At 46.0% G+C, this 56630-nt stretch overlaps 1 protein-coding gene across 1 annotated transcript; it reads right to left on the bottom strand.

The window, feature by feature from the left end:
* Positions 1 to 13363: 13363 nt before the first annotated feature.
* LOC137570867 (cystatin-like) lies at positions 13364 to 41450 on the bottom strand. Its single transcript, XM_068279574.1, has 3 exons — positions 41225 to 41450; positions 28591 to 28707; positions 13364 to 13567 (listed from the first exon to the last, which is right to left on the bottom strand). The coding sequence occupies exons 1-3, from the start codon at positions 41429 to 41431 to the stop codon at positions 13484 to 13486; spliced, it is 408 nt and encodes a 135-aa protein (XP_068135675.1). The 5' UTR covers positions 41432 to 41450; the 3' UTR covers positions 13364 to 13483.
* Positions 41451 to 56630: the final 15180 nt, after the last annotated feature.

Below are 56630 nucleotides of genomic sequence, written 5' to 3'. Positions count from 1 at the left end.
GATGTGCCCCCCTTCCCCCATTTAGATAGCCAGATGTGCCCTCTTTAACCACTTTCCTGCTCGGGTATAGAATATCTACGCCCCATTAAACTTCACTTCCGCGCCTGAGGTGTAGATATACGTACTCCCGCCACCACCGCCGCTGTCCACGATCCCGCTCGCTCCTGCGCTCGTTCACATCTCCACCAGCTCGCCCAGAGACCAATGAATGGGAATTCATTGATCTAAGTCCCTGAAGCAATGATCGGCGGCGTCTATGAGAAGCCGCATGATCATTGTGAAAAAAATTTTTTCCCATCCACAGTACACTTCCTGTAAACGTACATATTACGCTTACAGGATGCATCTTCTGGCCAAATATTAAAATTACATCAACACACATTTTTTTTTTTACATTACAAGCATTTTTTTTTACATCTAAAATTAATTATTTCCCTCCCACACTCTCCCCAAGGTAATCAAACATTACAAAAAAAAAATGACAATAAAAACAAATACATAAATAGTTATCTTAGGGACTGAATTTTTTTAATATGTGTGTCAAGAGGGTATATTACTGTTATTTTTAAAATTCTGGGCATGTAAATAGTGACGGCCGCAAAACTGAAAAAAATGCACCTTTATTTCCAAATAAAATATTGGTGCGAGACATTGTGATAGGGACATAATTTAAATGGTGTAATACTGGGACAAATGGGCAAATAAATTATGTGGATTTTAATTACGGTAGCATGCATTATTAAAAAAAACTATAATGGCCGAAAACTGAAAAATAAGGATTTTTTTTTACAATTGTTTTCTTATTTCCCCATTAAAAACATTTAGAATAAAATAATTATTGGCATAATGTACCACCAAAGAAAGTCTAATTGGTGGTGAAAAAAAACAAGATATAGTTCATTTCATTGTGATAAGTAGTGATAAAGTTATGGGAGAATGAATGGAAGGAGAGCTGAAAGGTGAAAATTGCTCTGGTGCTCGAGGGGTAAAACCCTCTCAGTTGTGAAGTCACGTGGATAAATAGTCAGATTGAGCAGCATAGTGGCGTACTGGTTAGCATTCTTGCCTTGCAGTGCTGGGTCCACGGTTTGATTCCCAGCCAGGTCAACATCTGCAAGGAGTTTGTATGTTCCCCCCTTGTCTGTGTGGGGTTTCCCCGGGCACTCTGGTTTCCTCCCACATCCCAAAAACCTACAGATAAGGTAATTGGCTTCCCCCTGAAATTGGCCCTAGACTATGAAACATGCACTACATGATACGTATATAACTATGGTAGGGACTAGATTGTGAGCCCCTCTGAAGGACATTTAGTTATGAGACAATATACTCTGTACAATGCTGAGTAATATGTTGGAGCTATATAAATACTTAAATAAATAAATGTGCCCTCCTTTAGGTAGCCAAATGTGCCCCCCTTCCTCCTGTTTATATAGGCAGATGTGCCCCCTTCCTCCTGTTTATATAGGCAGATGTGCCCCCTTCCTGCTGTTTATATAGGCAGATGTGCCCCCTTCCTCCTGTTTATATAGGCAGATGTGCCCCCTTACTCCTGTTTATATAGACAGATGTGCCCCCTTCCTCCTGTTTATATAGACAGATGCGTCCTTTTTTTCTGCTGTAATGCTTCTGCACTCCTCTGCAGAGGGAGGGAGAGAAGAAGAGGCACTTCGGGCAGCCGGCAAGCTGCCTCTCATGTGTGTGGGGGTGCAGCAGCTGAGGAAGGATGGTCGGAATTGCCGATTTCCGATTCCCCGGAAATTCCGCTTTCCTCCAATGCAGATTTCCGATGCCGCTGTATTCTGATGGTATTTAGCAGTATTCTGACGATATTCTGATTTCCACAGATTTCCGTTTTCCGCGGAAATTTTTCGATACCGCTTACCGCACTACAAATCCTCATTCTCTGATTGGCTGATTCATCCTGAGTCTTCTGATTGGCTCAAAATTACTGATTATCGGCATAGCGGAAATTTCTGTGACTTCCGACGAATTTCGCATTATGCACTCTAATTTCCACGTTACGCATTCCGATGCGGAAATGTGATTTCCGATCAGAAATGTGTACATCTCCGTTCTGCGGAATCTGAATAAGCATCCCTAGTGCTGAACGCCCTCACAGTGCTGCACCCAGGGACATATGTTCCCATTTGCCCACCCATAGCTACGCCTCTGTCAGTTACCGATGTATAGAGTTGGTGGTGTTTCTAGTGCCAGGTTGTTTTATGTCATTCTATGCCAGCACATTGACATTAGGCACAAGGGCTCTCATTCAAATTGTCAGACACTCCTTACTATATATAATACTATAATAGCCTTAAAGTGGACCTGAACTCTTGCGCAGGACAGAAGGAAAACATAGAGAAATGCACCCAGTATGTATTCAGAGAAGTTATTTCTTTCTTTTATTGCTCGGATGAAATATGCTAATTTTTTGAGATAGGAATTTTGGGTTTTCATGAGCTGTATGCCAAAATCATCAATATTAAAACAATAAAAGGCTTGAACTACTTCAGTTGTGTGTATTGGAATCTGAAATATATGAAAGTCTAATGTTTATCAGTACATTACAGAAAATAATGAACTTTATAACAATATGCTAATTTTTTTTAGAAGATCCTGTATATATATATATATATATATATATATATATATATATATATATATATACAGGTGGTCCTCGGCTTATCAAACACCATACAATATGGACTGGCGTCCCGGCGTGATGACATATTTGTGTGAGTCAGCACGGATCAACATGGAGACTCTGGTGAGCTTCAGAGCAGCGTGAAACTCTCAGTAAGGTGAACGATTACATACAAGGAACACAGGAAGTATTGAAAACCCAGGTAGCACAAATAGGGGGCAATGACAAAGCAAAGAGGGCACAGATGGTGGCACAAGGAGGGGCAGTGGAGACACAGAGGTGAGCACAGGTGACGTGAATGGGGGCAGAAGGGATCAAAACGGGCAACAGGTGGCACAAATGATGCAGAGTGAACACATGTGACACAAAGGGGGGTAGTGGGGGCACAGAGAAGGGCACAGGTGGTATTATAGGGGCAGTGGAGGAACAGTGGGGCACAGATGGTAGGTATATTGGGGCAGTAGTGGCACAGAGTGGGGCACAGGTGGCACAATGGGGGCTTTGAGGGCACAGATGACATAATGGGGGCAATGAAGGCACAGAAATGAGCAAAGGTGTCACAGAGGGAGGCAGAGAAGACACAAGGGGGAAACTTTTGTATTTTAAGAATAATTTTATATCCTCGTAGTAGAAAAGTATACCCATTCAAACTTTAGGGTATACTACAGTGCCATTCTCATTCGTTAACTGGGGTCTACCTGTATTCCTTTAAAATGTCATCCACTTCCCATTTCAAAATATTCAGCATCATCACTTAAACGATCAGAAATGGTATAATATATTACACTCATTATTAGCAGTGGCTGAATAGAGTACTGGTTAAGGGAACTGCCTTTCACATGGGAGACCAGGGTTCAAATCCTGGCTAGGGTCAGTATCTAATCAGTAAGGAGTTCAAGGCAAGACTCCCTAACACTGCAAGGTGGCCTCCTGAGCGCGTCCCAGTGGCTGCAGCTCTTGAGCGCTTTGAGTTCGACAGGAGAAAAGCGCTATATAAATGTTCGGATTATTATTATATTATTATTATTATTATTCTGAAAAAAAACGGTCACTTTTAAGTTTGTGTGTGTGTACAAAAAGTAGTATAAATGTATTACCCAGATCAATATCTCAAAAGTATCAAAAGATGTTCCAATGAATCCCACTATCAACTTTAGTTTGAAACATAATGTTTCCTTAAAGAGGACCTCCAGAGTGAAAATGAAAATACTACAGTAAATAGCTTTGTGTTTTTTCTCTGCGGAGAGAGAGGAGGCGGGGCCAGGCGCCGGGAGTCAGGTGATGCAGGGACTTCGGGACGGCATCGCAGGACAAGACTTCTCAGGTAAATATAACTTTCCTTTACTTGCAGGCTGCCGGATTTTCATTTTCACTCTGGAGGTCCTCTTTAGCATTAACTGGGCCCCTAGACTCTCTCCAGGCCATAGGCTGCTGTCTAGAATTGCCTAGTGTATGATCCAGTTCTTTCTGCCCATTAAGCTCGGAGAACTAGGAAGCTTTGTAGTTTTTAATAAAAGTAGAGTTAAATGTTACCTCTAGTAAAAAATTCCCTCACTCACTTTCTATTTTATTTTTATATTGCCTCATACACTCAGAGTGAAACTTAAAAATAGATATGCAAATATATTACATTTTTAATGTAAAACATTTCCATGGCGTTTCCTACTTACAGTTCAAAATATTCATGTACTTTTAAGGGGATTAGCATACATCAGCAAGTACAAGAGATAAGTGGAGCTGTGTAGGAGGTGGACGTATATAACAGGTTTAGTATCATCAACAAGTATTGTTAGATGTTCCACCTAAACTATGAAAGGAAAACAGGAAGGAACCTGACACCTTCTGCTGATGAGATATACGGGCAGGGCCGGCGCTTCCATAGAGGCCCAAGTCCCCAGATTCTGTAGGGGCCCCTAAGGTGTGAGTACACTCTGGATTTGTAAAGCAAAGGAGGAGGGGAATAATGGGGTCCCCAACAATGTTTTTGTGGACATATGATGGACACCTAATGATTTCATGTGGCAGGGAGTGTGGTGGGATGGGTCCTAGGAGTCAGATTGGAGGCTGTGTGGGGGGGGGGGGGGGAGACATTGCTAGGGGGGCCCCCAAGTTACTTTTGCCACGGAGTTCCATTGTAGCTAGAACTAGTGTTGGGCGAACAGTGTTCGCCACTGTTCGGGTTCTGCAGAACATCACCCTGTTCGGGTGATGTTCGAGTTCGGCCGAACACCTGACGGTGCTCGGCCAAACCGTTCGGCCACATGGCCGAACTAAGAGCGCATGACCGAACGTTCCCCGAACGTTCGGCTAGCGCTGTGATTGGCCGAACGGGTCACGTGGTTCGGACCCGAACGCGCTCTGATTGGCCGAACGGTCACGTGGTTCGGGTAAATAAATACCCGAACCACGTCATATCTCCGCCATTTGTCTGTGGGTTTAGCTTTGGGTAGGCAGGCAGGGTAGTTCGCGCTCCAGCCACGCTAGCCAGGGTCCCCCCTGTCATTGTGTCACTGCTGGGAACAGTAGTACACCGCTTGCTCAGCCACACTATATAGCATTCTGTTTACTGCCACTCTGTGTACCTCGCTCAGCCACACTATATAGCATTCTGTTTACTGCCACTCTGTGTCTGCTGGGAATAGTAGTACACCGCTTGCTCAGCCACACTATATAGCATTCTGTTTACTGCCACTCTGTGTACCTCGCTCAGCCACACTATATAGCATTCTGTTTACTGCCACTCTGTGTCTGCTGGGAATAGTGGTACACCGCTCGCTCAGCCACACTATATAGCATTCTGTTCACTGTTCTGTGTCTGTTTGGAATAGTGGTACACCGCTCGCTCAGCCACACTATATAGCATTCTGTTTACTGTTCTGTGTCTGCTGGGAATAGTGGTACACCGCTCGCTCAGCCACACTATATAGCATTCTGTTTACTGTTCTGTGTCTGCTGGGAATAGTGGTACACCGCTCGCTCAGCCACACTATATAGCATTCTGTTTACTGTTCTGTGTCTGCTGGGAACAGTAGTACACCGCTCGCTCAGCCAGAGTATATAGCATTGTGTTTACTGCCACTCTGTGTACACCGCTCAGCCAGACTATATACCATTGTTTACTGACACTCTGTGTACACCGCTCAGCCAGACTATATACCATTGTTTACTGACACTCTGTGTACACCGCTCAGCCAGACTATATACCATTGTTTACTGCCACTCTGATTCTGCTGGGAACAGTAGTACACCGCTCGCTCAGCCAGACTATATAGCATTGTGTTTACTGCCACTCTGTGTACACCGCTCAGCCAGACTATATACCATTGTTTACTGACACTCTGTGTACACCGCTCAGCCAGACTATATACCATTGTTTACTGCCACTCTGATTCTGCTGGGAACAGTAGTACACCGCTCGCTCAGCCAGACTATATAGCATTGTGTTTACTGCCACTCTGTGTACACCGCTCAGCCACACTATATAGCATTGCGTACTCTGCCAGTCAGTGTGTATATTGCTGGGATCAGTAATACTCCACTCACCGTCAACCACTATATGAGCTCAACATGAGTTCCCCAGAGACCTCCGCTGTGAGCAGCACTCCCAACAACAGCAACAGCCAACGCCCCACGCAAGCTATAACATCCACCCCAGCAGCCAGTGGTCAGCAGCAGCCCTCCCCGGAGGAGAACGTTGTGTCCATCAGTCCGTCGCCAGAGCGATTAATGAGGGCTGCCATTGAGGAGATGATGGGGCCTGATGTGGAGGAGGAGGTCTGGCTCAGGCCAGCATCCCAAGTTAATGTTGAGGACGATGAGGGGTCTGTGTCTGGGGATGTTGGGGTGGCAGAGGTGGTGGGTGGGTCAGACTCAGGAGAAGAGTTGTATGATGAGGATGATGATCGGGACCATCTGTATGTGCCTCAGAGTCCGACCCCGGAAAACATGTTGTATCGTGTGTTTAGGTACTAAAATCTGCGTTCCCTCCCAGTAGTGTTGGGCGAACAGTGTTTGCCACTGTTTGGGTTCTGCAGAACATCACCCTGTTCGGGGTGACTATATAGCAGACTATATAGCATTGTGTTTAATGCCACTCTGTGTACACGGCTCAGCCACACTATATAGCATTGTGTTTACTTCCACTCTGTGTCTGCTGGGAACAGTAGTACACCGCTCACCCGCCACTGTATAGCATTGTGCTCTGTGTCACTGCTGACAATAGTGGTACACCGCTCACCCACCACTGTATAGCATTTCTGTACTGCCACTGTACTGCTGCCAGTCAGCGTGTACTTTAAGGATAAGTGAAATGAGGAAGAAATCCGGTGAAAGAGGGAGGGGCAAGGGAAGAGGTGTTTCCCCTGACGGTTCACGTACAGGCCACAGGGGAGCACCCAAGAAAACCCACTCAATACTGCCCATGTTGTCCAGGACAACAACCCTCACAGATCCAAAAGAACAGGACCAGATAATTACTTGGATGACCTCTCAAGCGTCCAGCAGTGGGTTAAGCAGCACCAGCACATCACGCACGAGGTCCGAGTCCTCAGCCAGTTAAAGTCTGGGCTTTCTTTGAAGACTGCACTGAGGATGTTACCATGGCGATTTGCAAGGTGTGCAAGACCCGCCTGAGCAGGGGGAAAAGTTTTAACAACCTCTCCACCACCAGCATGAGCCGCCACATTCTATCCAAACATCCCACTCTGTGGGCAAACGCGGCAGGACAGGGTACCACCAGCAACACTGCCTCCCTTGGGTTCACCAGACTCACCACCAGACCCGCCTCAGCAGCAGCAGTAGCCCAGCCATTGCGTGGTTCACAACATTCACAAACATCAGACGATGCTGACACTGTCACTTTCCGGACTAGTGCTCTTGAGGTCTCCCAGTGTTCATCAAACACAACAACCAACAGCCCTTCGGTGTGCAGCGCTACGGTTGAGTTGTCTGTCTCTGAGATGTTTGAGCACAAGAGGAAATTGCCAGCAAATGACCCCCGGGCCGTGGCAGTAACAGCCAGCCAGCATAGCCAAGCTTCTGGCCTGCGAAATGCTGCCATATCGAGTGGTGGAGACAAACAGCTTCAAGGGCATGATGTCAGTGGCCATCCCACGTTACGTGGTTCCCAGCCGCTACCACTTTGCGCGCTCTGCAGTGCCTGAGTTGCATGAGCACGTGGTCAGCTAAATAACCCGAAGCTTGAAGAATGCCGTTGCCTGCAAGGTTCACCTCACCACTGACACCTGGACGAGTGCGTTCGGCCAGGGTCGATACATCTCCCTTACCGCGCACTGGGTGAACCTTGTGGAGCCTGGCAGCGATTCCTCACCTGCTACGGCGCGGGTGTTGCCCACGCCGCAAACAGCTGGATAACAACAGCAGCACCTACCTCTCTGACTCCTTCTCCTCCAACGCATCTCAAAGCTGTACCTCATCCGGAAATGCTAACCCAGCACCAGCAGCAGTAGGATCGTGGAAGCAGTGCAGCACAGCTGTTGGCATGCGTCAGCAAGCGTTGCTGAAGCTGATCTGCCTTGGGGATAAGCAGCACACAGGGGAGGAAATTTGGAGGGGAATAAAGGAACAGACGGATTTGTGGCTGGCACCGCTGGACCTGAAACCGGGCATGAAGCTAGACACCTGGCACGAACTGGCAATGTACGCAATAGAGGTGCTGGCTTGCCCGGCAGCCAGCGTTATGTCGGAACGCTGTTTCAGTGCTGCCGGAGGCATCATCACAGATCGGCGTATCCGCCTCTCCACAGAAAATGCAGACCGTCTGACTCAAATTAAAATGAATCAATCCTGGATTGGAAACGACTACGCAACACTCCTGGACCCCAACCAAGTAACATGACCGATGAACATCTGGGATGGTTTAGCGTTTCCGGTCCCTGTTTATTGAACCTCTCATCTGTATTACATTTATGACTGCATGGCGGCAAAAAGCATTGCTGCTATATCCGCACGCTTTTTGTCCTCATGCAAGGCCTGGGTTGTTGTGTCTCACAAAGCGTGGCCTTCTCCTCCTGCGCCTCCTCCTGTTCCATCACGTGTGCTGCTGCTGCTGCTGCTGCTGCTGGGTTACCGTTGCCGGTCCCTGTTTATGGAACCTCTTATCTTTATTACATTTATGACTACATGGCGGTACAAAGCATGCTATCCGCACGCTTTTTGTCCTCATGCAAGGCCTGGGTTGTTGTGTCTCACAAAGCGTGGCCTTCTCCTCCTGCGCCTCCTCCTGTTCCATCACGTGTGCTGCTGCTGCTGCTGCTGCTGCTGGGTTACCGTTGCCGGTCCCTGTTTATGGAACCTCTTATCTTTATTACATTTATGACTACATGGCGGTACAAAGCATGCTATCCGCACGCTTTTTGTCCTCATGCAAGGCCTGGGTTGTTGTGTCTCACAAAGCGTGGCCTTCTCCTCCTGCGCCACCCTCCTCCTGTTCCATCACGTGTGCTGCTGCTGGGTTAGCATTACCGGTCCCTTTTCCTGGAACCTCTTATATGTATTACATTTATGACTGCATGCCGACAAAAAGCATGTTACCTGTGCAAAGAAAACAGACATTTCCCGCATTTAAAAGACAGTTTTCCCTTTGAAACTTTAAAATCGATTTTCTCAAAAACTATAAGCTCTTTTTGCTAAATTTTTTTTCCTCTTGTACCCACTCCCAAGGTGCACATACCCTGTAAATTTGGGGTATGTAGCATGTAAGGAGGCTTTACAAACCACAAAAGTTCGGGTCCCCATTGACTTCCATTATGTTCGGAGTTCGGGTCGAACACCCGAACATCGCGGCCATGTTCGGCCTGTTCGGCCCGAACCCGAACATCTAGATGTTCGCCCAACACTAGGAGAACCGCCCCTGTACACGGGAGCTATGAGACTGAAGTGTTGGGCGTCAGTTCTCTTAGGCCAAAGCTGCACAGACTGACTTCTACTACACATGTGGCTCAGGCCTAGCCCTTCTTCGGGTTCCTATTTACATTTTTAATGACTAGTAACCTGAAAATAAGAATCGCCAACATGCAGGGCCAGATTATGGCCCCAGGCCAACTGTCACCAGCCCCCCACCCCCTGACTAACAGCATTATAACCAACATCTCCCTCCCACCTTCAGCATAGGTAAGCAAATTACCCCCCACCTCTCCCCCCTCCCTGTAGATAGCAAAAGGCTTCTCCCTCCCTGTGGTAGCAAGATACTTCTTCCCCTCCCTGTAGATAGCTAAATGCTTCCTCCCCCTCCCTCCCTTTAGCTAGCCAGATGCTGCTCCCCCCTCCCTCCCTGTAGGTAACCAGCTGCTTCTCCCCCTCTCTCCCTGTAGATAGCCTGATGCCCCCCTTTCTGCAGGTAGCCAGATGCTTCTCCCCCTCCCTGACTCTAAGTAGCCAGATGCTCCCCCCCCCCCCTTCTCACTGTAGATAGCCAGATGCTTCTCCCCCTCCCTCCCTGTAGATAGCGAAATGTTTCTCTCCCCTCTCTGTCCCTGTAGATAGCCAGGTTCTTCTTCCCCCCTCCCATGTAATGTCTCATTATGTACATACCAAGTCTACATGTTTAAGTTGCTTTCATCATAATATAATAATTGCAATATTTTGCTAAGAACTGTAGTTTTTATTAATGATAAAGCAGCTTTAGAGCTCACATCAAGTGGCTGCCTAGGCAATGAAGTGCTTGTTCTACCCACATTGTAGCTCTGTGATAGTCAAGTGCCCTGCGATGCAGTTTCTCAACATACTTACCCCAAATATGGTGAAAGCCAATTACTCCTTATTGTACGTATGTAACATCATCTCAATTAGTTCTCGGTGCATATGCTAGTAGTAAGCCATATGTGTCTATAAGTGCTCGTTACAGAGGAACTGTAACAAAAGATTAAACTTCATCCCAATCAGTAGCTGATACCCCCTTCCCATGAGAAATCTTTACCTTTTCTCAAACGGATCATCAGGGGGCTCTGTATGGCTGATATTGTGGTGAAACCCTTCCCATAGTGTGATGTCAGCACTTAGATCCTGACATCACACCGTGGAAGCCTTGTTGCACTGTGGGAAATAACAGCTGTTTCCAAATTTCAGAATATAAATCAGGGAGGGGAAAGATTTTATAATGAACAAACACTGACTAAGAGCCTGAGCCCACTGACGCAGTTGTGTCTGCATTTCAGTTACACATCAATGTTACAGATGCTGAAAAGCGGACAGAAGCAGACACAGCTGCGTTAGTGGGCTCAGGCCCTAAACCATTTATAATTAATTATTAGAAAAATCAAGCATTATTTTCATCACGTTATTTCCACTGTAGTTCCTCTTTAAACATCCCTTGATTCTATTAATCATTTTAAAATACTTGTAGGTGAAGAAAACCTAGTTAATCTATGAAACAAAAAAATATTGTATTTGGTCCTGTATTTATTAAAATAAAAATTTACCAATTGCTTATGTGTGGCAAAGTAAGTGAATCCTTGGGACAGGGATGTTAAACTCCAGTCCTCAGGGAATGAGGTCCTCACACATTTTTGGCACAGCTCAAATTATTTGGGACTGAATAAGGGGCCGAGGCCCGCTATTTATTGGATGTAGTGGGTGCCCAAATTTCGTTCTTATCCCGATAGTTTCAATGGGTGCCTATGAGGTACCCATACTTGTAACGATAACAAGCACCCAAATTTCCTGCCTCTGAAAAAACACAGTGCTCGGCGATAAAACACACAAGTTTGAAAAACACTTTTGAAATGCATGAGCCTTGTGTATTTTTTTTAAAAACATGCACTTTTAAACATGCATACAAGAGCCCTAAGTCCTGGGTATTTACATATTTGAAGTGAACACAGGTTGGTTCCATTAAACACTTCAGTGAATTAGTGTAGTGCAACATTTCTTATGTGAGTGTGCACCACAAGCATTGCTAATTCTTGGAAATGAATGATTATGAACTAGAGTGATGGCAACACCCAGAATAGGCACCAAAATCAAGCAACTAAACCTAGAAGAACACTGTCCTGGTTACACCCAGCTGTTTGCAACATATCCAGTCTCTGATTAAAAATCACAGGTAGATACATACAAAGACTCAATCTCTTAGGGCCGGTTCACACTTGTGAAGATGCAGAACGGAAACGGTAAGCACATCCGTGAGGCAGATGCTTACTGTCCGTTCTGCATCCGCATTTAACAATTTTCCCCCATCCGTTCCGCGTCTGCACCTGCCACACGTCCGCAGCATTGACCGTCGTTGCCGCTTGGTCCCTTCGACAGCCAGGTGCTTGTGGCTCTCCATATGCTGCAGAAGGCCAATTCTCTCGAGCAACAGGGAGAGTTTTCATTGGTCCAATATGAACCAATAAAAATTCTCCCTGTTGCTGTGGATTCCTGTTGGTCTTTTGCAGCCGAATTGAGATACTACAGCCACTGGGCTATTTTGAGGGGATCGAGTGGCGGTGATGGGATGTGGGCAAAATGGCGACATGGATGTGGCGACTAGCCTAGTGAGAACGTACAGTGTTCGTTCTCATAGGCTTTCATTGGACATGTTTTCCTGTTCGGGAAAAAGGTGCCCAGCTGGGACTCTGCATTCTGTCTTGTGTCCTGCGGCACACAGATCCGTGTACGATCCGTATTTTGTAACAAGTGGAAGCGGATCCTATTTTTATCATAGAATCCGCTTCTTGCATTTAAACGGAGCTTTAAAAACATATCGCACAGATACGTTTTTGAAGCAAGTGTGAACTAGCCCTTAGACAACAGTTTGTATCCAAGGGTTGTACAGATGCATCACTAGTTTGCAGGCTAGCGACACATTCTGGTACTATGGAGGGACAACAGCAACTTGGCACATGGAACTGGGGTGGGGGAGGTAGGGTTGGGGGGATTTAGGAGAAGTGCAATAATAGCCTTGGCCTGCTCTTAGACAAGATGATCTGGCTATCCGAACCTCTCATTAACACATTGCCAAGAACTATCTATCAGGTGTATGAAGATTTAGTTACATGAAACTGCAATTATTGCTTACAGTCAACCTGAAGTAAAAAAATAATTAATTTTATGAGTAGTAGGAAAAGTAAATAGAACTATCCTGGTGTCTCATATTATTCTCATTCTAAGACAGTCGGTGTAGGTGCAGCCGGCCAGGCGCGCTCCCCCATCCCGCTCCCATCGCTGGGAGCATTCTGCCCCTGCGCAGTAGTATTCCCCATGCGCAGAATGCTCCCAATGATGTGAATATGGTGGGAGCCAGGCTGTGCATGCGCAGTTTGCCCCAGACCGGAAGACTTTCTGGGGCCAATTGCAAAGGAAGGATGGTGTGGAAGCGATCAGCCTGGAAGGGGTTGCAGGAAGCCACAGGTATGAAAATTTTGTTGTTTTACCCCCACCTCAGGTTCCCTTTAACAAGTTGTTACTATGACTAGTACTATATGTACCCATGTTTATCTCATCATGGGCTATATTTACTAAACAACCCTAAAATTACTATACACACAGTAGTGAATGTGACCCAATGTCACAAGCCAGTTATGTTCACTTTAAGCCGTAGGCGCACTTAGAAGGCACTATCTTTCCCATAGTCCTACCACTGGCGTCCTTAATGGCATGTAGTACATTGCAGATAAGTATGCTAGCAGGTGTTGCCAGACCAACCCTATAACGTAAGCCAGCCCTGAGTGTATCTCTTGGAGTGATGCAAGTTCTCAAATTAACACCTTCACTGCAGTATTTATAGCTCAGACATTTGCACTTTATTTTATGTTATCAGGAGTGGTAATTCGTTAGATGAAATCATTTTTATTTTTAGTGGATAAAGTCTGGGCCTTGGTGGTGAACAATGTGTCTTCATCATAAAGCCTTGCAGGAAGCGTAAAGAACCTTTTCCACGTTCTCCCATGGAACCTCCAGTACTTTAAATGTGCAGGATAAGGTCTGAAAAGGGATAGAACAAATGTTAGAATGTATTTTTCCATGCCTCCTACTCCCTGTACTGTTGTAGTGGTCATCATTCTTAAAACTGCTGTCTGAATACAATGGGGGTAATTTACTAAAGTTCAAATTAGAAAGTTTACTCCAATCTGCTGGATTCAAATATCCAACCATATGCAGAGGACAACAATGTTGAAGAGGTGCCCAGGATAGATAAAACTTTGGTAAAAGCAAATTGAAATGGAAAATGGTTGAAGGTGGCTTACCTCTCCAAAGGACACAACTGCACAATTTACAATTGTAACCAAAGGTAGATTTTATTTGCACAGGCAATGTGTTTGGTGGGGACAAGCCCACTTCCTCGGACCAACAACAGTGCCGTTGTTTTGATGCCAAAAGACTTGGAGCACCTCCTGTTTTACCTTCAATTTCCTTTTATCTGACTTGATATTTGAAGCAGTTTTTATTTATATATTTTCTGTGGCACTGTACAGTGTACAATACAGTCAACAGTGGGAACTATAAATAAAGCAATAGTAGTGTAGAGACAAGAAACACATGGGCAAAGAACCTGTCCTTACGAATTAAGATTCTACAGGGGAGAGGGTGGAGACATTAGCTAGGATGAAGAACGAGATAACTAGTGGTGTAACTAAAACCATGGGGCCTGTTGGAGTTTATAATTCCATATCTGAATAAACTGCATTATTTTGGATGTGTCTTCATGGACAAGTAAACCTGACCAGCTGAGTAATGAATAAAGGTGCCCATACACTCGTCAGATTGGCAGCAGATAGATAAGAAATGCATCTGATGATCTATCTGATGCGTTTTTAGAACATTTTTTACCAGGATAGAATTCCAATAGATTTCAGTTTGAAATCTATTGAAATTCGATCTGATGGCATTTTTTTGCCATCAGATTTCCATTAAGGCCAATGCAAACTGATAAGCAATCTCATCAGATCGACCTAAATTTTCCACCCTGCCAGTTCGATGTAAATCCATCGAAATCGGCCATCGAACCGATTTGCAATCGATCGATCAATCGGGATCGATCGGTCGGCCAGAAAATCGGCTGAATGTATGGGCCCCTTAAGTCTCAAAGTCTAATTGTATCTGAAAGTGTATGAATAAACAGCTGAGAACAATACCCCAGCCCTCAAACTCTGTTATTTCCTAGTAATTGAGTGGATCCCAAGTGGGGGTGATAGCCCCAGGATCTGACTTCAAGGATCTTCTGCAGTGATAGGTAAGGAGATATCACAGGAACCTGTTATTCGTTGTGTACAAAGGCTGTTCTTGGCGCAGATGAACTATTGAACTAGCATCGTCCCCCAACAGGTGCTCTTTGCCATGGAAACATGATCTTCACCTGATATACCGACAAGAGCTACATTGGGATCTCTGGCTCAGAAGGATGAGACATGGAAGGAGAAGGGCCTGAGCATGTGTGGATGATGAGATAGAGTTGACAGGATCAGGGGCGGCGCCAGGGGGGTGCAAGGGGGTGCTCGAGCACCCCCTAGAATTGTCCAAGCACCCCCAAAGCACCCCCTGGAGTGAACTGACTTCAGGCGTCTAAAAGACGCCAAGTCAGTTCACACAGCGGCAGCACGGAGCAGCAGGCAGGGCTACGGTAAGATGGCCGCCCGGAGCCCTGTTCTGCAGACTTCGAGTCTGCAGTGCATGGCTTCGGGCGGCCATTTTCCCGTAGCCCTGCTCTCTGCATGCAGGCAGGAAGTCTCGTCGTGACGTCGGGAAGGAAGAGGATCGTGGGCGCGCGGGCGCTGCGCGCCACAATGAGGTCGGGACTCGGGACAGGAGGTCGGGAAAGAAGGTCTTCTGGCTGTAGGTGAGTAAATGGGTTTTTCTTTTCTTTTTCAGGTGATGCTGATTGTGCATATTGGGGTCATATCTGCTACGGATTGTGCATATTGGGGTCATATCTGCTACGGATTGTGCATATTGGGGTCATATCTGCTACGGATTGTGCATATTGGGGTCATATCTGCTACGGATTGTGCATATTGGGGTCATTTCTGCTACCGATTGTGCATATTGGGGTCATTTCTGCTACCGATTGTGCATATTGGGGTCATTTCTGCTACCGATTGTGCATATTGGGGTCATTTCTGCTACCGATTGTGCATATTGGGGTCATATCTGCTACGGATTGTGCATATTGGGGTCATATCTGCTACGGATTGTGCATATTGGAGTCATATCTGCTACCGATTGTGCATATTGGGGTCATATCTGCTACCGATTGTGCATATTGGGGTCATATCTGCTACCGATTGTGCATATTGGGGTCATATCTGCTACCGATTGTGCATATTGGGGTCATATCTGCTACCGATTGTGCATATTGGGGTCATATCTGCTACCGATTGTGCATATTGGGGTCATATCTGCTACCGATTGTGCATATTGGGGTCATATCTGCTACCGATTGTGCATATTGGGGTCATATCTGCCACCGATTGTGCATATTGGGGTCATATCTGCCACCGATTGTGCATATTGGGGTCATATCTGCCACCGATTGTGCATATTGGGACCATATCTGCCACCGATTGTGCATATTGGGACCATATCTGCCACCGATTGTGCATATTGGGACCATATCTGCCACCGATTGTGCATATTGGGACCATATCTGCCACCGATTGTGCATATTGGGACCATATCTGCCACCGATTGTGCATATTGGGACCATATCTGCCACCGATTGTGCATATTGGGACCATATCTGCCACCGATTGTGCATATTGGGACCATATCTGCTACCGATTGTGCCTATTGGGACCATATCTGCTACCGATTGTGCCTATTGGGACCATATCTGCTACCGATTGTGCCTATTGGGACCATATCTGCTACCGATTGTGCCTATTGGGACCATATCTGCTACCGATTGTGCCTATTGGGGTCATATCTGCTACCGATTGTGCATATTGGGGTCATATCTGCTACCGATTGTGCATATTGGAGCCATATCTGATAACGATTGTGCATATTGGGGTCATTGGACGTGTTTTTTGTTAAAATCTGCTCACATTACGTGTATTTTCTTGAGAAAACCTGCACAATTATGTGAATTTTCTGGGAAAAGGGTCACCAAAACTTGGGCCCTCTGTCTTTGCGTTGCACTTTTAAAGGGAACCCGAGGTGAGAATAATATTGAGGCTGCCATATTTATCTCCCTTTAAGCAATACCAGTTGCCTGGCTGCCGTGCTGGTCCTCTGCCTCTTATTCTTTCAACCATAGACCCTGAACAAGCATGCAGCAGGTCAGGGGTTTCTGACAATATTGTCAGAACTGACAAGATTAGCTGCATGGCTTGTTTCTGGTGTAATTCAGTTCACTACTACAGCCAAATAGATCAGCAGGGCTGCCAGGCAACTAGTATTGTTTAAAAGGAAATAAATATGGCAGCCACCATATCACTCTCACCCTGGGTTCACTTTAAATTACAGTTAGCCCCGCCCTCATCCGGTCATGACCACGCCCATTTTTTCGCCGCGGCGCGCTTCGCGCGCCGCAGGTTATAGCCACACCCATTTTTTGCCGCGGCGCGCTTCACGCGCCGCAGGTCGTCAGCTCCCCCGGAAATTGGTCCAGCACCTGCATAGCACCCCCTAAAAAAATTTCCTGGAGCCGCCACTGGACAGGATGCCTCCCTTGTGTTTTCCCTGTTCCCTGTTCCCTTAGCAAGCACTTAATATTTCTTAACTTGTGCATTTATTTATTTGTAAATAAATATACTCTTTTTAATAAGATCAAGTGGTTGGACGTTATTAAGTATGTAACAGAAGCTAGAGTACATTCTACAGGGCCCCTGTGAAAATGTAATGGGGCACCCCAGTCATTACCAGTTCATGAACAAGTGCGTCCATCTACCTTCTCCACCCCCCATAACACATGCAGCCACCATTCCATCCCTCATTAAAAATAACAAGCGCTTCCACCATTCCCCCCTTCCTCATAACAAGTAGAGATGGGCCGAACCTCCGATTTTAGGTTCGCGAACTCCGTTTGCGAACCTTCGCGGAAGTTTCGGTTTGCGGAAAAGTTCGCGAACTGCAATAGACTTCAATGGAGATGCGAACTTTGAAAAATAGAAAAAAAAATGCTGGCCACAAAAGTGATGGAAAACATGTTTCAAAGGGTCTAACACCTGGAGGGGGGCATGGCGGGGTGGGATACATGCAAAGCAAAGCAGCGTTTAAGGGCAGAAATCACATTGAATGCTAAATTGCAGGGCTAAAGTGCTTTAAAACATCTTGCATGTGTATACATCAATCAGGGAGTGTAATTAGAGTACTGCTTCACACTGACACACACCAAACTCACTGTGTAACGCACCGCAAACAGCTGTTTGCGTAGAGACGGCCGTGCTGGACTGATGCGCAACATGGCCAGAGTGCAGACCGTGGCAGTCTTCCGTGGTAGCTCAATGATAGAACAACAGTGACTGTCCAGCTGATCAAATTTGGTCTGTCCACAATGAAGCAACGACCTTATTATCTTCTTGTATGTAGGTAGGCATAGGTAGGAGTCCCAGTATAGGTAGGTAGGCATAGGTAGGAGTCCCAGTATAGGTAGGTAGGCATAGGTAGGTGCCTCAGTAGTTAGCTAGACATAGGTAGGAGATCCAGTATAGGTAGGTAGGCATAGGTAGGTGTCTCAGTAGTTAGCTAGGCATAGGTAGGAGAACGAGTATAGGTAGGTAGGCATAGGTAGGTGCCTCAGTAGTTAGCTAGACATAGTTATGAGACCCAGTATAGGTAGGTAGGCATAGGTAGGTGTCCCAGTAGTTAGCTATGCATAGGTAGGAGACCCAGTATAGGTAGGTAGGCATAGGTAGGTGCCTCAGTAGTTAGCTAGACATAGGTAGGAGACCCAGTATAGGTAGGTAGGCATAGGTAGGTGTCCCAGTAGTTAGCTAGGCATAGGTAGGAGACCCGTATAGGTAGGTAGGCATAGGTAGGTGCCTCAGTAGTTAGCTAGACATAGGTAGGAGACCCAGTATAGGTAGGTAGGCATAGGTAGGTGTCCTAGTAGTTAGCTAGGCATAGGTAGGAGACCCAGTATAGGTAGGCAGGCGTAGGTAGGTGCCTCAGTAGTTAGCTAGACATAGGTAGGAGACCCAGTATAGGTAGGTAGGCATAGGTAGGTCCCGTAGTATAGGTAGGTAGGTAGGTGTCCCCGTATAGGTAAGTAGGTGCCCCAGTAGTTAGGTAGGCATAGGTAGGTGTCCCAGTATAGATAGTTAGGCAGGGCCGGGCTGGCTCAGTAATAACAATTACCAAGGTCCAGCTGCAACAGATAGGGCTGTATAATGTCAGTGTCATTGAGCAACACACACAAAAAAAAACACATCAGGAAAACATTAGCTCTCAAAATAGCTGTTGAGGGGTGCTATTTTAGCAATAACAATCAGCTAGGAGCAAGCCGAGAGCCTAACTAATCTTTCCCTAGGAGAAAAAATCTGCAGCAGCTCTCCCTAGTCTTTCTATTTGCAGCAGGCACACAAGTGAGTGTCATGGCCAGCGAGCCTGCCTTATATAAGGGGGGGGGGGGGGGGGGGCTCCAGGGCTTAGTGTAACCTGAATGGCTACAATGTGCCTGGTGACTGTGATGCAGAGGGTCAAAGTTGACCCTCATAGTGCATTATGGGGCAAATCGAACTTCCGCAAAAGTTCGCCTGGTCCAGGCAAACGTGAACCACCAAAGTTCACCTGGAACCATTCGCCGGCGAACCGTTCGGCCCATCTCTAATAAGTGCGGCCAAAATAATTCCTCTTCACATAGCCAGTGTACAATCCCCCCTTTGCCCCCTTGGTGACCTCACCCAGCACTCCCTCTCCAAATTTCCTGCTTCTCTTTACTCTATGCTCATCTTATTTATTTAAGTATTTATATAGCACCAACATATTATGCAGCACTGTACAGAGTATATTGTCTTGTCACTAACTGTCCTTCAGAGGGGCTCACAATCCATTTCCCACTACAGTCATATGTCTATGTATGTATCATGTAGTGCACGTATCATAGGCTAGGGCCAATTTAGGGGGAAGCCAATTAACTTATCTGTTTTTTTTTGGGGGGGATGTGGGATTTCACACTGGAAATTGGGTATTTTTACTGCCACCACTTTCCAAATGTGAAGGGGTGATGAGACCCTGCTTGCTATTCCTAGAAGGAAGAAATGGTTATTTGCAACCTAACTAGCCAATAAAAATTGTATAAGAAAACAATGCGGTAGTATGACTCTCCAAAGGGCAGATCCTTTGTAGCAACAATCAGATACCAGAAACAAGCGCAAGACTGAACAATAAAATTGTTAGTTTTCTTCTCTAAAACTATACACACAAATATAATTTACAACCAACAGGTAAATATACCTGTCAGTCAGAACAGACTGGGTGATAGAAATGAGTAGAGATGAAAAAGGTAATAGAATGTCTTATAATACAGTTTAAAATACTGTTACCGGTGGTCCATGCGGCAATCGAAAGTCCAAGATGGCCGATTGCCTTGCGGCCAGGGGACTTTGTGAGAAGTAATCCAAGTTGGTGATTTGCCAGTGTCCAGCTGGCCATCGATTGACGGTAATTTGACATCAGATTAAAGGTACAGGACTCAGTGTGTCATTGTGTTTTAACCCTCAATGTAGTTGGGAGGGTTATGATATGTCCAGGTCCACCCCAGTGTAATTTGAATAGGGGCAGTTCCCCTTGCACAGAGAAAATTTTTGCCACAATTCCTGTTTTGCCCAGTCTCTCTGTGCCCATAGGTTACATCAATAAACAGAATGCATATCCACATTCAGTGCAACGTTACAAATCCCCAGATATCAAATATGATGGGTGTGTCAGGAGAAGTCACACAGTGGCACTTCAAACCCGTATTGCTACATGATTTTAGGTCGCAAGATTCTGGGAATTTCACAGAATGTGGGTTAGAATGAACGTCACAATCTCTGAAAAAATGGTGCTGCTAGCATCATCAGATCATCCTAAAAACTAAGAAATAACGAGGAGATATGAATTTGGAGGTTACAGTGAGGTCACTTTCTTTTGGTGGAAACCAACTGTGTAAGCATCTCTCAGCTTCCTTTTGAAGGTCTTTTGAGGTGACAAAGCTGGAGACCGCTCTGCTCTCTTATGCTGGGCATACTTGGAGTTTCTTTTCCTTATCGATTGAGCTGCTGATGGCTCGATTGACAATATCCGACAGGTCCGATGACCTGTCGGATAGATTCCCCGCTTGATCCCCGACGAGCGGGAATCGATCCAGCACGCATGGACGAGTGGGATGCGCCGGCATAGAGCCAGCGGCTCGATCCGGCGCATAATTGCATCCGTGTATGCCCAGCATTAGACTCGGTTTATGAGGTTTTGTCAAACTCATCTCAGATGGATGGGGCTATAAACCTCCTAGGGAGTGTTGTGGAGCTAAGAGAAAGCTTTTAACACCTGGGTGTATGGTGGAACTTCTGCTAAGGGATTTCTAACTACCATTGCATGAAAAGGTTCCCCGAGCCATTTGGTGAAGGAGAAACCAAGTTGATTAAAAATGTCATTTTTGTATTGCGATGAATTGTGACTCAAATGACGCATTTGTGTTTTTTTGTGGGACTTTGTAAGCGTCACAGTAATTAAGCAGAGATATGCTGTACAGCACAGTGAACAGCAGATTGGATTGACCCAGTTCCGGAGCAGGTCAAGCTCCACTGCACTGCTCTGTAAATTAAGGGAAAGGACTGGAGAAATGGAGAAGAAGGGTCAGGGCCGGATTTACCATAAGGCACTGTAGGCACGTGTCTACAGGCATCTGATGATGGAAAGGTGGCTCAATCCCCTCCCCTGGTGCCTCCTTTCCTATCCAGAGTACTCAGCAGAGCATAAATCTAAGGTTACTCACCCAGCTCTCAGCATTTCACTGATGTAATCTTCCTTCAGTCAGGGGCACCACTAGTTTCTTAAAGAGAACCCGAGGTGTGTTTAAAGAATGTTATCTGCATACAGAGGCTGGATCTGCCTATACAGCCCAGCCTCTGTTGCTATCCCAAACCCCACTAAGGTCCCGCTGCACTCTGCAATCCCTCATAAATCACAGCCACGCTGTGAGGCTGTGTTTACATCTGTAGTGTCAGTCTCAGCTGCTCCCCCGCCTCCTGCATAGCTCCGGTCCCTGCCCCCATCCCTTCCCTCCAATCAGCAGGGAGGTAAGGGATGCAGGCGGGGACCGGAGTTCTGCAGGAGGCGGGGAGAACAGCAGACTGACACTATAGAGATAAACACAGCCAGCTCTGACAAGCTGTTTGTCAGCAGTGTGGCTGTGATTTATGAGGGATTGCAGAGTGCAGGGGGACCTTAGGGGGGTTTGGGATAGCAACAGAGGCTGGGCTGTATAGGCAGATCCAGCCTCTGTATGCAGATAACATTCTTCAAACCCACCTCGGGTTCTCTTTAATACTGCAGTTCCTCTAACTACCTAATACTTGGAGCAACCTCTAGTTACTTAATATTGTACTTCTGTCTACCTAATACTAAGGGGCACCTGTAGCTACCTATGACAGGTAAGGGAGAAGTGACAGCTTGGCCAGCCAGCACACTTGCGGTGCAGTTGGGTGGGGGTTTGCAGGTTCATGGAGGGCGAAGTTTGGGGTGCCAGGATATCTGTGCCTATAGGCTCCTGTGATGTAAATCAGAGTCTGAGGAGGGTAGATGAGCAGGAGCCCTGACAACCAGGTTAGGTTAAGTAAGCTTCTCGAGGAACATTGCTATGCCCCTGGTGCTAGAGCAGGCATGGGCAAACTCGGCCCTCCATCTGTTACGGAACTACAAGTCCCACAATGCATTTGCCTTTATGAGTCATAACTGTGGCTATCAGACTCCTGCAATGCATTGTGGGACTTGTAGTTCCTTAACAGCTGGAGGGCCAAGTTTGCCCATGCCTGAGCTAGAGGATGAGGCAGATAGTCCTAACAACAGATGCAGATGTGGATTTATCTCTGAAGAGGGACAGTGACAGATTTTACGTTTGTCTGAAGACTGAAGAGTTGTGTTTTAACCACATAACGACCGCCCCCAGCCGATGGGCGGCGGCAAAGTCTGGGCCCAAACGACCGCAATACGCCCATCGGCGGGGGCGGCTGCGGGAGTGGCTATGCGGCGATCGCGTCATTCGTGACGCGATCAGCCGCCGGGGACTGGCTCCGCCCCCCGTTCGCCGTAACCCGCCGGCCGTTCGGAAGCGCCGGCGGGTTACTGGCATCCGGATCGCCGCTGCAACAGTGTATAATAGGCTTTGTAATGTATACAAAGCCTATTATACTGGCTGCCTCCTGCCCTGGTGGTCCCAGTGTCCGAGGGACCACCAGGGCAGGCTGCAGCCACCCTAGTCTGCACCAAACACACTGATTTCCCCCCCCCCTGCCCCCTGATCGCCCACAGCACCCCTCAGACCCCCCCCCTGCCCACCCCCCAGACCACTGTTTGCACCCAGTCACCCTCCTAATCACCCATCAATCACTCCCTGTCACTATCTGTCAACGCTATTTTTTTTTTAAGTCCCTAATCTGCCCCCTACTCCCTCCTGATCACCCCCCCACCCCTCAGATTCTCCCCAGACCCCCCCCAGACCCCCCCCCCCCGTGTACTGTATGCATCTATCCCCCCTGATCACCTGTCAATCACCTGTCAATCACCTGTCAATCACCTGTCAATCACCCGTCAATCACCCCCTGTCACTGCCACCCATCAATCAGCCCCTGATCTGCCCCTTGCGGGCAATCTGATCACCCCCCCACACCAATAGATCGCCCGCAGATCCGACATCAGATCACCTCCCAAATCCATTGTTTACATCTATTCTCTCCTCTAAACACCCACTAATTACCCATCAATCACCCCCTATCACCACCTGTCACTGTTACCCATCAGATTAGACCCTAATCTGCCCCTTGCGGGCACCCAATCACCTGCCCACACGCTCAGATTGCCCTCAGACCCCCCCCTTATCAATTCGCCCGTGCAATATTTACATCTGTTCTCCCCTGTAATAACCCACTGATTACCTGTCAATCACCCATCAATCACCCCCTGTCACTGCCACCCATCAATCACCCCCTGTCACTGCCACCCATCAATCAGCCCCTAACCTGCCCCTTGCGGGCAATCTGATCACCCACCCACACCAATAGATCGCCCGCAGATCCGACATCAGATCACCTCCCAAATCCATTGTTTACATCTATTCTCTCCTCTAAACACCCACTAATTACCCATCAATCACCCCCTATCACCACCTGTCACTGTTACCCATCAGATTAGACCCTAATCTGCCCCTTGCGGGCACCCAATCACCTGCCCACACGCTCAGATTGCCCTCAGACCCCCCCCTTATCAATTCGCCCGTGCAATATTTACATCTGTTCTCCCCTGTAATAACCCACTGATTACCTGTCAATCACCCATCAATCACCCCCTGTCACTGCCACCCATCAATCACCCCCTGTCACTGCCACCCATCAATCAGCCCCTAACCTGCCCCTTGCGGGCAATCTGATCACCCACCCACACCAATAGATCGCCCGCAGATCCGACATCAGATCACCTCCCAAATCCATTGTTTACATCTATTCTCTCCTCTAAACACCCACTAATTACCCATCAATCACCCCCTATCACCACCTGTCACTGTTACCCATCAGATTAGACCCTAATCTGCCCCTTGCGGGCACCCAATCACCCGCCCACACCTCAGAACGCCCTCAGACCCCAGCCCTGATCACCTCGCCAGTGCATTGCTTGCATCTATTTCCCCCCTCTAATCACACCTTGAGACACCCATCAATCACCTCCTGTCACCCCCTAGCACACCTACCCATCAGATCAGGCCCTAATTTGCCCCGTGTGGGCTCCTGATCACTCGGCCAAACCCTCAGATCCCCCTCAGACCCCCTTCCGATCACCTCCCCAGTGCATTGATTGCATCTATTTTCCCCTCTAACCGCCCCCTGAGACACCCATCAATCACCTCCTGTCACCCCCCTAGCACTCCTATCCATCAGATCAGGCCCAATACATCCTGTCATCTAAGAGGCCACCCTGCTTATGACCGATTCCACAAAATTTGCCCCCTCATAGACCACCTGTCATCAAAATTTGCAGATGCTTATACCCCTGAACAGTCATTTTGAGAAATTTGGTTTCCAGACTACTCACAGTTTTGGGCCCGTAAAATGCCAGGGCAGTATAGGAACCCCACAAGTGACCCCATTTTAGAAAGAAGACACCCCAAGGTATTCTGTTAGGTGTATGATGAGTTCATAGAATATTTTATTTTTTGTCAAAAGTTAGCGGAAATTGGATTGTTATTGTTTTTTTCACAAAGTGTCATTTTTCACTAACTTGTGAGAAAAAATAAAATCTTCTATGAACTCACCATACCCCTAACGGAATACCTTGGGGTGTCTTCTTTCTAAAATGGGGTCACTTGTGGGGTTCCTATACTGCCCTGGCATTTTAGGGGCCCTAAACCGTGAGGAGTAGTCTAGAAAACAAATGCCTCAAAATGACCTGTGAATAGGACGTTGGGCCCCTTAGCGCACCTAGGCTGCAAAAAAGTGTCACACATGTGGTATCGCCATACTCAGGAGAAGTAGTATAATGTGTTTTGTGGTGTATTTTTACACATACCCATGCTGGGTGGGAGAAATCTCTCTGTAAATGGACAATTGTGTGTAAAAAAAATCAAAAATGTGTCATTTACAGAGATATTTCTCCCACCCAGCATGGTTATATGTAAAAATACACCACAAAACACATTATACTACTTCTTCTGAGTACGGCGATACCACATGTGTGACACTTTTTTGCAGCCTAACTGTGCTAAGGGGCCCAAAGTCCAATGAGTACCTTTAGGATTTCACAGGTCATTTTGAGACATTTGGGTTCAAGACTACTCCTCACGGTTTAGGGCCCCTAAAATGCCAGGGCAGTATAGGAACCCCACAAGTGACCCCATTTTAGAAAGAAGACACCCCAAGGTATTCTTTTAGGTGTATGATGAGTTCATAGAAGATTTTATTTTTTGTCACAAGTTAGCGGAAATTGATATGTATTGTTTTTTTTTTCACAAAGTGTCATTTTCCGCTAACTTGTGACAAAAAAAAAATCTTCTATGAACTCACCATACTCCTAACAGAATACCTTGGGGTGTCTTCTTTCTAAAATGGGGTCACTTGTGGGGTTCCTATACTGCCCTGGCATTTTAGGGGCCCTAAACCGTGAGGAGTAGTCTAGAATCCAAATGCCTCAAAATGACCTGTGAATAGGACGTTAGGCCCCTTAGCGCACCTAGGTTGCAAAAAAGTGTCACACATGTGGTATCGCCGTACTCAGAAGAAGTAGTATAATGTGTTTTGGGGTGTATTTTTATACATACCCATGCTGGGTGGGAGAAATCTCTCTGTAAATGGACAATTGTGTGTAAAAAAAATCAAATAATTGTCATTTACAGAGATATTTCTCCCACCCAGCATGGGTATGTGTAAAAATACACCCCAAAACACATTATACTACTTCTCCTGAGTACGGCGGTACCACATGTGTGGCACTTTTTTGCACCCTAAGTGCGCTAAGGGGCCCAAAGTCCAATGAGTACCTTTAGGATTTCACAGGTCATTTTGCCACATTTGGTTTCAAGACTACTCCTCACGGTTTAGGGCCCCTAAAATGCCAGGGCAGTATAGGAACCCCACAAATGACTCCATTTTAGAAAGAAGACACCCCAAGGTATTCCGTTAGGAGAATGGCGAGTTCATAGAAGATTTTATTTTTTGTCACAAGTTAGCGGAAAATGACACTTTGTGAAAAAAAACAATTACAATCAATTTCCGCTAACTTGTGACAAAAAAAAAAAATCTTCTATGAACTCACCATACATCTAACGGAATACCTTGGGGTGTCTTCTTTCTAAAATGGGGTAATTTGTGGGGTTCCTATACTGTCCTGGCATTTTAGGGGCCCTAAACCGTGAGGAGTAGTCTTGAAACGAAATTTCTCAAAATGACCTGTGAAATCCTAAAGGTACTCATTGGACTTTGGGCCCCTTAGCGCAGTTAGGGTGCAAAAAAGTGCCACACATGTGGTATCGCCGTACTCAGGAGAAGTAGTATAATGTGTTTTGGGGTGTATTTTTCCACATACCCATGCTGAGTGGGAGAAATATCTCTATAAATAGACAATTGTGTGTAAAAAAAATAAAAAAATTGTCATTTACGGAGATATTTCTCCCACCCAGCATGTGTATGTGTAAAAATACACCCCAAAACACATTATACTACTTTTCCTGAGTACGGCAATACCACATGTGTGGCACTTTTTTGCGGCCTAACTGCGCTAAGGGGCCCAAAGTCCAATGAGCATCTTTAGGCTTTACAGGGGTGCTTACAATTAGGCACCCCCCAAATGCCAGGACAGTAAACACACCCCACAAATGACCCCATTCTGGAAAGTAGACACTTCAAGGTATTCAGAGAGGAGCATAGTGAGTCCGTGGCAGATTTCATTTTTTTTTGTCGCAAGTTAGAAGAAATGGAAACTTTTTTTTTTTTTTTTTTTTGTCACAAACTGTCATTTTCCGCTAACTTGTGACAAAAAATAAAATCTTCTATGAACTCACCATGCCTCTCACTGAATACTTTGGGATGTCTTCTTTCCAAAATGGGGTCATTTGGGGGGTATTTGTACTATCCTGGAATTTTAGCCCCTCATGAAACATGACAGGTGCGCAGAAAAGTCAGAGATGCTTGAAAATGGGAAAATTCACTTTTGGCACCATAGTTTGTAAACGCTATAACTTTTACCCAATCCAATAAATATACACTGAATGTTTTTTTTTTTATCAAAGACATGTAGCAGAATAACTTTCGCGCTCAAATGTATAGGAAATTTTACTTTATTTGAAAAATGTCAGCACAGAAAGTTAAAAAAGTCATTTTTTTGACAAAATTCATGTCTTTTTTGATGAATATAATAAAAAGTAAAACTCGCAGCAGCAATCAAATAGCATCAAAAGAAAGCTGTATTAGTGACAAGAAAAGGAGGTAAAATTCATTTAGGTGGTAGGTTTTATGACCGAGCAATAAACCGTGAAAGCTGCAGTGGTCTGAATGGAGAAAAAGGCTCTGGTCCTTAAGGGGCGAAAAGACTGTGGTCCCGAAGTGGTTAAGGGTGTTTTCGAAGGACTCAAGACTTGGAACATAGCAGATAAGATGTAGAGATGCACAGGAAGGTTGAAACTTGTAAGGAATTATGGATGTGAAAGTAGGAGGAGGTACCCAAAATGAAAGCTCTGAGTTTATCATTGACAAGCAAACGATGTCGGCAAGTGGGGTTCAAATCACTGAAGAGATGTATGGAGGGAACCACATTTGGGGGTCTTTGTAAGAGAGGTTAGGCGTTTGATTTGGATCCTCTCAGTAACTGGCTGCCAGTGGAGGGAAAGGGAAAAAGGGGGAGCATGAAAGGAGTGGGGAGAAATGGATGTTAAAGGATACCCGATGTGACATGTGACATCATGAGATAGACATGGGTATGTGCCTATCACACAAATAACTATGCTGTGTTCATTTTTTTCTTTATCTGCCTGAAAGAGTTAAATATCAGGTAGGTAAGTGGCTGACTCAGTCCTGACTCAGACAGGAAGTGACTACAGTGTGAGCCTCACTGATAAGAAATTCCAACTATAAAACACTTTCCTAGCAGAAAATGGCTTCTAAGAACAGGAAGGAGATACAAAGGGTCAATAGTTCATAGATTTTAGCTCTGGCATACTTCAATGAATGTGTCATTGAGCAAAAACAATAAAACTTAAAAAGTAAATTTAAACATAAAATAAAATTGTGGAATATCTTAAAAAGTCATTTTCAGGAGAAGGAAGATAGATACAATTGTTTATATCATTCGTTTATTTTCGCCTCGGGTGTCCTTTAAACACATACCTGAGCAAGGTTGGAATTTTGCATCAGACTGCAGGATTGGGCATCACTTGTGGAATCTTTCTTGCAGTCTGTCTTTCCAATGTCTACATTCACTGTATAGATTACACCAGCAACAACCTGCAGAAGGAAATATAATTAATATTACTTAACAATATAAGTATTAATATTACTTAACAATGGATATGATTTATTGTAGATCTATAATAAGCAGAATGCTAGTATGCCAAACACATAATGAATAATACATGATGTAATTATATTTGTTTAGTTGAATCTGTCCTGTGTGCTTCGATGCGATATTAAGCAGGGAAAATAAAGTTTGTTGCCAAGTTCATTGGATTACGGTAGGTGGATTCTGCAACAGTTTACTTCCCATTATAGTCAGATTTGCTGAATGGTAATTTCACACACTTGTAAACACCCAATGACCTGATGTTATAACCTGAAGTTATATGATTGGGTATGATTAGCATTATCTGTTTGGCTGTTTCCATGAAGCCCAGGACAAGGCCACAGTAGCAGATCATTTATACGCGTAACATAATAGATAGGCTCAGAATGTGTATATCAGCGAACAGGGCTTAATGAAAACCTGACTTAACCCTCCTGGCGGTTTGCTAAAAAATCGCCAGGGGGCAGCAAATCTTTTTTTTAAATTTTTTTTTTTTTTTTCATGTAGCGAGACAAAGTCTCGCTACATGATAGCCGCTGCTCAGCGGCATCCCCCCAGCCCCTCCGATCGCCGCCGGCGATCGGCGATCAGGAGATCCCGTTCAAAGAACGGGATCTCCTGGAGGGCTTCCCCCGTCGCCATGGCGACGGGGCGGGATGACGTCACCGACGTCATCGACGTCGTGACGTCAAAGGGGATTCCTATCCACCCCATAGAGCTGCCTGGCACTGATTGGCCAGACAGCGCACGGGGTCTGGGGGGGGCGGCTGCGGCGCGACGGATAGCGGCGGATCGGCGGGTAGCGGCGGCGGCGATCGGGCACTGCACGCAGCTAGCAAAGTGCTAGCTGCGTGCAGCAAAAAAAAAAATTATGCAAATCGGCCCAGCGGGGCCTGAGCGGTGCCTTCTGGCGGCATAGCCCGAGCTCAGCTCGGGCTTACCGCCAGGAAGGTTAATATAACATGTCTGCTGCTGAGTCACAGAAGTGCAGCTGCCCCTGGAAATTACCACTAAATGACACTCATGGGTGTCAAACTCAAATACAAAATAGTCCTAAATTGAACACTGGGACCTAGTCGCAGGCCAACATTAATGTCTACTGGCCACCTTCCTCCATTATAAAGTTCCCTGGTCTCTAATGGCTCCTTTCCAATCCCTATACAGTTCCTCGGTGTGTAGTGCCCCCCTTCCCTATACAGTTCCCTGGTGTCTAGTGGTCCTGCCTGCCTCCTTCACCATATAAATCCCTGGTGTCTAGTAGCCCCCACCTTCCCCTATACAGTTCCCTAGTGTTTAGTGCTTTCCTTACCTCCCCCATATGGCTCCCTGATTATCTAGGGCTTTACCTCCAATATAGCTCTCCTGGTGGTCTAGAGTGAGCCAAACATTATTATTATTTATTATTATTATTTTTTATTTATATAGCGCCAACATATTCCGCAGCGCTTTACAAAGCACAATAAGACGACAAGGGGAACATAGATACAACTAACAAATGTACAGCAGAGTTCCAAGCAGCACAAATATTGTTACAAGAACAGTAAACATTAGTAGGATGACCCTGCCCTTGCGAGCTTACAATCTAATGGGTTGTGGGGGACACACTAGGTAAGGGGGTGGAGGATGGATGAGGCAGTGATCCTTTGCCTCTGATTACATTGTGACAGAGAAGTAAATAAGGGCTATAGAATGTTATAAGCTTGTCTGAAAAGGTGTGTTTTAAGAGTGCGTTTGAAGATGTCCAGGTTTGGAGCATGACGTACAGGCTGTGGAAGAGAGTTCCAGATAAGGGATGATGCTTGTGTAAAGTCCTGGATGCGAGCATGAGAGGAGGTGATCAGCTTAGAGGCCAGGAGAATTTCTTGGGAGGAGCGAAGGTTGCAGGAGGGACAATATCTTGAGATTAGTGAGGAGGTGTATGGAGGAGACAACTCGTGGAGGGCTTTGTATGTTAGAGTCAGGAGTTTGAACTGGATCCTCTGGGCAATGGGTAACCAGTGGAGAGAACGGTACAGTGGGGCTGCATCGGAAGAGCGTGTGGAAAGGTGAATGAGGCGGGCTGCTGAATTTAGAAGGGATTGGAGAGGTGCTAGCCTGTTTTTTGGTAGGCCACAGAGCAGGGTGTTGCAGTAGTCTAGGCAGGAGACGATTAAGGCATGAACAAGCATTTTGGTGGCTTCTTGTGTGAGGAAGGGACGGATACGGAATATATTTTTGAGCTGGAAATAGCAGGTGGTGGTTAATGAGGCAATGTGAGGTTTAAAGGAGAGCTCTGAGTCAAGTATAACCCCCAATCAGCGGGCCTTAGTGGTTGAGGTTATTGGGGTGTTGTCTACCGTTATGGTTGCAATTGGTGGGGGTGTAGATAGCGATGGTGGAAAAATCACAATTTCCGTTTTAGTCATGTTGAGTTTGAGGAAGCGGGAGGACATGAATGCAGAAACGGCACGTAGACAGTCGGGGACTCTGGATAGTAGTGAGGAACGGTCAGGAGCTGAGAGATAGATTTGGGTGTCATCCGCATAGAGGTGATACTGGAAGCCAAAAGAGTTAATTAGTTGTCCCAGGCCACGGGTGTAGATTGAGAAAAGAAGTGGGTGTGGAGAGGAATTGGTGTTAGAGAAGGAGACAGTGTAAGAGCGTCCAGAGAGATAAGAGGAGATCCAGGAATGTGCTTGTCCCTTGATTCCTAAAGATGACAGTGTCTGCAGAAGCAGAGCATGATCAACTGTGTCAAAGGCAGAGGAAAGGTCAAGGAGTATTAGAATAGAGAACTGGCCTTTGGATTTAGCTACCAGTAGGTCATTAGAAACTTTCGTGAGGACAGTTTCAGTGGAATGGTGTGTGCGGAATCCATAATGAAAGGGGTCAAGTAAGGATGCAAAGTGGGAAAACCACTTGGGGGGCAAATTTAAAGGCTCTGAGGACCAGGTTTGGCTTACGGGCCAGAGTTTGACATGTATGCTTTAGGGCATAAGATGTCATCAAAGTGTACCATCAAACAATGATCTGACCTGCACTCCGCCGCATGTACCAAGTACATTGTTTCCTCTCCAAACACCATCAGAGGCATACTTCTCACAGCTGTTGATGTTGGTCTACTTTGGTTTTGTCCTGGGTGGGAATTGTGTTATCCAAGACTAAGAAGGGAAATTCTTCCATTAAAAAGACTATATATACCTAGTGAGCTGTGATGAGCAGCAGTCAGATAAAGGACCACTATTGTGAAAAAATGTAAAATGTAAAACATGTAAACCCAAGCAAATAATAAGTATATTTCTCCCAGAGTAAAATGATCTATAAATTACGTTATTCCTATGTTGCTGTGACTTACAGTTATTAGTAGAAATCTGTTGGAAGTGACAGGTCTCTGACCCCTCCATCTCCTCATGGGGGATTCTCAGCATTCAATTCATTCTTTACAAAAGCACTCCCCGAAAGGATTTATACGAAGATGCAGCCCCCTCCCCCATACCTGTTTGTACACTATGCTGGCAGTTGGACTGAGCAGCTACCATTCACTAAGTGCTTTTGAAAATAAAGAAACCCTGAGAATCCCCCATAAGGGGTTGGGCTAGTCCAAAACCTGTCAGTTCTGTCAGATTTCCACCAACTACTGTAAGGGACAGCCACATAGGAGAAAAGTAATTTAAAGCACTTTTGGGAGACGTGTACTTTTTATTTATGTGTTTTCATATATTTTGAATCGACTCAGAGCTCAGGAAACTAAAAAGATTTATACATACCTGGGGCTTCTTCCAGCCCCATACGCTCCGATCGCTCCCACACCGCCGTCCTCAGTCTTCTGCAGCACCGGTAACGGGTCCCCGCACTTCGATCAGTCGCACTCGCAGCCAGTGTAACATATAAGAAGTGCGCTCTTTGCGTATCTCTCCAGCAGCTGCTGGAGAGATACGTAGAGGGCGCACTTCTCATATCCGACTGACCCGGTACCGGCTCTGCAGAAGACTGAGGACGACAGAGTGGGAGCGATCAGTGGCGTACCTAGGGTGCTTGACACCCGGTGCTGACTATTCCGATAGCACCCCCCCCCCAAAAAAGTGAGCGTGCACACCGAGTGAAATGTCTATGTACTCTGTAAAGCACTGTGGAGAATAAATACATAATAATGCGCTCTTCTGAGCAAGGACAGTGGCATGACTATGTATTCTGTAAAGTGCTGCAGAAGATGACAGTGCTATATAAATACATACTAATAATAATATGGTAGGCCACTAAACTGTGGCTATGGTAGGTCTAGATTATGAGCTCTTCTGAGGACAGTCAATGACATGACTATGTACTTTGTACAGTGCTGCAGATGTCAGTGCCATATAAATACATAATAATAATATGGTAGGACATTAGACTGACTATGGTAGAATTAGATTGTAAGCTCCTCTGAGGACAGTCAGTGACATGACTATGTACCCTATAAAGTGCTGCAGGAGATGTCAGGGAGCTGGGAAAAAAGGGCGCATGCCGCTAGTGGACAAAAAGGGCGCCGCCATTCACTCCCATAATAAATAGCGTTTAATGGGCGCCGAGTAGGAAAAAAGGGCGCCGGAGCTAAATAAAGTTTATAAACGGCGCCAGGAGCTAAATAACGTTTACAACTGGCGCCAGGAGATTTTTAATGATTTATAAGTGTGCTTGTGGTGATTTACGTTTATAAAATGCACCCGTGCCGAATAACGTTTATGAAAATACTAAACATATTTATCTTATTTAAATAATTAAAACATTATTTAAAGTTTTATCCCTTACTGTTTGTAAAACATTATTATTCACAAAATAAAGCGATCAGTACGTAACGTAAATTGCAAAATATTTTTTGAATCCACAATTAGTAAAACATTATTATCCACATAATAAAGGGGGGTCTTAGGTTTAGGCACCAACAGGGGGGTCTTAGGTTTAGGCACCAATAGGGGGGTCTTAGGTTTAGGCACCAACAGGGGAGTCTAGGGGTTAGGGATAGGTACAGGTAGGGTTCTGTGTAAGAGTAGGCTTAGGTATAGTTTTAGTAAAATTTTAGTAATAATTACTAATGTATTACAACACTTATTACGAACGTAGTTATATTTATATCATCTTTATAAACAATATTTTCAGATTTTATTATAAGAACAAACCATAAATGACGGTTATTCACAATAATATACAATTATAACAATTAAACATATATTATTGGTTTTTTTTATAAACGTAATTATAAGTTTAACTTTTGAAACAGGGAAGATTAACGTTTTCACAATTTCCGATTTCATAAACATTATTTAATGATTTATAATTTTGTTAAACATTATTTGTAAACGAAATATAGCACACTATATTTATAAACCCTATTAATGATTAATTATTATTTAGAGTTTACACCCCGCGCCCTTTTTGTCCAGGCGCCCTTTTTGTACGTACGCGATGTCAGTGCTATATAAATACATAATAATAATAATAATATGGCAGGATATTGGAGCATGGTGGGATTAGATTGTGAGCTCCTCTGAGGACAGTCAGTGACATGACTATGTACTTGGTAAAGAGCTGCAGAAGGTGTCAGTGCTATATTAATACATAATAATATAGTAGGACATTAGACTATGACTATGGTAGGATTAGATTGTGAGCTCTTCTGAGGACAGCCAGTGACATGACTATGTACAGTTAGTTAGCATGCCCAATTAACTGGATGCACCCATCAGCAGAGAGGTGACAGATAGGGAATAGAAGGTGGCAGATAGGTGACAGCAGGGAAGGATGGCAGATGGGTGACAGGAGGGGAGGGTAGTAGAGAGGGGTAAGCTGGGGAGGGTGGCATTGAGGTGACAGGAGGGGAGGGAGGATGGTATAGAGGTGGCAGGAAAGGAGGGCGGCAGAGAGGGGGGGTTGGTAGAGAGGTGACAAGCAGGGGAGGGTGGTATAGAGGTGACAGGGGGGGGGGGGGTGGCAGATAGGTGTCAGCAAGGCAGGGGAGAGTGGTATAAGGTTGACAGAAGGGGAGGGTGGCAGAGAGGGGTGCAGAGGGGAGGGGAGGATGGCAGAAAGGTAACCTGTGGCAGAGAGGGGGTCAGCAAGCAAGGAAAGGGTGGCAGAGAGGTGGGAGCAGGGGAGGGTGACAGCAGGGGAGTAGAGGATGGCAGAAAGAGGTGGAATTAGAGGAGGTGAGAGTGGAAGAGACATTTAAGCAACCTGCTTAAGCAAGTGAGGAGAAAGACTGGCAGAGAGGTGACTGGCTGCAGCCAGCTGAGGAAAGGGTCAGTCAGGGTAGGGGGTTGAGAAGTCAGGATGGAGGAGCAATAAAAGTTGAAGGGATAGTTAGAGGCTGCAGCTATAAATACCAGACATCCGAACAACTAGCTCCCTGCATTGTGGCTTCTATATGTTTTTCCCCTGCACTTAGCCTTTGCTCATGAAAAGCATCATTGTGGGGGAGAGGGGATCCATAAGTCTGCACTAAGAGCCCCAGTGAGTCATAAATAGTTCTATGTGTGCCGTATATGTGCAGCCTTGCTGAACTTCGGGCAGCATGGAACAGCTACTGTGAGAGTGGGAGAGTTTGATCAGCTCAGCACAGCTGCATCAGCTTTTGGTGTCAGGACTCCCCTCTCCCTGCGCACTCACAAGAAGTGTGTTATTCTCCCTCACTACTGGCCTCCCCCATTTGCAGAGCGCATCTTGCAGCCTGATTTGTGTCTATCACCTGCTCGGCTGCTCCTGATGTTCCCTCCCTGTTGAATCAGTGCAGGCTGGAATGAAGAATACACCGTCCATCCTCTTCACAAGCCGCCCGCTCTGCTCTCCTGCCTTGCCTTCTCTCATTACACCTCCTGTGTAATAACGCGACATGCAGAGAACAGGAAGTAATGAGAGCAGACGGCTGGTTGATGAATGGTGTACTCTCATTTCTGCCTGCACTGCACTGATTCAATACGAGGGTACATCAGGACCAGCCGGTCAGGTAATAGAGACTAAGCTGCCCGTGCACGGTGCAAAGGACCCTCTCCTTTGTCGAGTGGTGAGGGAAGGAGGAATGGAGTTGGCCCCTCCTCCCTGCGTTCTCACTACATTTCCCTGCAATAACTGGACTTCTGCCCGGGTGTCACCCCCTTCCCATGATGACACCCGGTGCGCCCCGCCCCCTTCGCCCGCCCCTAGAGACGCCACTGGGAGCGATTGGAGCGTATGGGGCTGGAAGAAGCCCCACGTATGTATAAGGGCCTGTTTCCACTACATGCAGATTGGATGCAGAATGGATGCAGAAAAACTGACTCCAATGAATGCCTATGGGAAAATCTGCATCAGAAAAATCGCGTTTAGTGGAAACAGGCCCATAGACATTCATTGGAGAAAGTTTTTCTGCATCCAATCTGCATGTAGTGGAAACAGGCCCTAAATCTTTTTAGTTTCCTGAGCTCTGGTATACTTTACATTTTACAGTTTTTTTGTGATAGCGGTCCTTTAAATCAGTGTTTCTCAACATTTTATTGGTATGTACCCCTTTTAAAACCCTGTACTCACCAAGTACCCCCTAGCATGGTAAACATTATCACACGTACCCCTTGACAAATATATATTTAATCGTAGTACATTATAATTGGTTCTAAACCATTTCCAAGCATTTACTATTGCTTTTAATTAGCTAAAATACTAATTTGGTGCTGTTTAAATAAGATTTATCATTTTCTAAAACTCTAAATTTGTTATTTTTGGTTAAGTATAATCAAGCCCGAGTACCCCCTAGAACCCTCAGAAGTACCCCCTGGGGTACGCGTACCACACGTTGAGAACCTATGCTTTAAATGACGATAGCTCTAACTGTATCACTAAAACTACAGCTGTGGCTACCTCCATGGGCCAGTGAAAGTTTGTTATGCCAAATATTGCTCAAATCGGTAGCTGTAGGATGAAGTTGTCAAACACTAAGCGTGAGTGTTTCCTTTACACAGATGGAAGCCTGCACCCTCACTAGTGTCATGCTACTGTAGTACATATATTTCCTCTGTTCATGGCTGTGGGAGCAGTTTATACCATGTGACCTGACATGAAGCAGGACTGATAAGATCTGACCTCACCAAGTCCTACGCCCATTTATCAATTCCAACTATTTAGGACAGGAGTGAGTTGTATATATCATATGTTTCCTTCAAGCAGAGTATGCCATGGAGAGAATGCACATATGTCTTTGCATATTTATGTATTTGTACATTCTGACATTACTTCTTCACCCTCAAAGAAGGTAAAAGATAAGATATATAGCAGTTAAAGTGGACCTGAACTCTTGCACAGGACAGAAGGAAAACAGAGAGAGATGCGCCCTGTATGTATTTAGAGAGTTTAGCCTGTCTAATTCCCCTGCATCTGACTTGTGACTAATCACAAGTTGTAATTTGATCACTCAGCTGTGTCAGCTGACTGCCACGGCAGAGCAGCTAATTTGTAAACACAGGATGTTAACAATATGTGTGCTTCCATGAAAGCAGGAAGTAGACACACTGCAGATTTATTGCAGGATTAAAGGTTATTATTCTGGTGCGTATCTATTAGAGCAGAGAGGAAGCTCTGAGTTCAGGTCCTCTTTAACCACATACCAGTCACATGCTAAAGGCAGGGTCCCTGATCAAGAATATAGCTAAGCAGATTTAAGAATAAAGTATTTGCAGTTTGTAGTACATGCGGTATGTGAGGTAAGTCTGCTTAGAGTTGAGTAGGTGGGAGGATTGCCTCTCATTCCTGTGCTGTTACACTACACTGACAGTAGTAAGCAAATGGGATCTAATGTATGTTGTTCATTTTGAGTTACCTATGACCTTTTCTTTATTGACTGAGTACAGATGGTGCCAATAAAACTACAGGTATATGCAGGGCCGGGCCGAGGCAGAGGCGAGAGAGGTGTAGGAGGGGGAGCACAACGCACTCAGCTATAATTCCCCTATTGTTTTTGAAGTAGAGAGTAATAAGAAAAGGGATACATGGCAGTGAGTGCAAGCCAGATAAATAGAGATTGAAGCAGCGGACCCAAACCAAACATTTTTTTAATTAAAAATATTTAGTTGCACCACTCTGACACATACAAAGATAAATAAACACTCCTTCAAGCCTATGAGCATTTCAGTGCATGCTTTTCACCCTTCTCTTTTCATAGCTAGGGTTATACTGGGGGCAGCCATTAGCAATTCCTCCATTGCCGGACACCATCTACTCACCAGTTTGCCGGAAAAATCCCGGCAATTTGAAAGGAAGGGAGGGGTTCCTCCAATAAATGTAAAATATTTTATATTTGTCATCATGCAGCTGAAAAAGGCTGCTATTTATTATTATAATTTAGAAAATAGATTTTATTTCTGAAATCTTGTATTTTTAATTTGGGTCCACTTTAAGGTGTTGGGAGCCCTGGAGCACCTCTTAGTCTAATAGCAATCAGTGTATGACGGCTGGGGTGGGAGGGGTGCACTTTGGTGTCTCAGCCTTGGGTGCTGGAGGACCTTGTCCCGACTCTGGGTATCTGTGCCGTGATTGGATTTACCACCCTCAGTTTTAAAACTGGAATGGATTTCCATCATATGTACAAAGGGGCATGACTACAAATTGTGAGGCACTATAGCAAAGTTATGAAGATGTCTCCCTTGTATCCTTCTCTTTCTCTCCTTACAGCCTGTGTTCTTAGCTTTTTTTTATCTCCTTTATATTCCTAATTTGGATAATCTCCTCTCTGTGTCCTGCCCTTTGCCCATCTCTTCTGTGGGTCAATGTTTTTGACCATCTCCTCTCTGCATTAAAGTAGACCCAAACCAAACATTTTTTTAAATTAAAAATATTTAGTTGCACCACTCTGACACATACAAAGATAAATAAACAATCCTTCATACCTATGATCATTTCAGTGCATGCTTTTCACCCTTCTCTTTTCATAACTAGGGTTATACTGGGGGCAGCCATTAGCAATTCCTCCATTTGCCGGACACCATATACTCCACCAGTTTGCCGGATTTTGTCCAGCAATTTGAAAGGAAGGGAGGGGTTCCACCAATAAATGTAAAAGATTTTATATTTGTCATCATGCAGCTGAAAAAAGGCTGCTATTTATTATTATAATTTAGAAAATAGATTTTATTTCTGAAATCTTGTATTTTTAATTTGGGTCCACTTTAACCTCTTTCACCATCTTCTCCTCTATTCAGGGGCATAACTAGAAATCACTGGGCCCCCCTGCGAAACTTTGGATGCTTCCTCCTCCCATTCTGCACAGGTAAACTGAGAACCAAAGTTATTTAATTGCCTAGTGGACACTTGAATGTGTTTTCCCCATGCAGATAAAAACAGACAGCAGTAAATGCACTACACACATTTTCTCTATGAATTACATTAGCATCTGTGATAAAACGTGCATTTCACACATACAGACACACATGGTGTGCAGAGAACGCATACAGAAAACCGACAGATGAGTGTACTCCCAGCCTCAGCTTATTACATTCACTCTGTCCTCTCTGATGGAGCAGTACTGGCTCTGCAGACTTTTCCAACATCACTACAGTACACAGCACTTGGGGAGGAGAGGCTGAGGACTGGGTGCTGCACACAAGACCCTGCCGCACACTGAATAGGGACTGTCTACAAATCTTAGTCTATAAAACTTTGTATGATTCCTTATCAGTGGCTGAGCAGATGCAGTCATTAGAACAGTTGTGCAGAGAGCAGAAAGCTTTTACTCTCCGTGCCCTTACTTGCCAGTCTCTCAGGACAGGGAAAATAAACTTCTCCCTCACAAGGCCCCCTATGGCTTCTGGGCCCCCCTGTGGCTGCATACCTTGCAGGTTTATTGTTACGCCCTTTCTTTACGTCTCTAACTTTTGTACCTCAACCTTGCTCTGGCTTCTCACTGTCTTCCATTTACTACCTCTAACTGTCCTATTTATTTTACTTGGCCTGATCCATTCAAAACAGGTCAGCAGGTTAACTTTGCACAGCACATGTATACAGGTTTTTCTCTTCTGCCTCTTACAGTGTTTGAGAAACCGACACATCAGGACGTGGACAGTGCAATAATTACATAGCATGAAATGCCAGCAGAAACAAAGGTGGCTCCTGTAGCACTCTGTAGATAAGGTGGAATTGAGCAGTTAGTTGAGCAGCCACAAGGTGGTGGTCCTCAGTTGCTTACGTTGCTGTAAATTATGTAAGCCAAGTCTGTAGTATTTGAGACCTTGACAATACTCCCAATGCTGGAATTGAAGTTCCCAGGATAGAAAGGTTAGAAAAAGAGGTTAGAAAATTATCTAGAGAGGTTAAAAAATGATCTGCTACGGCTGCTGAATGTACTGCTCATACATTGCTGAAGAAATTCACATATGGGCCCATATGCAATTCAACCTTTCTCCTGAGTTTTCTCCTAGATGATATTTTTAAACTTGTCAATAAAATGCCTTTAAAACCAGTACAAAAAAACAAAAATCAGACTCAAAATAATATGGATAGTACTTTGTAACCCATTTTTGGTACTTTTTCGATTGCAAAGTTCTAAAAACTCAGACACATCACATACCAGATAGTCACCTCTGACCTGCTGCTAGATTATAACGTTGGACTGCATCCGCCCCCTGCCCGTACGACCTCTTCCTTGTTTCAGTAGATGTGTGTGGTGAATATTGAGAAAGGTACAGAGTTCAAACATCGTGAATCAGAGTGGGGCATCGCTGGAGTCCGTCATGGGGCAGGGATCACTGCACAAGCCTTGGCTGCGCAGAGGATGACAGGAGTCGGGAGGAGCAGCCAGGAAGTAACTAATTGACTGAATGCATGGCACTCTGCTAGCCCAGACGTGATGACACAGGCTGAACTGAAGAGCTGGACACTTGTATGTATTGCAGGGGGTGGGGCGGGGCTAAGAAAAGAGCAGTGGCAGCCTCAGTGCTACAGATTTTGCCGTTCCTGCAGATTTTACCGGCACTTACAGTTGGAAGTGCATTCAGCGGAGGAAACCTCTGCCCCACCTCCTTTCTCTCTCACGGGGCCCCTGTATGCCCTCGGGCCCCCCGGCCACGGCAGAGTCTGCGGGGGCAGTAGTTACGCTAGTGCAACCATGTGGCATGCGTGTATGGACAACAGAGGGACCCTGGAGCAGGCTGAGGCCGGACAGGTGATATATAGCATGCACTGGGCACTGGGGGGACATTAAACAGCATCGGGTCAGCGAGGCAGTCGGATCCAGCATCACAAGGCCGATTCCCGATCAATTTCATCAGGAAATTGATCAGGAATTTGCCTGCGGTGTATGGGCAGCCAACAGATCTCTCTCTAATCAGATTCGATTAGAGAGAGATTTATCTCTTGGTCGAATCTGCCCACCATCGCTAAATATATGGCTAGTAACTTAAGTGTTAGCGCACTCAGATACCCTAGAATAGAGAAGTGGAGGAACTGAAGCAGTTTTTTATACCTCTGAAGAACTGAATAATGGATTACCTGAGCTTCAGCTGATACAACTTTCAGTAGCTTGAACTTGTAGTCTTCTTTTAATTGCTGATTGAAGCCACTGAGGGCAAATCTGGCAGCTTGGAGAACCTGTGGGTCACTGGGGTCAATAGTCTCTGGACCACCCACAAGCATATCACTGGATGCAAACACAGACAAGAGAGAAACTACCACAAGAAGGTACAATCTTGCAGCCATGATGCCGACTGTTTTGGAGGTAATACAGAACAGAGAGGGCAGAATAGGCTGGAAGGACTATTTATAGACTAGTGTAGTCAGCCCTGTACACTGGCACTATCTGCAATCTGATAAGGCTAATGGGTTCTTTGTTCTGTATACTTAGGGCTTATCTGACTGTATTACTCGCATACCCTGATAATCACATTGCTGCCAACTTGAAGAGAAGGCACATCTATTATTATCTGAAGCACAAAGCCAATTCAAAGTGAAGAATAAAGTAAATGTTACGAACATTAAGGGCCGGTTCACACTTGCTTTAAAAACCTATCTGAGTTCAATACATTTTTAAATCTCTGCTTAAAGGCAGGAAGCAGATCCTATGTTAAAAATAGGATCCGCTTCCACTTGTTACAAAACACACATCGTACATGGATCCATGTGCCGTGGAACGGGAGATGGAATGTAGAGTCCCAACCTGGAACATTTTCCCGGACCTGACAGCACAATGTGTCCAATGAAAGCCTATGAGAACAGACACTGTCCGTTCTTATTAGGCTAGTCACCGCATTGACGTCGACCCATTTCAGCGATGCATATGGGCGGAAGTGATCGATGCATGCGGATGTGCGGACATGGAACGATTGCAGAATGGTCGGGTATTTTGTTCATATGAATGCAGAACGGACAGTACACATCCACCTTGCGGATGCGCTTACCATTTACGTTCTGCATCCGGACAAGTGTGAACCGGCCCTAAGATAGATAGATAGATAGATAGATAGATAGATAGATAGATAGATAGATAGATATCTTTTCATTTGTCCAGATAATTGTAAGCTCAAAAAGAAAAAAAAACTAGGTAACTATATGATGTCTGTGGTAGATGCATCAAAGTTGGAAAAAGGTGTAAAAAAGTTTTCCGGTACGAATGGCACCACCATACCGCCCATCTTTTTGAGATAAGCAACAAAGACGCTTAAAGGGAACCTTAAGCCAGAGAGAAAAAATGAGTTTAACTCACCTGGGGCTTCCCTCAACCCCCTGCAGCTGATCGGTGCCCTCGTAGCCCCGTTCCGATGCTCCTGGACCCGCCGGCGACGACTTCCGGTTTCGTCGTCACCGGCCGACAGGCATGGGAACGCAAAGAATCACTCCTGTTCCCATGCCTGTCGGCCGGTGACGGCAAAACTGGAAGTCGTCGCCGGCGGGTCCAGGAGCACCGGAGCGGGGCTGCGAGGGCACCGATCAGCTGCAGGGGGCTGAGGAAAGCCCCAGGTGAGTTAAACTCATTTTTTCTTCCTGACTTAAAGAGACACTTAAGCCAGAAAAAAAAAAATGAGTTTTACTCACCTGGGGCTTCTACCAGCCCCCTGCAGCAGTCCTGTGCCCTCGCATCCTCTGGTCCCCCGCTGCCAGCTAGTTTCATTTTGCCGACAGGCCCGTCAGGACTGGCCACGCGTAGCTTTTTCCGCATTCCCGACTGTAATTACAAAAATACGCGTTGCCGCATTACGAACGCATAGATATGCGGCAACGTATATTTTTGTACGCGTTGCGGCCCGCATTATTTAATTATTATTATCAATAATGCTAATTGCAGTCGGGAATGTGGAAAAAGCTACGCGTGGCCAGTCCTGACGGGCCTGTCGGCAAATCGAAACTAGCTGGCAGCGGGGGACCAGAGGGTTAGTGAGTGGCTGCGAGGGCACAGGACTGCTGCAGGGGGCTGGTAGAAGCCCCAGGTGAGTAAAACTCATTTTTTATTTCTGACTTAAGGTTCACTTTAAGGTTCCCTTTAAGCCACAGCCCTGCCACACCTCTAACCACACCCCTGGCACACCCCTAGTTACATATACCATAAAGAATTCACACAAAAAAAATGTTATTTTATAATTCAAACCTCACTGGTCCTTTTTATCCTGGGTTATTTTCCTTCATACTAACATTTGAAAATAAGAAATATATCAATTTAAAGGATGGGAATAAAGTTTAAAGTCAAGTAAACAGATTTTTCAATAGAAAAATACATATATTTTTTATTTAACAAATAAGTTTTATTGAGTTTTGCATATCAAACAATACAATACAGTACAGAAGAATACAGTATACCCCCCCCCCCCCCAACCCCCACCCAATAAAACCCACCCATCCCATCCATGTTTTTCTCTCGCAGCCCTACCCTACCTAGAATTACCATAAGTACATTAAAAAGTGTCTAATCATGCGTATCATAAGCAATTCCATGCTTTTTAAGGTGCTCTACCCATGGGATCCAGATGCTGTCGAATTTCAAGGGACAATTTCTCTGGATATAAGTAAGTTTGTAGAGGGGTAAAGTCGAGTTGGTTATTTTTACCCAAGTTGCTACCGAGGGAGCTTCTGTCTGTATCCAATGTAGGATAATAGTTTTCCTGGCAAAATAAGAAAGCATGTCCCATAGGAGTACCAATCTCCTAGACGGTGTAATATCACCCGAGATCCCCAATACGTGTGTTTTAGGATCAAGAGAGATAGGTCTTTCAAATATCTTTTGGAGTAGGTCATTAACCTGTATCCAGTATTCCTGTATGCGTAAGCAGTTCCATACCATGTGCATGAAGTCTCCTGGGGATTGGTTGCATCTGGGGCATTCATCGGATCTGTCCGAATACATATGTGCCAGCCTGGATGTAGTATAATATATTCTAAATATGAATTTCAGTTGAATAAGTCTATCCTTACAAGATATCAAATACTCCCCTGGGTTTTCTAAAAGATCTCTCCATTCCGACTCCTCTAATGTAGGTATTAGTGTTGGGCGAACATCTAGATGTTCGGGTTCGGGCCGAACAGGCCGAACATGGCCGCGATGTTCGGGTGTTCGACCCGAACTCCGAACATAATGGAAGTCAATGGGGACCCGAACTTTTGTGGTTTGTAAAGCCTCCTTACATGCTACATACCCCAAATTTACAGGGTATGTGCACCTTGGGAGTGGGTACAAGAGGAAAAAAAAATTTAGCAAAAAGAGCTTATAGTTTTTGAGAAAATCGATTTTAAAGTTTCAAAGGGAAAACTGTCTTTTAAATGCGGGAAATGTCTGTTTTCTTTGCACAGGTAACATGCTTTTTGTCGGCATGCAGTCATAAATGTAATACATATAAGAGGTTCCAGGAAAAGGGACCGGTAATGCTAACCCAGCAGCAGCACACGTGATGGAACAGGAGGAGGGTGGCGCAGGAGGAGAAGGCCACGCTTTGAGACACAACAACCCAGGCCTTGCATGAGGACAAGAAGCGTGCGGATAGCATGCTTTGTACCACCATGCAGTCATAAATGTAATAAAGATAAGTGGTTCAATAAACAGGGACCACGCGGCAACGCTAACCCAGCAGCAGCACACGTGATGGAACAGGAGGAGGCGCAGGAGGAGAAGGCCACGCTTTGTGAGACACAACAACCCAGGCCTTGCATGAGGACAAAAAGCGTGCGGATAGCATGCTTTGTACCGCCATGTAGTCATAAATGTAATAAAGATAAGAGGTTCAATAAACAGGGACCACGCGGCAACGCTAACCCAGCAGCAGCAGCAGCAGCAGCACACGTGATGGAACAGGAGGAGGCGCAGGAGGAGAAGGCCACGCTTTGTGAGACACAACAACCCAGGCCTTGCATGAGGACAAAAAGCGTGCGGATAGCATGCTTTGTACCGCCATGTAGTCATAAATGTAATAAAGATAAGAGGTTCCATAAACAGGGACCGGCAACGGTAACCCAGCAGCAGCAGCAGCAGCAGCAGCACACGTGATGGAACAGGAGGAGGCGCAGGAGGAGAAGGCCACGCTTTGTGAGACACAACAACCCAGGCCTTGCATGAGGACAAAAAGCGTGCGGATAGCATGCTTTGTACCGCCATGTAGTCATAAATGTAATAAAGATAAGAGGTTCCATAAACAGGGACCGGCAACGGTAACCCAGCAGCAGCAGCAGCAGCAGCAGCACACGTGATGGAACAGGAGGAGGCGCAGGAGGAGAAGGCCACGCTTTGTGAGACACAACAACCCAGGCCTTGCATGAGGACAAAAAGCGTGCGGATATAGCAGCAATGCTTTTTGCCGCCATGCAGTCATAAATGTAATACAGATGAGAGGTTCAATAAACAGGGACCGGAAACGCTAAACCATCCCAGATGTTCATCGGTCATGTTACTTGGTTGGGGTCCAGGAGTGTTGCGTAGTCGTTTCCAATCCAGGATTGATTCATTTTAATTTGAGTCAGACGGTCTGCATTTTCTGTGGAGAGGCGGATACGCCGATCTGTGATGATGCCTCCGGCAGCACTGAAACAGCGTTCCGACATAACGCTGGCTGCCGGGCAAGCCAGCACCTCTATTGCGTACATTGCCAGTTCGTGCCAGGTGTCTAGCTTCATGCCCGGTTTCAGGTCCAGCGGTGCCAGCCACAAATCCGTCTGTTCCTTTATTCCCCTCCAAATTTCCTCCCCTGTGTGCTGCTTATCCCCAAGGCAGATCAGCTTCAGCAACGCTTGCTGACGCATGCCAACAGCTGTGCTGCACTGCTTCCACGATCCTACTGCTGCTGGTGCTGGGTTAGCATTTCCGGATGAGGTACAGCTTTGAGATGCGTTGGAGGAGAAGGAGTCAGAGAGGTAGGTGCTGCTGTTGTTATCCAGCTGTTTGCGGCGTGGGCAACACCCGCGCCGTAGCAGGTGAGGAATCGCTGCCAGGCTCCACAAGGTTCACCCAGTGCGCGGTAAGGGAGATGTATCGACCCTGGCCGAACGCACTCGTCCAGGTGTCAGTGGTGAGGTGAACCTTGCAGGCAACGGCATTCTTCAAGCTTCGGGTTATTTAGCTGACCACGTGCTCATGCAACTCAGGCACTGCAGAGCGCGCAAAGTGGTAGCGGCTGGGAACAACGTAACGTGGGATGGCCACTGACATCATGCCCTTGAAGCTGTTTGTCTCCACCACTCGATATGGCAGCATTTCGCAGGCCAGAAGCTTGGCTATGCTGGCTGGCTGTTACTGCCACGGCCCGGGGGTCATTTGCTGGCAATTTCCTCTTGTGCTCAAACATCTCAGAGACAGACAACTCAACCGTAGCGCTGCACACCGAAGGGCTGTTGGTTGTTGTGTTTGATGAACACTGGGAGACCTCAAGAGCACTAGTCCGGAAAGTGACAGTGTCAGCATCGTCTGATGTTTGTGAATGTTGTGAACCACGCAATGGCTGGGCTACTGCTGCTGCTGAGGCGGGTCTGGTGGTGAGTCTGGTGAACCCAAGGGAGGCAGTGTTGCTGGTGGTACCCTGTCCTGCCGCGTTTGCCCACAGAGTGGGATGTTTGGATAGAATGTGGCGGCTCATGCTGGTGGTGGAGAGGTTGTTAATACTTTTCCCCCTGCTCAGGCGGGTCTTGCACACCTTGCAAATCGCCATGGTAACATCCTCAGTGCAGTCTTCAAAGAAAGCCCAGACTTTAACTGGCTGAGGACTCGGACCTCGTGCGTGATGTGCTGGTGCTGCTTAACCCACTGCTGGACGCTTGAGAGGTCATCCAAGTAATTATCTGGTCCTGTTCTTTTGGATCTGTGAGGGTTGTTGTCCTGGACAACATGGGCAGTATTGAGTGGGTTTTCTTGGGTGCTCCCCTGTGGCCTGTACGTGAACCGTCAGGGGAAACACCTCTTCCCTTGCCCCTCCCTCTTTCACCGGATTTCTTCCTCATTTCACTTATCCTTAAAGTACACGCTGACTGGCAGCAGTACAGTGGCAGTACAGAAATGCTATACAGTGGTGGGTGAGCGGTGTACCACTATTGTCAGCAGTGACACAGAGCACAATGCTATACAGTGGCGGGTGAGCGGTGTACTACTGTTCCCAGCAGACACAGAGTGGAAGTAAACACAATGCTATATAGTGTGGCTGAGCCGTGTACACAGAGTGGCATTAAACACAATGCTATATAGTCTGCTATATAGTCACCCCGAACAGGGTGATGTTCTGCAGAACCCGAACAGTGGCAAACACTGTTCGCCCAACACTACTGGGAGGGAACGCAGATTTTAGTACCTAAACACACGATACAACATGTTTTCCGGGGTCGGACTCTGAGGCACATACAGATGGTCCCGATCATCATCCTCATCATACAACTCTTCTCCTGAGTCTGACCCACCCACCACCTCTGCCACCCCAACATCCCCAGACACAGACCCCTCATCGTCCTCAACATTAACTTGGGATGCTGGCCTGAGCCAGACCTCCTCCTCCACATCAGGCCCCATCATCTCCTCAATGGCAGCCCTCATTAATCGCTCTGGCGACGGACTGATGGACACAACGTTCTCCTCCGGGGAGGGCTGCTGCTGACCACTGGCTGCTGGGGTGGATGTTATAGCTTGCGTGGGGCGTTGGCTGTTGCTGTTGTTGGGAGTGCTGCTCACAGCGGAGGTCTCTGGGGAACTCATGTTGAGCTCATATAGTGGTTGACGGTGAGTGGAGTATTACTGATCCCAGCAATATACACACTGACTGGCAGAGTACGCAATGCTATATAGTGTGGCTGAGCGGTGTACACAGAGTGGCAGTAAACACAATGCTATATAGTCTGGCTGAGCGAGCGGTGTACTACTGTTCCCAGCAGAATCAGAGTGGCAGTAAACAATGGTATATAGTCTGGCTGAGCGGTGTACACAGAGTGTCAGTAAACAATGGTATATAGTCTGGCTGAGCGAGCGGTGTACTACTGTTCCCAGCAGAATCAGAGTGGCAGTAAACAATGGTATATAGTCTGGCTGAGCGGTGTACACAGAGTGTCAGTAAACAATGGTATATAGTCTGGCTGAGCGGTGTACACACAATGCTATATAGTCTGCTATATAGTGTCAGTAAACAATGGTATATAGTCTGGCTGAGCGAGCGGTGTACTACTGTTCCCAGCAGAATCAGAGTGGCAGTAAACAATGGTATATAGTCTGGCTGAGCGGTGTACACAGAGTGTCAGTAAACAATGGTATATAGTCTGGCTGAGCGAGCGGTGTACTACTGTTCCCAGCAGAATCAGAGTGGCAGTAAACAATGGTATATAGTCTGGCTGAGCGGTGTACACAGAGTGTCAGTAAACAATGGTATATAGTCTGGCTGAGCGGTGTACACACAATGCTATATAGTCTGCTATATAGTGTCAGTAAACAATGGTATATAGTCTGGCTGAGCGAGCGGTGTACTACTGTTCCCAGCAGAATCAGAGTGGCAGTAAACAATGGTATATAGTCTGGCTGAGCGGTGTACACAGAGTTTCAGTAAACAATGGTATATAGTCTGGCTGAGCGGTGTACACAGAGTGTCAGTAAACAATGGTATATAGTCTGGCTGAGCGGTGTACACAGAGTGGCAGTAAACACAATGCTATATAGTCTGGCTGAGCGAGCGGTGTACTACTGTTCCCAGCAGAATCAGAGTGGCAGTAAACAATGGTATATAGTCTGGCTGAGCGGTGTACACAGAGTGTCAGTAAACAATGGTATATAGTCTGGCTGAGCGGTGTACACAGAGTGTCAGTAAACAATGGTATATAGTCTGGCTGAGCGGTGTACACAGAGTGGCAGTAAACACAATGCTATATACTCTGGCTGAGCGAGCGGTGTACTACTGTTCCCAGCAGACACAGAACAGTGAACAGAATGCTATATAGTGTGGCTGAGCGAGCGGTGTACCACTATTCCCAGCAGACACAGAACAGTGAACAGAATGCTATATAGTGTGGCTGAGCGGGCGGTGTACCACTATTCCCAGCAGACACAGAACAGTGAACAGAATGCTATATAGTGTGGATGAGCGAGCGGTGTACCACTATTCCCAGCAGACACAGAACAGTAAACAGAATGCTATATAGTGTGGCTGAGCGAGCGGTGTACCACTATTCCCAGCAGACACAGAACAGTGAACAGAATGCTATATAGTGTGGCTGAGCGAGCGGTGTACCACTATTCCCAGCAGACACAGAACAGTGCACAGAATGCTATATAGTGTGGCTGAGCGAGCGGTGTACCACTATTCCCAGCAGACACAGAACAGTAAACAGAATGCTATATAGTGTGGCTGAGCGAGCGGTGTACCACTATTCCCAGCAGACACAGAACAGTAAACAGAATGCTATATAGTGTGGCTGAGCGAGCGGTGTACCACTATTCCAAGCAGACACAGAACAGTGAACAGAATGCTATATAGTGTGGCTGAGCGAGCGGTGTACCACTATTCCCAGCAGACACAGAGTGGCAGTAAACAGAATGCTATATAGTGTGGCTGAGCGAGGTACACAGAGTGGCAGTAAACAGAATGCTATATAGTGTGGCTGAGCAAGCGGTGTACTACTATTCCCAGCAGACACAGAGTGGCAGTAAACAGAATGCTATATAGTGTGGCTGAGCGAGGTACACAGAGTGGCAGTAAACAGAATGCTATATAGTGTGGCTGAGCAAGCGGTGTACTACTGTTCCCAGCAGTGACACAATGACAGGGGGGACCCTGGCTAGCGTGGCTGGAGCGCGAACTACCCTGCCTGCCTACCCAAAGCTAAACCCACAGACAAATGGCGGAGATATGACGTGGTTCGGGTATTTATTTACCCGAACCACGTGACCGTTCGGCCAATCAGAGCGCGTTCGGGTCCGAACCACGTGACCCGTTCGGCCAATCACAGCGCTAGCCGAACGTTCGGGGAACGTTCGGCCATGCGCTCTTAGTTCGGCCATATGGCCGAACGGTTTGGCCGAGCACCGTCAGGTGTTCGGCCGAACTCGAACATCACCCGAACAGGGTGATGTTCTGCAGAACCCGAACAGTGGCGAACACTGTTCGCCCAACACTAGTAGGTATGTCTGCTTTCCAAGCCTGGTATGCATTTTCCACTCTAGGAGTTGAGGTACCCAGCAATGTGGCATGAATTTCCGACAGAGGAGAGTCTACGTGTTTCTGAAGTAAGAGTGTTTCCAGCGAGTCAGATTTTAAAGTGATGGGCCTAGGGAACTGTGTTTGAACAGCATGTCTGAGCTGAATATATCTAAAAAACATTTTATTTTGTAGAGAAAAGTCATTTTTGAGTGAGTTAAATGTAGTTAGATGACCATCAGTAATTATGTGCTGTAACCATTTGATGCCATGTGAGGCACATAACACAGGGTCAGGGATACTGCAGAATTGAGGGAGGTGAGGGTTGCACCAGAGAGGGGTAAATGGGGAGTTAGTATTTGGTTGTCTGTATTTACGATTAGCTGTTTCCCATATCTTAATAGTAAAAACCATAGGTAGTGGGAGATTCGGAAGAGCTCTGCGGCCTCGAAATGGCAGGAGGGAGAGCCCTTCAAGAGACCCCGCCACCGCCGCCTCCAGGGTAGCAGCTGTATTTCTCTCATCTTGGGCAAACCACCACCTAAGAGTGACCAAGGCCGAAGCCCAAAAGTATATTTTAAAGTTAGGGAGTGCCATACTACCCAGAGCAGTAGGGAGCTGGAGTGTGGAAAGTGCAATACGTGGAGTACCACCTGCCCAGGGTCGGACTGGGACACTAAGGGCCCACCAAGGAAGTTTCAGCCTGGGCCCCCCCCCCCCCCCCCCCCGATCCCCTCCTCCTCGCCACCCCCCCCCCCCCCCATTTTGGGCTCACATACACATGTACTCTAGAAATTTTGCATGAGTTTATGGTAGGGAAAAGATTGTGAGCACTTCTGAGGACAGTCTCCAATAGGGATATGTCCACATGCGGCGCGCCGCAGCGCGCCGCAGCGAAAGTAAATGGGTGTCACCACGCACTGGAACATCGGCGTGGTCACGATGAGTCATGGGCAGACTTAAAAAAAAAAAAAAAACACAACATAAGTAGCGGTGTTATTCACAGAGATTAGGTCCGACCAGATACATTTTAGATAAAATATTCAAGTAGTTACATGCCTCATGATAATTCATCAAGTAGTCAAATCGCAGCAGATTTTCCGACAAAATGCAATCAGGTTGGCGGCTGATACCCCCACAAAATGCAATCAGATTGGCGGCAGATACCCCCCAAAATGCAATCAGGTTGGTGCCAGATACCCCCCCCCCAAAAGTGGGCAGCAGTGACCAGAAAATCGTAATGTGGGCAGCAGACACCTGAAAATCGCAATGTGGGCAGCAGTGACCAGAAAATCGTACTGTGGGCAGCAGACACCAGAAAATCGTAATGTGGGCAGCAGACACCTGAAAATCGCAATGTGGGCAGCAGTCACCAGAAAAGCGTAATGTGGGCAGCAGACACCTGAAAATCGTAATGTGGGCAGCAGACACCAGAAAATCGCAATGTAGGCAGCAGTGACCAGAAAATCGTAATGTGGGCAGCAGTCACCAGAAAATCACAATGTGGGCAGCAGTCACCAGAAAATCGTAATGTGGGCAGCAGACACCAGAAAATCGCAATGTAGGCAGCAGTGACCAGAAAATCGTAATGTGGGCAGCAGACACCAGAAAATCGCAATGTAGGCAGCAGTGACCAGAAAATCGTACTGTGGGCAGCAGACACCAGAAAATCGTAATGTGGGCAGCAGACACCTGAAAATCACAATGTGGGCAGCAGACACCTGAAAATCGTAATGTGGGCAGCAGACACCTGAAAATCGCAATGTGGGCAGCAGACACCAGAAAATCATAATGTGGGCAACAGACACCTGAAAATCGCAATGTGGGCAGCAGACACCTGAAAATCGTAATGTGGGCAGCAGACACCTGAAAATCGCAATGTGGGCAGCAGACACCAGAAAATCATAATGTGGGCAACAGACACCTGAAAATCGCAATGTGGGCAGCAGACACCTGAAAATCGTAATGTGGGCAGCAGACACCTGAAAATCGCAATGTGGGCAGCAGACACCTGAAAATCGTAATGTGGGCAGCAGACACCTGAAAATCATAATGTGGGCAACAGACACCTGAAAATCGTAATGTGGGCAGCAGACACCTGAAAATCGCAATGTGGGCAGCAGACACCTGAAAATCGTAATGTGGGCAGCAGACACCTGAAAATCGCAATGTGGGCAGCAGACACCAGAAAATCATAATGTGGGCAGCAGTGACCAGAAACCCCCCTCCCTCACCTAGGGGCCCCCGCTCCAGAATTGCAGCCAGCGGCAAATAATCACTTACCAGCATGACGGAGATGAGATCCGTAGCTCTGCGTGCCGCTGGCTGGTCTGCTCTCTGCTTCCTGAACTGACTGTCCAATCACGCTCTCGCAGTACTTCCTGCGAGAGCGTGATTGGACAGTCAGTTCAGGAACCAGAGCAGACCAGCCAGCGGCACGCAGAGCTACGGATCTCATCTCCGTAACTCATGCCGTTAAGTGATTCTTCCCCGCTGGCTGCAATTCTGGAGAGGGGGGGGAGCGCGGAAGGGGGGCCCCTAGGTGAGGGAGGGGGGGGGAGGCTTCCGCCCCTCCCCGCCGATCTGTGCACAATGTCCCCCCTTCCTGCGCTTAGCCCCCCTCCTTTTTAGCACTGGGGCCCCCAGGAGGCGGGACGGCCGGGGCCCACCGATGGGACCATCGGTGGTTCGGTGGGCCTGTCCGAGGCTGCACCTGCCCATAGAAAAGTCACTGGTATTTTATCAATCCTTTGGAACACGGACTTGGGGATCCATACTGGGGTATGACGGAAGACGTAGTTGAGTCTTGGCAGGTACATCATTTTTATAAGGTTGGCTCTACCAATCGTTGTCAATGGTAAGGTAACCCACGTTTGGCAGCGTTTTTCCATGGAATTTATAATTGGGATAACATTTATCTTAATATATTCCTTAAGTGGAAATTTAATAACTATTCCAAGGTATTTAAATTCGGACACCCATTGTAGTGGGGTTTGCGCAGCATTGTATTTTGCGGCTTGGTCAATAGAGAATAGGGAGGACTTGTCCCAATTTATTTTAAGACCAGAGTGGCCTCCAAAGGTGTCTATTATAGATAGTAGTTTTAGCAGTGAACCATTGGTGTCCCCAAGAAAAAGAAGCAGATCATCTGCGTATAATGCAATTTTTTCATTAAGTCTACCGATCTGAAGTCCATGAATAGAGTCATCCATTCTTATCCGGGCCGCAAGAGGCTCAATGGCCAGGGAGAAGAGAAAGGGAGACAATGGGCATCCTTGCCTCGTGCCCCTTAGAAAAATACATATATTTACATACAGTGGGATGTGAAAGTTTGGGCAACCTTGTTAATCGTCATGATTTTCCTGTATAAATCATTGGTTGTTATAATAAAAAATGTCAGTTAAATAAATCATATAGGAGAAGTGAAATAACGTTTATTGGATTTACAGAAAGTGTGCACTAATTGGTTAAAGAGGAGCTGTTAGGTATAGGGTCTCAGAGAAAATAAACACATATATCAGTAGCTAAAGATTGGCTGTACTTACATTACATATGCATTTCACTGTCCACGTTTGGATTTCACAGAATTTGTATATAGTATATGCAGAGATAGATGCTCCTGACAGCTCATGGCAGGCTCCATGTTTGTGAAGCCAAATGTGTCGTCATGTCCTGCCTGCTTCTGATCACAGATAAGCTGGTTCTTGAACAACACGGTGTGCAGTGAATATTAATGAGCCATGTGGCTAGGAACAATAGCTGACTCCTGCAGTGAAACTCTGCCCCGAGATTTATCAGTGTTTCGCGATGGACTGATTAGAAGCTCCTGTACTGTCTCATTAGCAGCCGAGGGGAGGGCCCCAGAATGCTTTGCAGTTTAGCTGCGGCTTGCGTCTTTATGGGTCTATAACAGACTAAGATAAGCACACATCAAAGGTAACTGAAATGTTTATCTTCACTAATGGCTTTTGAGCTTCCTTCTAAACTGTTTAACACAGGAGAATAGAGGTTTAAATTAGCTTCTGCAGCCTGACAGTTACTCTTTAAACAAAATTAGGCAGGTGCATACATTTGGGCACCACAAAAATAAATGAAATCAATATTTAGTAGATCCTCCTTTTGCAGAAATTACTGACTCTAAGGGCCCATTCACACTAGAGCGTTTTCAGCGCGATTTCAGCATCGCTGGGAAAACGCTAGTAGTTAAAAAAACGCCAGTCCAATGTTAGTGGATGGGATGGTTCTCATCTAAGCGTTTTGCGTTTTGCTGAAACGCAAACGCGTTGCATGCAGCGTTTTTGGAGCGTTTCAGAGCGATTAGCGTTTCAATGTTAAGGATAGGGAAGCAGGAAAACAGCTCTGAAAACGCTGGTCTGTTCATAGTCAGGAGCGTTTTGCCAGCGATTTTACCCAGGTAACCTAGCAAATTACCCATAAAACGCCTCTTCTTCCTGTTTAGATGGCATTTCCTGTCAGGAGAGACAGACAGAGACAGCTAGCTAGCCTGCAGCTTGGAGAGAGTATCTGGAGCACACCATGAGCTGGTTTTGCAGCGAAGATCTCATTACCAGGGTCCAGCCGCACCCCATACTGTATGAAAAGGGGTCCTCATCATATAAACTTAACAAAGATGCGATGCGTGTGTGGGGCAACATTGCAAAGGACTTGTTTGAGGGAAACAGCAGCCAATAGGAGTGTTGCAACATCCAAACAACCAATCAAATCAAAAGAAAACAATTTTGTAGGCTAATGACCCCAAAAACGCAAAACGCTGGAAAAACGCTTTCTATACAGTGAAAAATCGCTTGAAAATCACTAGGAAAACCAGGGGAAAAACGCTAGAAAAACGCTCAGCGTTTGCGTTAGCGTTTTGCGTTTTTAAGTGTGAATGGGCCCTAAACGCTTCCTCTAGGTTCCAACGAGAGTCTGGATTCTGGTTGAAGGTTTTTTGGACCATTTCTCTTTACAAAATATCTCTAGTTCATTCAGGTTTGATGCATGGACAGCTCTCTTTAACTCACACCACAGATTTTCAATTATATTCAGGTCTGGGGACTGAGATGACCATTGCAGAACATTGTACTTGTTCCTCTGCATGAATGCCTTAGTGGAGTTTGAGCAGTGTTTTTACGGTCATTGTCTTGTTGAAAGATCCAGACCCAGTGCAGCTTCAGCTTTGTCACTGATTCCAGGACATTGTTCTCCAGAATCTGCTGATACTGAGTGGAATCCATGCATCCTTCAACTTTGACAAGATTCCCAGTCCCTGCCCTGGCCACACAGCCCCACAGCATGATGAAACCACCACCATATTTTACTGTAGGTAGCAGGTGTTTTTCTTGAAATGCTGTGTACTTTTTCCTTCATGCATAACACCCCTTTTTATGCCCAAATAACTCAATTTTAGTTTCATCAGTGCACAGGCAACACCTTATTCCAAAATGAAGCTGGCTTGTCCAAATGTGCTTTAGCATACCTCAAGCGGCTCTGTTTGTGCTGTGGGCGGAGAAAAGGTTTCACATACAGCATCTCCTTGTGTAAAGTGTGCCGAATGGTTGAACGATGCACTGTGACCCCATCTGCAGCAAGATGATGCTGTAGGTCTTTAGTGCTGGTATGTGGGTTGACTCTGACTGTTCTCACCATTCGTCGCTTCTGTCTATCTGAGATTTTTCTTGGTCTACCACTTTAAGCCTTAACTTGAACTGAGCGCGTGGTCTTCCATTTCCTCAATATGTTCCTAACTGTGGAAACAGACAGCTGAAATCTCTGAGACAGCTTTCTGTATCCTTCTCCTAAACCATGATGGTGAACAATCTGTCTTCAGGTCATTTGAGAGTTGTTTTGAGACTCCCATGTTGCTACTCTTCAGAGAAAATTAAAAGAGCAGGGAAACTTACAACTGACCTCCTTTAAGTACCCCTGACCTCGCTGTATAATATAATATGTTTAACCACTTCAGCCTACAGCTTTGAAAATCTTATGCATCCGAGCAATGTTTACCTCCCATTAATTCGCTAATAACTTTATCGCTACTTATCAAAATTAATTGATCTATATCTCGTTTTTTCCGCCACTAATTAGGCTTTCTTTGTGTAGTACATTTTGCTAAGAATTATTTTTTTTAAATCTATCTTAACAGGAAAATTAAGATAGAAATGGGAAAAAATCATTATTTCTCAGTTTCTGGCCATTATAGTTTAAAATTAATACATGCTACAGTAATTAAAACCCATGTATTTTATGTACCCATTTGTCCCGCTTATTACACCGTTTAAATTACGTCCCTATCACAATTTATGGCACCGATATTTTATTTAGAAATA

The sequence above is a fragment of the Hyperolius riggenbachi genome, chromosome 4, assembly GCF_040937935.1.
Source record: "Hyperolius riggenbachi isolate aHypRig1 chromosome 4, aHypRig1.pri, whole genome shotgun sequence".
In the NCBI taxonomy this organism is placed as follows: Eukaryota; Metazoa; Chordata; class Amphibia; order Anura; family Hyperoliidae; genus Hyperolius; species Hyperolius riggenbachi.
This window is presented reverse-complemented; position numbering and strand designations above follow the sequence as displayed.

What these genes read in the sequence shown, in the direction of transcription:
- LOC137570867 (XM_068279574.1), bottom strand. Translation starts at nt 41,431, where the DNA reads ATGGCTGCAAGATTGTACCTTCTTGTGGTAGTTTCTCTCTTGTCTGTG. An exon ending in TTGTATCAGCTGAAGCTCAG is followed by an intron (nt 28,708 to 41,224) that starts GTAATCCATTAT and finishes TTCCTTCTGCAG; the next exon opens with GTTGTTGCTGGTGTAATCTA. An exon ending in AAAATTCCAACCTTGCTCAG is followed by an intron (nt 13,568 to 28,590) that starts GTATGTGTTTAA and finishes ATCCCTTTTCAG; the next exon opens with ACCTTATCCTGCACATTTAA.